This window comes from Notamacropus eugenii, chromosome 5, assembly GCF_028372415.1.
Source record: "Notamacropus eugenii isolate mMacEug1 chromosome 5, mMacEug1.pri_v2, whole genome shotgun sequence".
NCBI lineage: Eukaryota > Metazoa > Chordata > Mammalia > Diprotodontia > Macropodidae > Notamacropus > Notamacropus eugenii.
The window spans coordinates 264132897-264204985 of NC_092876.1; positions in this window are offsets into that span (position 1 = coordinate 264132897).

A 72089-nucleotide genomic window follows, 5' to 3' on the forward strand; every position below is an offset into this window, starting at 1 on the left:
TTATTATTGTAATATTGATATTACTGTGTACAATATTGTCCCTAGTTCTGCTCACTTTATTTTGCATCACTTCATATAAGTTTTGTCTAAGATTTCCTGAAAACATCTACTTTGTCATTTCTTACAATATAATGGTAGTCTATAATGTTCATACTTCACAATTTCTTCATTCATTCCCCAGTTGATAGGCATCTCCACAAATTCAAATTCTTTGCCACCACAAAAATAATTGCTATAGATATCTATGTATATATGTTCCCTTATCCTTTTTCTTTGGAATATAGGCCTGGCAGCACTATTGTAAGGTCAAAAACATTCAAAGTTTTATAGCCTTTTGGACATAGTTCCAAATTCCTGTCTAGAATGACTGAATTAGATAACAGCTCCATCAGCCGTGCATTATACATCCTCTCAATTGGGATTTTTCTTTTCAGTTATGTTAACCTATTTGATGAATGTGAGATGTTACCTGAAAGTCATTCTATTTTGATAAAGCACTTTTCATATGACAAATGATAACTTTGATCTCCTATTCTGAAAATTACCTGTTCATCATTAATCATTTATCAATTAAGTATTTACTCTTATTTTTACAAATTTGGCAGACTTCTCTGTACTTTTGAAAAATGAGATTCAGAGAAGAAATGTGTTGTAACATCTCTCCTCACTTATCTGCTTTCCTATTGATTTTAGCTACATTTTTTTGTTTGAGCATTTTTTTTAAAATTCATATGATCAAATTAATCTTCTTTACCTTTGTTATCCTTTCTGTCTTACATTTGATAATGAGCTCTTCACTCTATAGCTGTAACACATGAATCTTGAATACTACCCAAATTTCTATGTGATATAACCATTTATGTTTAAACCATGTACCCATTTGCAACTTATCTTGTTTTGTAGGTGCGATGTTGGTATATCCCTAGCTTCTGCTAGATTGCTTTACATGTTTTTTTCCTAGCAATCTTTGGTGAATATTGAGTTCTTAACTTGAAAATATGAATCAAACATTAAATAATGATGATTTGCTTTTGTGTATTATATATTATATGTATTCAGGTTATCAACCTTTATTTTTTATCCCATATCAGGATGTTTTCAATATTACTGCTTCATAGTAAATTTTAAGCCCTGTTACCACGGGTAAAACATCCCCTTCCACAAGATTTTGAGCTCCAAATTTCCTTTCTATCTCTCCTCTCCTCCCAACCCAAGACAGCATACATTCTGATTAGCCCTTCCCCCAATCTGCTCTTTCTTCCATCACAAACCCCCTTCTCTTATCCCATTCCCATTTATTTTCTTTTAGGGCATGATAGATTTCTGCACCCCATTACCCTTATGTCTTATTTCCTAGTTTCATGTAAAAACAATTTTTAACAATCATTTTTAAAACTTTGGGTTTCACACTCTCTCCTTTCTTCCTTCTCCACCAATCCCCATTGAGAAGGCAAGAAATTCTATACAGATTATCCATATGCAGTCATGCAAAACATGTCCATAAAAATGATGTTGTGAAAGACAAACTACGTTTGCTTCCATCCTATTCTGCCCCCCATATATTCTATTTTCTTTTTTAACCGTCTGTCCTCAAAAGCATTTGCTTCTGATTATTTTCTCCACCCAATTGCCCTCCCTTTTATCAAGCCCCTGTCCCTCTTACCCCCTTTGCCTCTGCTTCTTGTAGGGTAAGATAGAGTTCCATATTCAATTGAGTGTGTATTTTATTCCTTCCTTAAGCCAAATCAAATCAGAATAAAGTTCATTCATTCCTTATCATTTCCACCCTCGCCTCCATGATAAAAACTTTGCCTTACCTCTTTTTTTGTGAGACAATTTACCCCATTCTACCTCTCTCTTTCTTCTCCCAATATATTCTTCTCTCATCTCTTAATTTTATTTTTTATATATCATTCCTTCCTATCTCTTCATATTCAACTCAGCCTGTGCCTAGTGTGTATGTATATGTATATGTATGCATTCAAATACGAGTATGTATATGTGTATACATGTATGCATGCACACACATTTATGTGTATATGCATTGGCATATGTGTATGCATATGTGTGCGCATACATGTCCATATATACATACATGCAATGTGAGTGTTCATGTATGTGCTGCATGTGTATGTATGCACACATATGCACATAGACATGCGTATAGGTGTGTGTGTATGTATTTCCTCCAACTACCCTAATAGTGAGAAAGGTCTCATGTGTTACCAATATCATCTTTCCATGTAGGAATGTAAACAGTTGTAATGTACTCATGAATATGCTGGCAGAATTTTGAATCACAAGATGCAACAGATTCTGCACATGAAAGAACCAAAACATTTATTCTGATACCAGAAAGCCAAATCCATCATAATAACAAAGAAATTCATCGTAGTAGCCTAGAAAGCTCTACACATTATGAGGCCTTCCCACACACATCCACAAGCTTGGCTGTCTGCCTTTCTCTCTCCCTCAGTTCTGAATACTCTGACTATTTTCCTCTCAGCTCCTACCTCTTCCTTCTCCACCCTTCCTGCTCAACCCTTTCAGTAAGCTCCTACCACCACATGTGACTTAGGCTTACATGTGATTTAAGCAGGTCACATGGGTCTATTAATGGATGTGAAATATCTTCAAATTTAAATACCATTTCAACGACTCAACTTTAATAACTTACTTATGATTTCTCTTTCCTGTTTTCCTTTTACTGCTTCTCTTGATTCTTATATTTTGAAGTCAAATTTTTTATTCAGCTCTCATCTTTTCATCAAGAATGCTTGAAAGTCCTCTGTTTAATTGAATATCCATTTTCCCCCAAATGATTATACTCAATTTTGCTGATTAGGTGGTTCTTCATTTTTAATGCTATCTACTTTGACCTCCAGAATATCATACTCCAAGCCCTCAGTTCCCTTAATGTAGAAGTTGCTAAATCCTGTGTTATCCTGATTGTATTTCTACAGTACCAGAATTGTTTCTTTTGGGCTGCTTGCAATATTTTCTCCTTGGCATGGGAACTCTGGAATTTGGCTATAATATTCCTAGGAGTTTTCCTGTTTGGATCTCTTTCAAGAAGAGATCATTTCTTGAAAGATGATGTCTCTTTGTTTGATGATGGCTTGCAGGTAGTCTAATAATTTTTAAATTATTTCTCCTGGACATATTTTCCATGTCAGTTATTTTTCCAATGAGATATCTTACATTGTCTTCAATTTTTTCATTCTTTTGATTCTGTTTTATAATTTCTTGATTTCTTATAAAGTGATTACCTTCCATTTACTCGATTCTAATTTTGAAGAAATTGTTTTCTTCAGTGAACTTTTGAACCTCCTATTCCATTTAACCAATTCTGTTTTGTTTTGTTTTTTTTGTCATTCTTCTCCTTGATTTTTTGTATCTTTTTTGTCGTTTGGTTTACCCTATTTTTAAGGTGTTATTTTTCAGTAATTTTGGGAGATTTTCTTTAGCAAGTTGACCCTAGAATTTTTTTTTATACGGTTTGCAATGAGGTACTATCTGGTAGATATGATAAGACACAGTGTCTGTCCTCAAATAGTTTAGAATATAACCTAATTTCTTTTTACTCCAACATGGAATTTCCACTCTTATGTGATGTGACTTCACCAAATCCCATGCCTATACATACCTTTCAGCTTATACTGATATAGTCTTTCTTTCTCCTTTCTGTCATTCTAAATTCTTGACTTCCTTCTAAGCCCAGTTCAAGATGCATCAATTTTATTAAATCTTTGAATTATTTAATTACATCTAATTTGTATAGGTATTTACTTATCTACATATATAATACACATAACTTTATTGATAACTCTTTTACATCGTTAAGTAGAGAGTAATATTTTTTTCTAAAACCATATTTATTTATTTGACTTTAAATCCTTGGTTTATTTACGTACACATATCTGCTCTCTCACATTAGACTATAATCTCTTTGAGGGAAAGAGAATGTATTTTGTTTAGCTTTATCTTCTGCAGTACCAGACTCAGTGACTTATATGAAGTAGGTATACCAATGTTTATTAAATGAATTGAATGTATTCATAATTCATAATCATATTTATCAATATGATCCAAATGTTGCGATTTGTCTTTTCCCAACTTTCCACTGCCATCATCTTCCAACAACCCCCTTCAATTTTCCTCTTAATATTTTAACATATTTCCATTAAAAGAATGGATTATAGACCATTTTTTAAAGGTATTTGTTCCTTTCCAGTAACTCCATTTTACCTATATTACAGTGTTCTAGCTATTCAGAATAGGTCTCATCTTCATGTTAGTGTTAGGTACTTGTTTGTAAAATGAAATGGTTATTGAGCAAACCAGCAATATAATTTCTAAAAATAGTATTCTAAGTGTATCAATCTTATTGTACAGGAAGAATATAAGGAATGAAGAATTGGAAGTAGGTGAAAAACCATTCTGAAATGAAAATTATAAGTATTTGGATTAAAATGCAAAGAATATGTTATAGTCAGGAAGTTAAATTTTATAATTAATTCTGCATGAACTTAAGCTTACTTTGACGTGCATAAACTTGTCAAGTTGTTACAAATATATATGTTTTTTAACCTGTCTCAGATACTTAGTACCTATATGACTATGTGCAAGTCACTTTACCTTTTTCATTCTCAGTTGCTCATGAATAAAAATGCAGCTTTCCAATGTTCTTTCCAGTTCAAAACTTTGTAACTATGAATATCCAGGGTCTTTGGTAAGAGGATGGCAACAACTTACTGCATTCAATCACACAAATACCATTAGCTATTGATTTATATGTGAGGGGGAAAAAGCTACATCTACTCATATATAAATATAAGCCTTAAAAATGGGGTGGCATAGGAGCGTCTGTTTTCCTGATCTTGATTTTTTTGTAACAGAACTTAGAAGGCAAGAGCATAAAAATATTCCACATTCACATTTCTAGTTTAAGAAATTAATTAGCACATAAACAATACATAAAATTACATTCCTGGGGATGTGTGAGAACAGAATAGGAAATCCCAAAGTTCTATACTTTGTTCAAATTAAAAAATGAAACTAAATTTCAAAAGTGATTGAATACAGTATTTAATAATAATAAAGTGGAAGTACCTATCAAATATTAAGACTGTAATTTAGGCTTCAATCTTATCAAGCAACCACTGTACAACAACTGTTGAATTGCAGTATTTTGGAGTCTGAGGGAAAAAATAAACCAAGAATCTTTAATGGTTTAATTCACTTCAATTGTGTTTTTCATACATTTGCAATCCAACTGTGGAGAAAACTACTGTTTATTCAAAATCTGTTACGTTCAAATTAAGTTTTACATTTTTCAAAAGGAGCTTGGATTCTTTAAAGAGAAGGTATCAGAGAGAGACAAAAGCTGTGGTAAACCATGAACGAATTTTTTCTTTGAAGCTATAATGCCCAGTTCATCCTTTTAAGTATTTATTATTGGAAATATTAATTATACCTATAATTCTCAATTCATGCAATATCACATTTTGAAAGTCAATTCATGAAATAATTCCCTCCTCTAAAAAAATGAAACCCTTCAACGTTAGCTTTAATGGTTCTGACAAGTCTCTTTCATGTTGGATTTAAGTTTCTCTCTCTTCATTCCTGTAGTACTGCCAATAATACCTTGCAATATGGTCCTCTGGCAAGTCTCTTTCAATCAATCAGCGCCACTCTGCCTCAAATAGGCCACTCTTTGTTGTGTCTTAGGATCAAGGTGATAGGAAAGCATTTTGTTGTTGTTGCTTGTTTGTTTTTACTTTTTTTTAATTTTTAAAATTTGCTTTTTAATTGTTTAAATTTTTTAAATTGTTTCTGAATTTGATGTTTCTAAGTTGGTTTTTTAACACCACATAATTAATTGGTAGTATTTTTTAAATAAAGTAGTGCTAAAAGTGTTACCTTTTTATTGATGATTTTCATATCACATAATTCACATGTGTCCATCATTTATGTAGTAAAGCACACATATTTTTAATAATTATATCATATGACAGCTTATTTTTAATGGTATAGAAAAATAGCGCTCAAAATAGTTTGATCAAATAAATGGTTAAAGCAAAATGGAATTTCTAATGCTAAGTGGACAAATTTATTCCTACTCTCTTATTAAGGAACTAAAAGCTATTCTCATTACAGTTATAGAGAATATAAAGAGAGAAGCTTGGTGGGAATACAAGTCAAGATAACAGAAAGGAAAAGTAAGAAGATATCTACATTTGTTAAGGCCCCATCCAAAAACCTGACTCCTAAAAGAAATAGTTTAGAAAGCTACACTTCTTGTTAGGTTCAAAATTCATATTACATGAACCACTAATAGTGATTCAGAAGCCTCCATAGGGGCTCTGGATACCTTGACCCAATCTCCATATTACTCCTGTAATATGTTTGCATCTATTCATTACCTTATGACTCTAAGAATACAATTCTAAAGTTCTATAATCTTATGGTTTTCCTCACAGCTCAGGAAACAGTCACTGTGGACCAAATTTGTTGGCAAAAGGTGACACTGGTCCTTTCAAAGGCAACAGCATCTGCAATATACTTCTGTTACCTGCCTTGGAATCTTCTGTTTTTCAGTTTAATTCTGCTCTAACTTTGCTGCCTTGCAAGTCATTGCAAATACTAATGCTATTCTACTTGTTTTTATCAACGAGTCTTGTATTCCAGTGCAGTTTTAATGTAAGTTACTTCTTCGAATTATGAAGTTTCCAGCCAAGAGCTTGCTTTACCTGCTTGATGTAATGTTAAAAGAATAGAAAGATCTTCCGTGGCCATGAATAGGCCTAACACATGGAACCTGTGATCACATGGAGCCTGAATCACGTGGAACTCAGAGTGGAAGGAGCTTGACCAAGGAGGAGAGAAACAGAGAGAGAGAGAGAGAGAGAGAGAGAGAGAGCACAACCTGAGGAAGACAGAAAGGTCAAGGCTCCTAAATACAAAGCCTCTAAGGAAAAAATATGAAAGAGTCTCAAGCCATGGAAGAGTTCAAAAAGGATTGTGAGAATCAAGTAAGAGAAGTAGAGGAAAAATTGGGAAGAGAAATGAGTTATGGAAGAAAATAATGAAAAACAAGTCAACAGCTTGCTAAATGAGATCCCAAAAATGGTGAAGGAAATAACACCTTTAAAAACAGATGAACTCAAATGGCAAAAGAGGTCCCAAAAATCAATAACGAGAAGAATGTCTTAAAAGTAGAGTAAGCCCAAAGGAAAAGGAGGTCCCAAAGCTCACTGAAGAAAATAATTCCTTAAAAATTAGGCTGGAATAAATGAAAGCTAATGACTTCATGAGAAATCAAGAAAATATAAAACAAAACCAAAAGAACAAAAAACTAAGTGATAATGTGAACTATTTCATATGAAAAACAACTGACCTGGAAAATAGAACCAGGAGAGATAATTTAAAAATTACGATTCTACCTGAAAACCATTATCAGAAAAAGATCCTAGATATCATCTTAAAAGAAATTTTCAAGGATAACTGTCCTGATAGTCTAGAACCACAGGGTAAAATATAAATGGAAAGAGTCTGCGAATCACCTCCTGAAAGAGATCCCAAAAGGAAAACTCCTAGGTATATTGTAGCCAAATTCTAGAGTTGTCAGGTCAAGGAGAAAATATTGCAAGAAGCCACAAAGAAATAATCCAAGTATTGTGGAAACATAATCAGGATAACACAGTATTTAGCAGCTTCTACCCTAAGGGATCAGAGGGCCTGGAACATGATATCCCACAGGTCAAAGGAGCTAGGTTTAAAACCAAGAATCACCTACCAAGCAAAACTGAGTGTAATATTTGGGAGGGGGAATGGAATTTCAATAAAATACAGGATTTCCAAGAATTCTTGTTGAAAAGTTCAGAGCTGAATAGAAATTTTGACTTTCAATAAAAGAATTAAGAGAAACATGAAAAGGTAAATGGAAAAAAAGGCCATAAGGGACTCATTAAAATTGAAATGTTTGCATTCCTACATGGAAAAATGATATTTGTAACTCACAGCCTTTCTCAGGATAAAGGTAAGTAGAGGAAACACACACACACATACATGTGTGTGTATTTTTATATACACACATATATGCATATGTGTATTTGTACACGTATACATACACACATGTATATATACACACAAATATACATGCATCCACATGTATATATTTTTGTATGCGTGTATATATGCATGTGTTTATGTATGTGCATATTCATGTATGTGTACACATGCATATGTTTGTGTGTATTAATATGTGTGTATACCTGTATATGTGTGTATATCATATAAGTGTATATATGTGTGTATTTGTGTGTATATACACATATATCTGTACACATATGTATGTGTGTATATATGCATATTATATATATTTTTTATATGTATGGACAGAGATTCATTGACTATACTAAATTCATTGGCTATGTGAACCACAACAAAATTATGTGGCAAATCCTTAAAGAAATAGGAATACCAAATCATCTTATTCATCTTCTAAGGAACCTGTCTGCTGTGATCCAAGAAACAAGAGTTAGAATCTAATATGGAACAACTGAGTCATTTAAGATTAGAAAAGGAGTATGACAAGGCAGCATATTCTCCCTTTGTTTATTTAACATGTATGCACAGTATATCATGTGAAATACCAGGCTGGATGACTTCAGGTTGTTTGGAGAAATATCAACAATCTCAGATATACAGGTGACATAACCCTGATGTCAGAAAGTGGAAAGGAATTAAGAACCATTTTAATAAGGATGAAAGCTGGCTTAAAGTTAACTCATCCCATCATTTCCTGGAAAATAGAGAAGAAATGGAAGCAGTATTCAGTTGCATGTTCTTGGGCTCAAAGATCACTGCAGATGGCAAATAGGGCCATGAAAAGAAGAGATTCATGCTCCCTGGGAGGAAAGCTATGGCAAATCTGAACAGCTTACTGGAGCACCATTGTGATATTCACAGTGCCTACAGTAACCATGAATACCCCAGGGCAATTCTGAATTGTGAAATACCACAGACTCTCCACATGGAAGGCAGATCCAAAATCTTTATTTAGATACCAGGAAGCTAAATTCATCACAGCAAAAAAAAAAAAAAAATCTATGCACAATAAAAATGCAGAGAACAACACCAACCCCAAACCTTTCCCCTGCTAAGTTTCCCACAAGCCAGTTCCTCCATTATACAAATCACAAGCAGTGCCTTGTAAACAAAATCACAAACAAGCTTTCACTCACTTTAGCCAGCAGCCTGCATTGTTCCTAGCTTGTACTGCTCTCAAGATAAACTTCCATTCAGCTCTGCCTCTTCTTACTCCACCCCTCCTCTTCCACCCATTCATCAAACTCCTCCCACCACAGGCTCCATGTGATTCAGACTCATGTAACCCAGACAGATCAGATGAAGCTATTAATGAATGAGAAAATTCTCCCCATTTTAAATTACCATTACATGGGGCCCCAAAATCTTTCTTATTCATCAGAGGTCAGGTTTGGTGAGGCAATTGGTAAAAACAAAACAAAAAAAAACAAACTATAACAGGGATAATGGAAAATCCACATATTAAACAATATCTAGGTGGGATTTTAGCACAAGTACTCCATCATTCCCCCCTTGAATCTTGGGGTAAGGGCCAAAGGTGTTTTTTCCATAGCTACTTGCTACTGAAATTGGACATAGAACTGTCTCTGACCCAAGAGGTCCTATTCGAGGGGTCATTTCTTTAGCTAGCATCTGCAGTTGATCAAAGCCAGGTGCAGGAGTGACACAGCACATCAGACAGGGGTGACATCTGGCTTAAGCAAACAGGCATCTACAGGAGGAGGGTAGTAGGCTTGCAGAAAACCAATTTGACAAACAAGGGGAATAGACATAAAAACAAAAATGAAACAGAGACAATATAACCTTGGAGTCCATTAACCCATTATCATAGCCTGATTCACTGTTGTTTAATGTTTTCCAATTTGCAGTCTGGGGATCATGATTCTAGCCAGAGGTACACCCTCCTTAATATAAGCTGGGGCCTGGCCAACCCCACAATCTCCCTGCAGGTGTGATCTAGCTAGATACAATGTTTCAGAATGATCTGCAGAGGCAGCTCCTACCTCCCTGTTCAGTCTAAAATCAAGCTTCTTTCCTCAACTCATTTACACATTTCATTAGTTGGAATGCAATCTATTTTTCCAAAATCTGCCTCTGTTCTTAATAGAGCAGTAAACAATTCTTTTCTTGTCAATCTGTTCCAACTTTCAATCCACTGGGTATTTACTCTTCCGTCTTGAGGAAATTTACCTTTTTCACTGATTCTACCATCCTTTGGGTGAACCAACTCAAAATATCTGTGACCTCCTGCTGAGCAAAATCCTCAATTACTTTTCCAAAGATAAAAAGCTTCTCCTGAAAACCAGCTAACTCCCTTTTCATCTGAGCCTTCTCCTCCAGCAGCTTGTCTCTGCTTTTACACATAATTCAATAGCTTGCTAGCAAGGTCCAGCCTCTCCTACACACCCCTCCCGTTTATTTCCCTAGTTCTATTGTTATTCCCTGCAAAGCATTTTTCTAAGTCTCTGGGTTCTCCCTTCTGAGCCTCAGTTCCCAACTTTCACAAAGCCAAATATTGATGTTAAAGTTGAAGCTTTGAAACTGAATACTCTGGCCACATAATAAGAAGAATGCCGTCATTGGAAAGATTGATGGCAAAAGACAAAAGGAGAAGAAGACAATGAAATGGATAAACAGTGTAATGGAAGCAACAAACATGAATTTGGCCAGTTTTCAAGAGATAATGGAGGATAGAAGGGCCTCACTTGCTATGGTCCATGTGGCCACAGAGTTAGAGACACCTGAATGACTGAACAACAAATAATGTTTGGTTACCTTCCTGAATTCAGGTTGCTGAAATATCACCTTTTTAGGGCTTCTCTTCCTGCTTTTTTAAGTTTATTGTCATATCAAGGCACCAAATAGTTGGAGTAGGGCTGGTCCCCTAATTAAAACTTGAGCTGGTTTTACAAGCAGGAGCAAAATAATTTACCTATAAGGGTAAGACAGTCCTGATTGGCAGAAATATCAAAGAGGAGGTGAGATTAATGTCACTTCAGCTTTTCTTCCTTGTAACATCATCAAAGGATGAGATCAGTTCTCTAGTGATGGGATCAGTCAGTTGGAAATAGGGTTAGTCTGCAAAATAATGGGTTTTTCATAAGAGAACCTGATCTTTTTTTAGGGTGTCTAAGCACAGTAAACACACATGGAACAAGGATAAGGATTGCTCAAAATGACTCTCTCAATGGCTGACTGAACAATCAGTTGCTAGCCATACTCATGGTACAGCACCACAACAAGATCTATGTCATTAATCTCTGCTCAACTGTATCACCCTAATCTCTGCTGCTTGAGCCAAATAAATTTGAATAACCATTAGAGATTATAAACTAGGGGACTTAAATTTACAACATGAAGCAAGTTTAATGTGACCATGGGTTTTACAAGAATCATAACCTCATTTTTCTTTCAATGTCATAAATGTTGAACAAATTTAGTTCAGCTGAATCAAAATCTCATATGTCCCTGAAGGAGACAAACTTTTTAAAATAGTCTATAGGTAAACTAAATTACATTATAAGTTAAAGCATTCAAGAAGGTTCAGCACGTATTAATTTGTGAGGTAAGATTTACACATCACCAATATCACTAAGAAAACTCAGTAAACATGAACACCACGAAACAAAACAAGAAAATAAAAACCCAAAGTAATGCAATAATGATTATCAATATTAAACAACATCATCTCCTGGTGGCCTTGCAACAAGTTCCCAATGTTCATTTAATCAACACTTTTTTTCCCAGATGTCCTATATAATCATCTAGTCCCTGGAACATCTTTCCCTTGGGCATTCTGGAATAAATCTTTGTCCTCAGGGTATCTGTAAAAGGAGCTTCTTCTAGAAGATCTGATTCTCTGGTTTCAAGTCAGTTGCAGAGATTCCTAGGTAAGTGTGCTAAAATTTACGACTATTAAAATTAATTACAATTTAGTTACAAAACCTTGCAAATTTGATTTCCTGTTAACTAGAAAATGTGGTGAGAACTAACTTAAGCCTTATGAATTTAACCCTTTTAATAAGCAGAAATTAAGAATAACAAATCAGAAACCAATAATTCACCTGAGAGTTCAGGGACTTTCAGTTTACTAGTTGATTTTTCTGTCTTTACACAAACTCTGTATCTAATATAGACAATATCATCCAGAGGTTAAAGGAAGAGAGTCTGATTTTGAAAATGAGCCCTCCTGTACTTTAACATTATTACACAAGAACTTCAAAACAGGAAAATAGGACATGGAAAAATTATGTATTTGAAATTAATGCACTCTAATGTATACAATATTTACTCCAAGTTAGAGAATTTATTACTAAAACATATTCACAGACTGTATATCCCATTTGAAATATTTGAAAGTCAATCTAATATATCTATATCTCCGTGTGTATATGTATGTGTATGCATGCATGTATATATGTATATGCCAACACACATATATGTAGGTGTTCATGTATGTATGTTCATGTTTGTACATATATTTTAGTTTTTAGATTTTTATTGCTATAAATACAGCTTTATTTTTTCCCATAATTGTAAATCAAAAATATTTTAGCATTTATTTTAACAAACTTTTCAGTTCCAAATTTTTCTCTCTCCTTTTCTACCCTACTCTCTTCTGAAAATGGTAGGCAGTTTGATAGTTTATACATGTGTTATCATGTAAAACATATTTCCATATTCATTTCAGTTGTGTAATAAAAAGATCAAAAGGAAAAGGAAAAACAAAACACTAAAAACAAAAAAGCTTTTCAAAAAAAGCTTCAGTCTATATTCAGAGTTTATCAGTTCTTTATCTGAATATGTATAGCAATTTCCTTCGTGACATTTTTGTACTTGTCCTGGATCATTGTGTTGCTGAGAAATCCTGAAACATTCATAATTGATCATCAAAAGATGTTGTTTATATGAAGTACAGTGTTTTCTATGTCTTCATTTCACTTTGTATCAGTTTGTACAAGTTTTGCCAGTTTTTTCTGTAATGTGCCCACTCAGCATTTCCTATTGCACAATAGTATTCCATTATATTAATATACCACAACTTGTTCAGCCATTCCCCAACTGATGAATATCTCCTCCAATATTCCTGCCAATATTTTGCCACAACGAATTGGGCTACTGTAAGAAATTTTTTATCTGTAGGTCCTCTCCTCTCCTGTATGATCCCTTTGTGATGCTGATCTAATAGTGGTATTTTTGAATGAAATGGTATGCAGTTTGGCTGCCTTTTGGACATAGTTCCAAATTACTTTGCAGGATGATTGGATCAGTTCTCACCTCAAGCAACAGCATATTAGTGTGCCAATTTCCCCACATCCTCCCCAACATTTATCATTTTCCATTTTTCTCATATTAGTCAATCTGACTGGTGTGAGGTGGTATTTCAGTTATTTATTTTCCATTTCTCTAATTAAAAGTGATTTAGAACACTTGCAAGCCTATAGATAACATGGATTTCTTCCTCTGAAAATTGTCTGTTCATATCCTTTGACCCTTTCTCAATTGAAGAATAACTTTTATTCTCAAAAATTTGAATCAGTTCTCTATGTATTTGAGAAAGAGGCCTTTATCAGAGACACTTGCTATAAAGATTGTTTCCCAGCTTTCTGCTTTCCTTCTAATCTTGGTTACATTGGTTTCGTTTGTACAAAAAGCTTTTCAATTTAATATGATCAGAATTACTTATTCTACATTTCATAATGCTCATTATTTCATTTGATCCTAAATTTCTCCACTACGCATAGATCTGAAAGGTAGATCACTTTTTCTTTTCTAATTTCATTGCATCAAGGTCTATAATACTTTTTTAGTAAGATGTTTTCTTCCTTATCTCTCTTAACTAAGCTATTTTTGCTTTTTCCTTAAGATGTGGATTGCTACTTCTTTTTAAAATTTCAGTTGACTCACATTAGATTCTGTTCTATCCCATTACATTTACTCCGTGTCACTGTACTTTGAGTGTGTTTCTTGTAAGCAACATATTATACAGTTACATTTTCTGATCCACTCTGCTATCTGATTACATCTGATGGGAGAGTTCATCTCATTCACCTTCACATTCACAATTATGATTACTACTTGCATATTTCCCTCCATCCTTTTCTTCCTCTTGTTTGTCCTCTCAGTTTCATCCTTTCCTACTTCATGAGTGTCTTTCTTCTGTATACCTACCCTGATCTTCCCTCCTTTCTCTCAGTCCCTACACCCACTTTACTTAATCTCCTTCCCCCAGCTTCCCTATATTCAACTGATATATAAATAGATCCATATAGCAATCTATCTATCTATCTATCTGTCTATCTATCTATCTATCTATCTATCTATCTATCTATCTATCTATCTATCTATACACACATATATACACACATATCATTCCCTCTTTGAGACAATGGTGATGAGACTAAGGTTCAAGCAATTCCCATTGACTCCCCTCTCATATTCACCTTCACTGTAAAAGGTCTTTCTCACCTCTTCATGTGAGATAATCTACCCCATTCTACCTCTTCCTTCCTTTTTCACCCTCTGTATTCCTTACTTATCCCTTAATTTTTTGTTATTTTCTCAAATTCATATTATACACATACCCTCAGTCTATGTTTGTTCCTTCTGTCTGTACTGTTAGTGATACAATTTTTGAGTTACAAGTGTCATCATTTGTGTAGGGATATAAACAGTTTAGCTCTGTTGCATCCCTTGCATTTTCTTTTTCCAGTTAACCTGGTTAGGTTCCACTTGGGTCTTGATATTGAAGGTCAAATTTGGTTAAGTTCTGGTCTTCTCCCTTTGTACGTTTGAAATCCTTCTATGTTGTTGAATGACTAGTTTTTCCCTTGATGCACTATGCTTAATTTTGCCAGGTAAGTGATTCTTGGTTGTGGTCGTAGCTGCTTTACCCTTTGGAATATCATGTTCTATGACTTTCAGTCCTTTAATGTTGCGACTTCCAAGTCCTGTGTGATCATGATTGTGACTCTCCAATACTTAAATTGTTTCTTTCTTGCTACTTGTACCATTTTTTCTTCATCTGATAATTCTGAAGCACAGTCATAATGTTCTTTGGGGTTTTTATTTTGGGATCTTTGTCTTGAAGTGATAGATGAACTCTTTCACTGCCGATATTTCTTTCTGGTTCTAGCACATTAAAGCAATTTCCCTTGATACTTTCTTGAAGGATGCTTTCCAGGTCTTCCTTTTGATTATGTGTTTCAGGTAGTCTAATGATTCAGATATTTTTTTTCCATAAGTATTTTACATTTTCTTCCATTTTTCCATTCCTTTGAATTTGATTTATTCATCATGTCTCATAGTCATTAGCTTGCACTTCCTCAATTCTAATTTTAGCATATTTTTCCCCCTTTATAAGCTTTTGTACATTCTTTTCCATTTGGTCAATTGTACTATTTAATGAATCAGTTTTTCAGTGAATTTTTGAATCTCTCTTTCCTTTTGGTCAATTCTACTTCTGAAGCAGTTTTCCAAGCTGTTGAGTCTATTTTTTATAAATCTCTTGCATCACTTTCTTTTCCCAAGTTTTCTTCTACATCTAATTTGATTTTTAAGCTGCTTTTTGGGCACTTCCATGAGTTCTTTCTGTGCTTGACACCACTTCACATTTTTCATTGGGGTTTTGCTAATAGGTGTTTTGACATTATTAATCTCTGAGTTTCTGTCTTTATCTTCCTTGTCAACATAATACCTTGCTATGGTCAAATTATTTTTGTTGATTTTTGCTGACTTTTTTCATTTTCTTTTTTTTTAAAGTTTTTAAAAATAATTTTATTTGTTTTCAACTTTGTACAATCACTTCCATATACTGAATATTTTCCCCCTCCCTTCTCTCCTTCTCCCCTCCCTTTCCAATCCATCCCCAAGAAGGCACAAAATCTTATATAGGTTCTACACATACATTCCTACTAAAAACATTTTCATCTTTGTCATGTTGAATAGAAGAATTAAAATGAATGGGAGAAACCATAAAACAAAACAAAACATAACATAAAAGAAAATGGTCTGCTTCATTTCACAATCCAAATCCATACTGGTTTCTCTGTATGTGGAAGGCATTTTGCCTCAATAGACCACCACTTCCCTCAGTCTTCCCTTCCTTCCTTCAACCTCCCCTCTCTTTTACTCCTCCTTTCTCTTACTTCTTCCCTCCCTTTTAACCTCCCTTCCCTTTTCTTTCCCCTTTGCCCTTCTACTACCTATAGAGCTAGTTAGATTCCTATACTTAACTGAGTTTATTGTTCCCTCCATGAACCAAATCAGATAAGAATAAATCTCATACAATGCTTATCTCCCTCCCTTTTTCTGTCTACTGTATATAGTTTTGTGCCTCTTTCTGTGATGTAATTTTTCGTTTTCTGACTCCTCCTTTTCACGTCTCCCAATATAATCTCTTTATACCCTTAAATCACATTTTTATGATCACATCATTTACTTTATATGTACTCCTTCTATCTATGTATATCCCTTTTATGTAACATAATAAATATACAATCCTCAAGATTAACAAGCATCCTTTCCCCTTATAGGGATGTAAACAGTTTGCCCATATTGAATAACAAGTTCTTTTCCCTTCTGTTTTCCTTTTAATGCCTCTCTTGAGACTTGTGTTTGACAATTGAATTTTTTATTGAGCTCTGGACTTTTCATCAGGAAGGTCTGGGAATCCCCTATTTCACTGAATGTCCATATCCTTGCCTGAAATATTGTGCTCACTTTTGCTGGGTAATTGATACTTGCTTGTAATCCGTGCTCCTTTGCCTTATGGAATATCATATTTCAAACCCTCCAGTCTTTTAATGTAGAAGTTACAAGATTCTGTGTGATTCTAACTATAGCTCCTAGATATTTGAATGGTTTCTTTCTGGCTACTTGCAGTATTTTCTCCTTCACTTGATAATTCTGGCATTTAGCAATGATATTCTTTGGTGTCTTTTGTTTGGAATCCCTTTCAGGAGGTGAACAGTGGATTCTTTGGATGATTATTTTGCCCTCTGGATGTAGGATTTCTGGGCAGTTTTCCTTGATGATTTCTTGGAAGATATTGCCCAGGCTCTTTTTTTCATCATGTATTTCTGGTATACCAATAATTCTTAGATTTTCTCTCCTGAATCTGTTTTCCAGGTCAGTTGTTTTTCCAATTAGATATGTTACATTTTCTTCTATGTTTTCATTCTTTAGATTCTGTTTGACTGATTCCTGATGTATCATAGAGTCATTAGCTTCTACTTGCATAATTCTAATTTTTATCAAATTGTTTTCTTCAACCAACTTTCATATCTCCTTTTCTTTCTGTCTAGTTGCTCCTTTTAAGGAGTTATTTTCTCCATTTTGTTTTTGTTCTTCCTTTTTCCTTAGTCAAATTTTCCTTTTAAATTCTTCCATGATTTCTTTTTTTCATATTTTTAAAATCATTGGCCAGTTTTTCTTCTACTGCCCTAATTTGGCTTTTAAAATCCTCCTTGAGCTCTTCCAAGAATGTCCTTTGGCTTGAGATAGGTTCATATTCCATTCTGAAATTTCAGATGGTAGCACAGTCTCAGTGCTGCCCTCTTTGCTATTCATGTTTTGGTCCTTGTCCCCGTAGAAAGATTCAATGGTCTTATCTTTTCTTGTTTGCTTCTTGCTCATGATGTTCACCCTTTTCCTGGCTTTTAAAGTGTATATCTACTTCTGGGACACAGTGGGCTCTGTCTCCCCATTTTTATGCTTAGAACGTGAGAGTTTGTGTATTTTAGCCTCTGGTTCTTTCAGCTAGAAGCTAGAATGTTGTGGCTTGTCTGATGTTGAGCTGGGTGATGTGCCAAAGCAGAGGCCAGGTGAAGTCTTTCTGAGTTTCTCCAGTTACCTTGGAAGTAGCTGCTTTAAGTGTGGGGGAGGGGTGGTCATACCACAGGTGGTCTCCTCTCCTGAGCACAGGCAGGCTCAGTGGTTGGTCAACCCCATTTGCACTAGTGTCTTCCCTATCCCCCTTGATGTTCTGAGGCATGGGTGTGGTCCTGGGGTTGACACTTGAGACCCCTCCCCCCGGCCCAGGACTTAGAATCTCCTGCTGGGTGATTGTGATGGGCCAGCTGTGGCCCTGCATTGGTCCCCTTCAGTCAGTGCAAGAGAGACTCCCCCTGTGAGATTTTCCTAGTCTCATGGGCTAAGAGGTTGTTTACCCCTTCAACTTATCCCACTGTTCCAGGATTTTTTATAGGGAAATATTCTATGGGTTTTCCAAGGTCAACAAGGGGAGGGGTACAGCATTCACTGTCACTCAACCATCTTATGTCCTAGAAGTTCAAGTAGGTGACTTACAGACATTTATTCTGTGGGCTGCCTGTGGAGAAGCTGCTGCAGTTACCTGAGGTCCTGCAGTTCCCTCTTGCTCAGTTCCACTGAACTCCTGTCCTGGTCTGATGTGTTTGAGATTCCACTGTGGGGCTGCTGCTTCAGACCACCCGGGCCTTCCTACTTGGCTTTACTATGGTGGGGTCCATGCTGGTACAGTCTGTGTGCTGTGAGTTCCTCCATTCCTCTGCAACAGATCATACCCATCAACCTTCTAGTCTGTCCTAGGTTGGAAATCTGCCACAGTCTGTCTCCTATTTCATTCTACCACTCTACAATTTGATCAGATTCTTTTTTTAGAGGTATTTAAAGGAGTTTGTCTTAGAGCTTAGGTGAGTAGTTGCTCTCATTTTGCCATCTTGGCTCTGCCCCAGCTACCTTTTCTTTGAAATTTTTTCACTGCTCCCAGGTTGAAAGAGGTTCAGGCTCAGACTTGTTGTGCCAGTGACTGCAGTATTAATCTCATAATTAATGGATTAATATTGCAGCAACAAACTTCCACTGTTCATTTTCCCTGATTATAGAAATTTGTAATGAAAGAAAAAATGAGGGACATGGTTATGACAATATCAAGATTGAAATCAAGGACATAGACTGACTTGGCATAAGCTAGAACAGTGGAAAAATACTCTCTAATCTCTATTTAATTCAGGCAAGAGTCACTTTAACAAGCAATCATGTCGCAAAGTTGCACATTATTCGCAGGATATCGTAGCCATGCACAGAATTAACCAGGTGAGACAATTTCCTTTATCTCAAAAATAGCACAATGATAAACTGAGTTATACCACGCAGAAGTATTCACCTGTAGCAGTCCTTAGACCACTTTCCCTTTGGGGAGTAAATGGCATTCCCCCTGATTAGTGGACTATTTATTGGCTTCTTGAAAATGTATAGTCATATCAGAAATAAAAGCTTAGAATGCTGTCAAATCACAGTCCCACTAAATTTTATCTCATATAGGCAAATTTCACTAATCACAGTATATGACTAATCATTTTTATAGTTATTATATTGTTGTTTTTTCTCATGTTGAAATAGCAATTAGCAATAAACACATCTTTATTTTTCATTCCTAAATTAAGAATGACCTACTTTCTGGAGTTTCACACATGCAGCAAATACATAATAGTTGACTCAAATCCTCAGAAAATCATGACTTGAGTAAATCTCAATTCTGTACAGCCTATAATCTTCTATGGCAAAATATGAAATCATTGAATCCAAGGTCAATTCCTATTAAGTTACTTTGATGATATAAATTCACTATGTACTATTTATTAACACATGCACTTTCAAAAATTTAGTAAGTGATAGACAAATAATCTCATATGAAATTCCCACTCCTATAAACAAAGTTTTCATTCTCCTCATTGTGGCTAAGTTTCTCTAACTTCATTACCTTACAGTTTCACAAAATGTGATCAGCAGGATTTATAAATTTTATGACTTTGCCAAGTAGAAAGTTTCAATAAATTTGCAGATAAGAATACACTAAAAGGTCTGGGCTATTTTCTGCTCCTAGTAAGTTATGATTACTATCAATTTTAAAGCAAATAAATATTAAATATTTAACAGTTTTCAAACACTTTACTACATTTTTAACAGCTCAATTCATATCCTTACACATTCTAGATTAAGTATTTTCACAGCATTACTAATACAATGGTTTCCCAAATTTCATAATATAGGAAAAAAATTAGAAACACTATACTTTCTATTTATGTATTAAAACCATGAAACAACAATTATTAGCCATCAGATGGTGTCAACTAAGTTGAATGCATTTCCAAATTATCCTACCTAGAAAATAAGTCATTTATATCTTTTGGCATTGTATACTGATTTCATTCAAAATTGTTGTCAAGTATTTAAGTTAACTAACACTTAGCTAATGCTTATCATGTCCCAGAACCTACTTATTATATTATTTGAACTTCACAAAAGGCTGGGAAGTGAGGGCTATTGTTATCCTTTTTAAAATAGGAAACTGCAGTAAAAAGAGCTGAAGTAATTTGCTCAAGATCATATAACTAATAAATTTCTGACACTAGATTTGAACTCAGATTTTCCTGATGAATGCATTTTTCAGCGCATCCCCTAAATGCCAAATAGCAATGTATTTTGCATTAAATTCATATTTACCATAATTATCTTAAAGGAAAACACCTCTCACCAAAAACTTGATCACGTTATGTTTTAGTTTCAGGACAAATTTTAACCATATTAAATATAAATTTACAATCACAGATGGTAATATACAAAATCTCAATTTCTCCAACATCCATTAGCTAGCAGTCTGATGATTTCAGCTAGTTTGCTTTCAAAGATTTGTGGTAGCTCTATCACCTCACCATAGCACTTTTTGGTTCTTTTAAATTGACCCAATGAGCTAAATAAGACCTTTTTGTTCTAGTTACCCCTCTCAGTTACTTGAAGATGTTGGATAAAATGTATGCCTCACCTTTATCCAGGACTTCTGTTATTCTTTGAGGTATACCTCAAAGCGTTTATTGAGGGTAAATGTGGAGAATATGTTCCATGTGACAGTCAGGCATTCCCATCCTGCAGCTACCAGTCCCTAGAGAGACCTTTATTCATGAAATTTGTGTTGTCCAAAACCAGCATGGCTTTTAAGTAGCCAGCACTGTGTTCCAAATCTTTTACACCTCAGCAATTCAATGATTTCTGAGAGATATAGCCCATAGACTGCCCTCCTTTCAGTCATAACAAACACCACTGATAAAATGTTAAAGAGTAATTAATTTATCTTGAAGAGAACATACAATTTTGGGTTGCTTGGTTGGCAATGAGTATGAAAGCTGGGGGGACAGAGAAGAGTGAATGGAAGTATAAACTCAGCTACTAAAGTTTTATCTATAATCAGCTGAGAATTTATTTACTTCCAGTCAACAGCCAATACTCTCTAGGTTTTTTTTTTTTTTCCTTTCTTCAAATCTATTTTTGCTTTTTTTTAAAATTATCATATTATCCACAGGCATATCTTGGAAAGATTAAGTGATATGTGTAACTATATCCTCAATTTAGCAAGAGCATCTATAAACTTAAGTGAACTGTATTGTAGAGAAAATTTTGAAACCTAATTTTGAGAAAAGTTTCCCACCTTCATATCAGTACTGTGGTTGGAAATAGAAAAATTGAAATATCAATAAGAATGCTTAACACTTATAAAAGACTTGAAAGTTTACATTGTACTTTCTTCCCTTATAAACAAATCTCAGAGCTCAGACATGTAATAGTTATGTGACCTTGCATGTTATCTAACCTGTTTACTCAGTTATCTCAGTTGTAAAATGTAATAACAACACCTAGTTCACAGAGCTGTTGTGAGGATCAAATGAGGTAATTTTTTTTAATTAAATTTATTTATTTAACTTTTAACATTCATTTTCACAAAATTTTGGTTTACAAATTTTCTCCCCTTTTATCCCCTCCCCCCTCAAACACCAAGCATTCTAATTGCCCCTATGACCAATCTGCTCTCTCTTCTGTCATCCCTCTCTGCCCTTGTCTCCGTCTTCTCTTTTGTCCTGTAGGGCCAGATAGCTTTCTATACCCCTTTACCTGTATTTCTTATTTCCTAGTGGCAAGAACATTACTCGACAGTTGATCCTAAAACTTTGAGTTCGAACTTCTTTACCTCCCTCCCTCTCCACCCCTTCCCTTTGGAAGGCAAGCAATTCAATATAGGCCAAATCTGTGTAGTTTTGCAAATGACTACCATAATAGTTGTGTTGTATAGGACTAACTATATTTCCCTCCATCCTATCCTGTCCCCCATTACTTCTATTCTCTTTTGATCCTATCCCTCCCCATGAGTGTCGACCTTGAATTGCACTCTCCTCCCCATGCCCTCCCTTCTATCATCCCCCCCACCCTACTTGTCCCCTTATGCCCCACTTTCCTGTATTGTGAGATAGGTTTTCCTACCAAAATGAGTGTACATTTTATTCTTTCCTTTAGTGGAATGTGATGAGAGTAGACTTCATGTTTTTCTCTCACCTCCCCTCATTATCCCTCCACTAATGAGTCTTTTGCTTGCCTCTTTTATGAGAGATAATTTGCCCCGTTCAATTTCTCCTTTTCTCCTCCCAATATATTTCTCTCTTACTGCTTGATTTCATTTTTTTTAAGATATGATCCCATCCTCTTCAATTCACTCTGTGCACTCTGTCTCCATGTATGTGTGCATGTGTGCATGTGTGTGTGTGTACTCCCACCCAGTACCCAGATGCTGAAATGTTTCAAGAGTACAAATATTGTCTTTCCATGTAGGAATGTAAACAGTTCAACTTTAGTAAGTCCCTTATGACTTCTCTTTGCTGTTCACCTTTTCATGGTTCTCTTCATTCTTGTGTTTGAAAGTCAAATTTTCTTTTCAGCTCTGGTTTTTTCATCAAGAATACTTGAAAATCCTCTATTTCATTGAAAGACAAATTTTTCCCCTGAAGTATTATACTCAGTTTTGCTGGGTAGGTGATTCTTGGTTTTAGTTCTAGTTCCTTTGACTTCTGGAATATCCTATTCCATGCCCTTCAATCCCTTAATGTAGAGGCTGCTAGATCTTGTGTTATCCTGATTGTATTTCCACAATACTTGAATTGTTTCTTTCTAGCTGCTTGCAATATTTTCTCCTTGACCTGGGAACTCTGGAATTTGGCCACAATGTTCTTAGGAGTTTTTCTTTTTGGATCTCTTTCAGGTGGTGTTCTGTGGATTCCTTGAATATTTATTTTGCCCTCTGGTTCTAGAATCTCAGGGAAGTTTTCCTTGATAATTTCATGAAAGATGATGTCTAGGCTCTTCTTTTGATCATGGCTTTCAGGTAGTCCCAAAATTTTTAAATTGTCTCTCCTGGATCTATTTTCCAGGTCTGTTGTTTTTCCAATGAGATATTTCACATTATCTTCCATTTTTCCATTCTTCTGTCTTTGTTCTGTGATTTCTTGGTTTTGAAAAAAGTCATTAGCCTCCATCTGTGCCATTCTAATTTTGAAAGAACTATTTTCTTCAGTGAGCTTTTGAATCTCCTTTTCCATTTGGCTAATTCTGCTTTTGAAAGCATTCTTCTCCTCATTGGCTTTTTGAACCTCTTTTGCCAATTGAGTTAGGCTAGTTTTCAAGGTGTTAATTTTTTCAACATTTTTTTGGTTCTCCTTTAGCAGGGAGCTGATCTGCTTTTCATGCTTCTCTTTCATCCCTCTCATTTCTCTTCCCAGTTTTTCCTCCACCTCTCTAACTTGATTTTCAAAATTCTTTTTGAGCTCTTCCATGGCCTGAGCCCATTGGGTGGGCTGGGACACAGAAGCCTTGATTTCTGTGTCTTTGCCTGATGGTAAGCATTGTTCTTCCTCATCAGAAAGGAAGGGAAGAAATGCCTGTTCTCCAAGAAAGTAGCCTTCTATAGTCTTATTTCTTTTCCCTTTTCTGGGCATTTTCCCAGCCAGTGACGACCTCTGAATATTCTCCTCACACCCACCTCACCTCCTGATCTTCCCAGCCAGTGTTTGGGGTCTGAGATTCAAATGCTGCTTTCCGCCTTAGGGCTTTTGGCGGGGGCAGGGCTGCTATACAGTGTGAGATTAAGTTTAGGTGGTCAGGGCAGGGCAGGGCTGCCTTTCAGGCTCAGTTCCCTCAGGGGGTTTATGCACAGACCTTCCACAATGGATCCAGGCTCCCACCCGCTAGGGGAGCCCCAGTCTGCAGCTGCCTCTCAGCTTCTACCTCCTGGGGGGGCCTGAATTATGGAGGCACCTCACTCCCCTCTCGACCTGCCAAAGAGACTCTCTCACCGACCCCCATCACCTGTGGGTGGAGGGACTTGTGCGGCCACTGGAGATCCCATCCCTGAAGCCCACTTGGATCTTTTCCTCTTGGTGCTGCGGCTGCGGCCCGGCTGCACTCAGCTCCCAGTCCCGGCGCCCAGTCTGCAGCGCGAAGGACACCCCGCGAGAGGTTTGCAGGTCTCTCTGGAACAGAAATCTCCCTCGCTCCAATGTTCCGTGGCCTCTGGGTGCAGAATTCACCATGAATTACTTCCCTGTAGCCATTCTATGGGTTGTGGGTTCAGAGCTATGTGTATGTGCATCTTTCTACTCCGCCATCTTGGCTCCGCCCCCAAATGAGGTAATTTTTGAAATGAAATTAACACTTTGTCAAGCACATAGTAGGTTCTATATTTAATCTCTTCTCCCTCATTCTCAAAATGTCATTTCCCCATTTTAGAAATAGGATAGAGTTTAGTAGAAAGAGTGCTAGATTTTAAGACATAGGAATATAGAATTGTGGATCTAGAGGTGGGAGAAACTTTAAGACTTTAGTCCAAATTCTTTACAAATGAAAAAAACTGAAGCCTAGTGAGGTTAATTACCTTCCTCAGTGTCATACAACTTATAAGTAGCAAAAGTAGAATTTAAACTCAAGTATTCTCTTTTCAAATCCAACTCACTTTCCATTTTGCCTCTCAGGACCTGGGTTGGACTCATATTTTTCCCCCTTAATGTTAATATAAGCATCTCACTCATTCAAAATTCCTGGACCTCATTTCCCTAATTTATAAAATGAAAAGTTTGAACAAAATTATTTTTTCACTTCCTGACCAAATGAGAAAATATTTGAAAAGAGCTTAACACTTTACAATTTAGCAATATGCCAGGCACATAATAAGTACTTGAATGTTTTGTTCCTTTCTTTTTGCCTTGTTTCTTCTTCTTTCCTTTCTTCTCCTTTGAATTTTTATAATTCTACCCATAAGGCTCAGATAATTATTTGGTTGTCCATGTTTACAAAACGTGCTAGTCTGTACAAAAATGTATAGTTTTGTCCTGAGACAATGGCATATTTCTTTGCAAAACCAATGGCATATTTATTTCCATACTGCTACCTTTTCAATTACTTTAATGAAAGTTTTTTTTTAAAGAATTCACATAGATAAATGAACTTCAGAAGGACAGTCAAGCAATATGTACATATTAAATGTCTTTTGAAGAAAAAAAATAAATCAAGGCTTTACATTATCTAAGGGGGAAATAAAACCTCATTTCTCTAAGTAATATGAGTAAAAACATTGACAAGTCATCAGTGAGTTGTTTTTTCTTTTTCTTTTTTTTTTTTCTTTCAGGTCTGAAAATTAAAAAAAAAAACACCTGATCGGATGCTTGATCATTTAAGGAAACCCTTAGCATCTCTCATGAAAAGAATTTTCCATAGAGTCTTTAGGTTCAGACACGCTTGCCATACAGATATTCCTAGGTTTAGGATTCTCAATTTGTTTTCCATTAAATCATGTGTCATATAAGAAATTGCCTATATGACCTTCAAAAAGATGCACCCACTTGACCTTGCTAGTTCATCCCATCTACAGTGGAATTGCATTTCTAGTTCGTCTCTAAGGTCAGATATTGCATTTATCCTGTTAAATCTAGCTTTTAACTGGAAACTTACAGGGAGCACCCCAACTTTACTAGAACTTCAGAAAGTTTCATTAGGAAATTGGCATATGACTTGACTTGGCAATATTATTCTTGCCTTTTAAACTTCTTGTTATTAAGGGTGACTGATTTGGGGCAAATTATGACAAAAATATAGTGAATAAGGGAAATAAAAATTGGAGAGAGGGGATTACATTAGTGTCAACTCACAGAGTGAAAGACATCTCTTGTGTAGCTCTGATGTTGGGCAAACAATAGTCTTGCTATCTGTAAAAGAAAGATTAAAGATACTTTCACTACCCACTTCACATTGCTTTTTGAAGAATACTTTGAAAACTTTAAGGCACCACTTTAAGGCAAGTTATTAATAGCCATGTAAATAAAGCTCTGCAAATGGATAATACAGGTTAAATACTAGCTTCTCCAAACAACTAATCATTTTATATAATATGCATACATAATATACCTAAGGACTTTATTAGCAAGCTAAATCTCTCTACCCATCTATTCTATTTCTGTTGCATTAATTATCAAATTTAATGGAAATTTTATATCAAAATCTTAACACATTTCTGTTATTGTATTGTCTCAAAGAAACTTGACAATCTGTTATGCCCATCTTGTGTACTATTTATTCTTAACTGTATGATTGCATTCTTTTCTTAAGTATTTACTGTAGAATGTCATTCAGTCGATAGTACTTTGTTTCTCGAGGGATTTTCCTGAAGGATACAAATTTCTAATATCTCAATTCTGATTTCTAATTTAAAGCTTGTGGAAAACCTGAAATTTGAAGCATACATTATTTTGTAGTTGCCCAACATAATGGGTTATGCATTATATGTCAACTTTATTTTCTTAATTACAATATTTTTTATTATTTATCCATTTTTCCTTATTCTGACAAATCAGTTTGAGAGAGAAACCTAATAACTTGAATTATTTTGTGATTCTTGCAGAAGGCCACCAAAAATTCCATGGCTCTTCAACTATCAAAGAAAGATCAGGAGTAGAGTTTTTTAGGAAAAAAGGAGAAGAGATGGTAATCATGATCTCAGACAAAGTTAAGGTTAAAGACAGATTTAATCAAAAGATAAAAATAAGGAAATTAAACTATATGTCAGACATATTTATCAACATTGTTTGAATTTAAAAAAAAAGGTTAGAATACTGCTGTAGTATAGGAAATGATGAGTAGGTATACTTGGAAAAATATGGAAAGACTTGGATTCATTAAGGAAGAGGTTATCCACCCTCAGAGAAATAGAATAAATAAGTATAGTACAGTCTTATATAGACTCGGGGTGTAGGGTGTGTTCAGGGAGGACCAGTACTTTTAGTGTGATGACTGACGAACCCTTTGTAGAGCTCTTTCCACCTTTGGTGTCCACCTGTTCTGCCTAACTCTCACCTGTGGCTCCAAGAAGCTGCAGTGTGAGCGTGGGTCACACCTCTGTAAACTGGTTCAGCAGACAGGCCAAACCAGGTTGAGGGTAACCAAGGATCCTCAAACCCATGGTGAGTTAGGGGGAGTGTCTACTCCCAGCATGTGAAGACTTCATCTGGTGGAATGGGTGGATGAGAACAATTTGATCCAATGGCCACGAAGGTAGAAAAAGCAGGCAATGTGGAGCACTTAGAGCTTGGTTAGACACCAAAGACGCCAAGGTTATCCACTGCATTCTGAGCCATCACCAGCCCTCTGTCCTGCCACTGGACTATGATGACTCAGGAGGAGAGAGTGAGGCTGATAACTTCATGCAACTTTGCCTCACATAGATCCAGTTTACACACAAATCAAAAGACATAACCCATACCATTTCTCTATTATGCCTGAAAGTCCTGTGGTGATAGACAAGTGATGAAGCAGCACGTATCGATGCATTGTGAGCTGTAGTCATGACCCTGCACACAGATGGTCCAGGCCATAGGGTTGTTTCTCACTGGAAGCAGCCGTGGGACTCAGTAACCCTCTGAGAGTCTGAGAAGCCTTTTAAGGATCACACTGCTCACCTCCTGGTGTGAGGAAGGGGGCTAGAAAAGGTGCCCTAAACATTGCTTACTTATCCAACCCTGACCTGATTATTGTGGTGGATGGGGAATCCCACTATGCAGTTGAAACACACACACACACACACACACACACACACACACACACACAATGTACGAAAACATCTGCAAAGATAATTTCATTCACCATTGGCACATGGAACGTGGACACAGTAATAGACAACAGAAAATTCAGTAGATCTAAAAGAAGAATTGCTCTTATTGCAAGAGAACTCAAGAGGTATCATATCCAAATAGCAGCCCTGAGTGAAACAAGGTTGGAAAATAAAGACCAGCATACTGACACTGCATCTGGATTCACCTTTTTCTGCAGTGGGTGCAGTGAAGGGGAGCGTTGTGATACTGGCATGCGTTTTGCAAACAAAACTAATCTAATCAGGAAGCTGGTATGCCTGCCAAAAAGAATAAATGACAGGCTCATGACAATGCCATTGCCACTCACAGGAAAACGCCATGCCACCATCATCAGTGCCTATGCTCCCACCATGACAAACCCTGAAGAAGTCAAAGACAAATTTTATGAAGACCTAGAGATCCTTATCATCAATGTGCCAAAAGAGGACAAGCTTATAATACTGGGTGACTTTAATGCTAGAGTAGGCTCAGACTATCATATTTGGCAGGGAGTCCTAGGATGAAATGGAGTTGGAAACAGCAACAGCAATGGTCATTTACTGCTGAAGACTTGTGCATTGCATGACCTCCTCATCACCAGCAAGAGCTGAACTGCCAAGTATTCACACTATGCTTCAGAGAGTGCAAGTCTAATGGGCTGGCCACATTGTTTGAATGTAAAATGTGCACTTGCCAAAAAGACTATTTTATGGAGAACTTGCGTGGTGCAGACGATCACATGGTGACCAAAAGAAATGATACAAGAACACTCTCAAGGTCTCTCACAAGAACTTTAGATTTGACTGGGCAACATGGGAGACAATGGCACAGGACAGCTCGGCATGGTGTGCTCACATAAGAAAAGGTGCTATGCTTTTTGAGCAAAGCAGAATTGAGATAGCATAAAGTAAATGCAAGATGCGCAAATTTCAGCTTTGCTAGGAAAGATAGCTGTTTAAAGGGTCAACAATCTTTCTTTAAAAATTATATCCACTAGTTCAGGGAAAGATTAACACCCTGAATGTGGAGAAAATATAGAGAAAATATCATAAAGACCAACAGATAGAGCTCTGACTGCCTCAATCAAAAAAAATATTACTATACCCTTTACATACATCCCTGGATGAAGAGAGTCTTTACATCTGAGTCAGGAGGTCTGAACATACAGTCACTCAGAGTCTCATCCAAGGAATCACAAGATCTTTCTTATAAGAGACCCCACAAAGCAAAATAGCAACTCAGAGTTTATATACACTTCTCAGAGACAGAAGGCACCACAACCCTCTTTACTCAGTGCCTAATCAACTTAGTATCAAAAGGTGTATAAGCCTTCCTACAAGCAAGCTTTGCCTAAGCAAGCTTCCCTTAATAGTCTCCAAGTAAGGTCTATTAATGGGACCGGAAGATCTTACATCCCATTAACATTACAGAAGGCAGCGTGGATATTATATCACTCCCCATGCTGGGGTTTTTATCACTGTAGATATTCCATCTTTAGATATATACTTTTTGCTAATTAAATAGTTTTGATATTCACTATCAATTTTAATAACTTATTAATTTATCGATAATATTATAAATTGACTTAATCAAAATGTATCTGACTTTTGACAGATCCAATATTCTCAGTAGCACTTTTTAGAATATTTTATTTTTGCTTACTTGGATCTTCAAATCATTGTTTTCAAATATCATAATAATAGGAACAATTTTTGTGTTTGTTTTTAATCTTAATGTTTGGTTAGGAGAGTATGGGAAAAAAGACATTTTTAAATGTGGACATTTTTAAAGTTGCTCTAAAAACTTTTCTCATGAATATATGGAACTATAGACAATCCATTATATCCTATGAGAAAAAGATGAACCTGAGTATATTTTTTTTCAATATTTTCTTTACAATTGAATCCCTTGATGGAATTCCTTATAAAGCTGATGTTGGGGGAAAAAAAGCATAGCCCTTCTATGTAACTGCAGAACCTAGGGATGTAAGGGGCCTTAGAACTCTCCTAGTGTGCTTTACAAATTTGCAAATGGAATTCCACAGTGGTGATACGATTTGCTCAAGGTTATGCATATTCTAAGGAGTAAAGTCAGGAGCTGAATTATTTCCAGTTTATGGCAACCTAGGACCAGAGAGTAAGTCTGAAAACTGGCAAGAACAATGAATCATAATGGCTATAAGTCCTTAATCACTCACTCATTCAATCAATCAATATGGGGTATATGTTAAGTACTTACTGAAGTATTGAAGGAGTAGATGAGATCAAGAAATTAAGAGATGTATAAATAAAATGAAGAAATCGAAAAATTTCTTTCCTCCATTGTAGATTTTTTAGGCCTAAATGCCTAAAGCTTGGTAGCTATTTTATCCCAAACAGAAAGAAGCGAATTTAATTTGTATTATGAGATGAACTAGCCACTAACTCGGTAATACCAACTAGCTCTGGCATGCAGAGGAAGTTTAATCTTCTCCCTTGTGTTTGTGCTGACACCTTCCCCACTTACTCATACACCTGGCACATTATAATCTTGTCAATGTAGAATTACACACATTTCCCATTTTATCTCTCTTTTTGTACTCTCCTCCAAACAGAGCAAATACAATAGAAATGAAGTTACCATCTCCTGGGGTGGTCTCCTTCCCACAGGTTTATCAATTCACTGAAGAATCAAGCCACCAAGCAATTTCAATGTAAAGAAAGCATTTTTTACAAATGAATTCTGAAGATTGTTTTCACAGCAAAAATCATTAGCAAGGATAATTAACTAAGACTATAGTAATGAATAGCACTACAATACAGAACAGCGTATTAAAGAACAGAAGCCACTAATTATAGAAAGAGACCCTAGATGCCACTGAAAAAAATTTAACTTTACTGCATAGACTCTACACAGCCAAATATGTTTGCTATCAAAACAATAAGGCCTTGTCATAAACAATGTTTTAGGAGTTATTACAGGTACAAGGAAATATGTCTATGTGAACAAAGCGATATGTGATCTATTGATAGCAGTGTCTAGAGAAAATTGTTTTAAAATTAAGCCTACCTAAACTTTTCAAATAGTAATTCCCATGACAATACAGACCTTTCTTCTTTTTCCTAATTATCTTTATGGATATTACAGTGGGGATTCCTTTCATGCATGGAATAAAACAGGTGACTTCTACGGTCAGTTCTAACTCAAATCCTTTGATTTTCTGAATACATACATAATGCAAAGAACTTGAGGAGAAACTCAGATGATTTGATTATAAATATGGGAAAGTTACTCATCCATAAATGTTCACTGTATAGTAATAAAAATATTTTCATTTGCGTTTGTTACAATGTATACTTATTGGACTTGTAAGACTGGTTTTCTCCCTGGCAATGAGAATGGCCAGAAGAATGAAGATGAATCTTTATCTCTCACTTACTTTCATCAAATCATGTGAACAACCTAAGTGTATTAGTAAAAACAAACAAGCAAAGCCATAGGATTATAGTTCTAGAGATGAGAGTACTGGTATGTAGATAAATGTATGACATCACAGAAACATCTGAATATATTTTTAAGTTTAATCTCCATAATCATTTTTATCCACCACATTATTAAGTCTAGACAACCAACAAAACAACAAATCAGACACTGAAGAAGACATAACAATTTATAATTTGTAAGATGTAAATTCTAACACTCAAAATTTGACAATGATTCCCAGGAATTGCTACAGACTATCTGTAGTTTTTTCCTAGGATTAGAAGCTGTTTATTCAGACTCATACATTTAACAGATGAACAAACTGAACTTGAGGTATGAATATGACTTGATTGAAGTCAAATAGATACATGAGAATAAAGATCTGAAAGTAGGTTCTGGTACAATCAAGCCACTGTTTTGTTGTTTTTTTTTTTTTTCATCTGTAGCATGCCATTTCTCATTGGCAAATATTTCTTAGAAAGAAGAAAGTAAAAGGTTTTTATATAGAAGATAACTATAAAGAAGTTCACTAGAAGCTAGTTCTGAGAATTCTTCCTTCTTGACTTTTGAAATGAAAAGTTAATGTACACATAACTGGCTCAATTCAAAGATTCAGCTTGAGGATAAAGTTGATACAATTCCCTAGCAACATCATAATCACTACTGTCAATTTACCTGGCACTTAAAGAACTCCCCACCAAAATATGACTGAGACTCCTAAAAAAAAATAACAAACAAAAAAACAAAAAATCTATCCCTGTTAGCACATTCTACTAGATATTATCTTTCCTTTGAAAAAAATGATATAAATGAGAAAACAAAATTCAGGTACTTAAATATGATGCCTAGTATATAGTTACTTAGAAATAACTTCTCAGCATCATTATTACATATATATATATATACCCTGTAAAACAAAAGTCACACACATAAGACATACCTATTGATAGTATGCTTCAGATTTGCTGGTAACAGAATTCACAGAGACAAATCCAACTGAATAGTGGTTTCAGGATACAAAAAGATATGAATAAGCTTGAACATTGGGCTGAATATAGTGAGATGAATTTAAAAGATAAATTTAATGGATAAATGTAAAGACATATTAGGACTCAAAAATTAAATTCACAAAAACAATGTAATGAAGCTTAATAAGAGGTAATTTGTCTGGAAAAACAAGTCTAGGGTTAATGACTTATAAGATCATTATAAGTTACTAGTATGATGTGCCAGTCCAAAAAGTAATCTGGGCTACATTAAGTAAAATGTAGTTTCCAGAAATAAAGAAATAAATGTCTTACTCTACTGTGCCCTAGTCATACTTTATGAAGAACATTGTGCTTAGTTCTAGGATTCACAGTTTACGAAGGATGTTAAGGTATAGAACATTTAGAGGAAAGTAAATAATCAACCATTAAACACTCATTACATGCTTATTATGTGTCTGGCAAACAGGAAGATGAAGGTCCTTAAAAAGATGTTATATGAGGATAGTTGAAGGAAATAGTTATATTTAGCCAAAGGATGAAATCACATACTATCTCTAAGTATCTGTACATATGTAGAAGACTACAATTTCTTCTGTTTGTCATAATGAGGTAAATCCTTTGGAAAAATAGGCACAAACTAAAAAGGGGAAAATTTAGTCTTAATATGATGAAAATCTTCCAAACAATTAGAACTATTCAAAAGTGAATTGCACTGTTTGGGAAATTGATGAATCTTCTTCATTGTCAGTGTTTAAATGGTGATTTGATACTCACTTGGCAGGCTTCTTTTAGCAAGAATTCCTTTTAGTGATATAGTTTCAAATATGAGTATGTCTCTACACCTGAGATTCTTGCTATTTCTAAAATTCCATGATTTTGTCTATGGGGATTCAATATCAAGGAATCAATCTTTATTACATAGTGACGCAAATAGCATGCCAAACAGAATAAATTCTATATGTATTGAATGTATCCAATACCACTATTAGCACAATAACTATCCGGAAGACCTTCTTTCTCATGAGGGACAAAGAAATCTAGCAAAAGTAGCCATAGTATCCACCTGGTATTAGTAAGTAGTTGGAAGCCATGCAATTAGCACCCTTTAATTCTGATCATAACTCAAATATGCTTCTTTTGTAGAATGGTAACCTTCCACCCTTAGTTCCATTTTCTCCTTTAGATGATTATGGAAGCAGGGAACTTTTGGAAATTCTGGTTGTAAGTGACAAACTAAGTCAATTCTCCATGTTTTCTCACAAATCTATCTGATAGAAAGGTCTCCTGCCTATAAATAAACAGGCCACTTCAAATTCTATGTTTCATCAGTGTTTGTAAAAGTAATCCTCTTTCCCTCTTAGTAAAAAGCTGATAATCCCCATAGTCATCTCTCTATATTTTCTACAACCAGAGTTTTGCCTTCTTAGGAACATTACTGATTACCATATCAAAACAGCCTCATTTCTTAATTAAATCCTTTGGTATTCTGATGTTTGAAGCATACTGAGATAAAAATACAGAAGGAAGTGAAAGGACAGGCACTTCATTATACCATCCATACCACGATAAGAATTATTTTATTTTACAAACTTCTTAAATGATAAACTAAAAAAGTAATTCCACAAATACACCTTCCATATTAGAAATTACATCCTTCTACAAGTATTTGAACAGTATGAGATTATTGAAAATAACCGCAGAAAATTAATATTTTGATTTATTTTCTTCTAAAACCAGAACAGTCACAAAATTTTTCCAGTCTTCATAGCCATAATGTTTTTCTTTTATTTGAAAATTAAACTGGAAAACTAAATAGAACTTCACTTTTATACTTTACAAGTTCAATGAACCCTGGAAAATTGTGATCATTTTTGTAATGGGGGAGGGTGGAGAAGTTCATACACACATATACATGTATATACATACCTATATGTGTATATATAGACTTACATACATACACACATATAAATATATGTGTATCTATTATCCATCCATCCATCTATCTATCTATCTATCTATCTATCTATCTATCTATCTATCTATCTATCTATCTATCTATCTATCTGTCTGTCTGTCTGTCTGTCTGTCTGTCTGTCTGTCTGTCTGTCTGTCTGTCTATCTATCTATCTATCTATCTATCTATCTATCTATCTATCTATCTATCTATCTATCTATCTATCTACTTACCTATGCTTTTAGATAGGAGAAAGAGAGGTGTTTCTTTTTTGCTAGAATAAAATAAAAGCAATATGTAAGAGTGCTTAGGAATATTTCTACCCTAAAGTTGGTTACTGAAAACAGAGGGATTTGAATCACAATTGTTACAGATGGATGCATACCATATCTATTATATAATAGTCTTAGATAAAAGGGAAGCTTGGGGCACAAAGGGAGAAAATGATGAAATCAAACGTAATTAATCATTCTTTGAAGAACTCTCTAATAATAGCAATTGATTAAAATAGCAAAAATTAATTTGGGAGTGTGCTTGTGGCATACCACTTCTTATTTCTTATTTGTGCGTGTATTTTTGTCACATCCACCTATTTTCCCCTTAAACTAGAAATCTGCTTGCTTGAGAACAAAAAGCAAACTCTATAGCAAACATATGACTCTCCAGAAGTGGTTTCCCCAGCAACAACAGCCCGTAAAACATCTTAAAATTTCTCCTCTAATCATGTAGCATTTTTGTGGTTTCATTCAGTATTCTATTCCCTCATCCCAAATCACTTCTATAGAGAGAAGCAAACTGTAGTACTGTCCTTGAGTAACTGAATTTAAGGAGTAGTATAATTAATTTGTGATTAAGTATTTTCTTTAATTCCTCTGGAGACCTCCTGCTTAGAATTGTAGTGGCAAAAGGTTTTTATGATTTAAGGGAGGGGGATAAGCTTCTTCAGAAAATATATTTAACAATATATAATTTTTAATATATTTGACAACTATTTTTCAGTCATTTCAGTTGTGTCCAATTCTTCTTGATCCTATTTGGGGTTTTATTGGCCGAGATACTAAAGGGGTTTTGCTCTTTCCTTCTCCAACTCATTTTACAGATGAAGAAACTGGGACTAACAGGGTTGAGTGACTTGCCCAGAGTCACACATCTGGTAAGTATCTGAGGTCATCTTTGAACTCATGTCTTCTTGACTCTAGGGCCAGCTCTCTATTCATTACAATAACTAGCTGCCTTTTTTTTTTTTTTGCCTATACCAATAATAATAAAGGTCAAGTACTTAATCATAAGGAAACTTCCTAATGATGTAATAATGGAGACCATTTTCATAAAGGATTTATATTGACCAGGGCCACTTTCTTATATGGTAAGAGGAGTCTATAATGTGGAAATACCACTTTATACCATTATATACCACATAAGTATACAAAAATCAAAATGTTAAGCAAAATGATTAAAAAATGCTCCCCCTTAATTGACAAGGCACTGAAGATAACAAATTAATACCAAAGGTTCTTTTGCCAAGTTATTCACTTTTTTAAAATATTTAAATCTCTTGCATAACACATTTCTTTTCCCAACTTTTCTTCTACTTCTCTTATTTAATTAAAAAAATTCTTTTTCAGCTCTTGAAAGAAAATTTTTTTGAAATAGAGACTAATTCATATTTCCCTTTCAGACTTCACGTGTAGACATGTTGATATTGCTTTCCTGTTCTGAGTTTGTGTGTTGATCTTTTCTGTCACCATAATGAATTTCTATGGTGAAGGTTCTTTTTTTGTTGTTCATTTTTTTTTAAAGTTGAGTTTGATTCCTGGGTTAAAGCAGACGCTGCCTGAAGCTTCTTACTTGCAGGGCTGTGGTCATTAGTTTTCTAAACCAGGACTTCTGGGACTGGTGGCTTGCCTACTGGAGTATGGTGGCCTAGGCAAGTAATGCCTGCTGTGCCCTGGGTGCTGGGGCTGGCAGTTTGATTTTATGGAGTTGGAGGCCACTGGTAGCCTGAGCCAGGATCTCCTGGCTTTGGTTGCTGATTTGTGCTTTGCCTAAGAGCCTCCTGCTGGCTTACCCAGACACCATTTGCACTATACTCCACTGCTCCTTTACTCAAGTGAAACAGACCTTTTCTGAAGTCCTTCTAAGTTATCTTTGGCTAGAAAATTGTCTCACTCTTCCACTCCAGAAATTTTTAGAGGGTTGAATTCTAAGGAAAAATGATGAGGGCTCAGGCAACCTCATGGCTTCACATGAAATCTTGGCTTTAACCTCAACAGATTTTTAAAACATGAATATTAAAAAGTGGGTTGCTTGAGAATATTTTTTTTAACTATTTTATTTATTTATTTAATGTTCTACAATCACTACCATAAAACTTAGATTTTTACCCCCCTAGACCTACCCTCCACCAGCACCCTCCCTCCCCAAGATGGCATGCAATTCTATATAGGATCTACATATACTTTCCTATTGAATACGTTTTCACTATAGTCATGTTATATAGATGAACTAAAATAAATGAAAGAAATCATATAACAAATCTAAACATAATACACACACACACACATACACACACACACACAAACATGATCTGCTACATTCTATGAATGAATTCCGTAGTTCCTTCTCTGAGTGTGGAAGGCATTTTGCCTTAGAAAACCACGGGAAATTTTTTTTTTAAGTTCTTGCGTTATTACAAAGTTCCAAGTCTACCAGAAAAAAACATCTCACACACTGTGATCATTACTGTGCACAAAGTTCTCCTGATTCTGCTCCTTTCGCTCAGCATCAAATCATATAAGTCCTTCCAGGCCTCCCTGTAGTCTTCTTGTTCAACATTTCTTATGGCTCAATAGTACTCCATTATATTCATATGCCATAATTTATTCAATCATTGCCCAATTGATGCATATCCCTTTGATTTCCAGGTTTTGGCATCTACAAAGAGTGCTGCTATAAATATTTTTGTACTTGTGGGACCCTTTCCCATTTTTATGATCTCTTGGAGATACAGTCCTAGTAGACATAGAGTATGCACACATTTGTAGCCTTTTGGGCATAGTTCCAAACCACTCTCCAGAACAGTCGGATGAGCTCACAGTTCCACCAGCAACGAATTAGTTTTCGAACTCTCCCACATTCTCTCTAACATTTGTCATTTTCCTGTTCTGTCACGGTTGCAAATTTTATAGGTGTGATGTGGTACCGCAGAGTTGTTTTAATTTGCATCTCTCTAATCAAAAGTGATTCAGAGCACTTTTTCATATGATTATAGATATCTTCAGTTTCTTCCTCTGAAAACTGCCTGTTCATATCCTTTGATCATTTATCAATTGGAGAATGACTTGGATAGTTGTACATTTGAGTCAGTTCTCTATATATTCCAGAAATGAGGCCTTTGTCCCAGAGATTAGCTGTAAAAATTCTTTCCCAATTTACTACATCCCCCTTAATTTTGGTTGCATTGGGTTTGGTTGTGGAAAAATTTTTCAGTTTAATGTAATCAAAATTATCCATCTTGCATTTCATAATGCTTTGTCTCTACTTTAGTAAAAAATTCTTCCCTTCTCCATAAATCTGATAAATACACTGTTCTTTGCTCCTCCAGTTTGTCCATGATATCAATCTTTATACCTAAATCATGTACCCATTTGGACTTTATCTTTGTGTACGGTGTCAGGCATGGGTCTATGCCTAGTTTCCACCACACTGTTATCCAGTTTTCCCAGCAATTTTGGTAGAACAGTGAGTTCTTATCCCAGAAGCTGGGGTCCTTGAGTTGCTATATTCCTTGCCTACTGTGTCTTGAGTGCCAAGTCTATTCCACTTGTCTACCCTTCTGCCCTTAGCCAATACCAAGTGGTTTTGATAATTGCTGCTTTATAGTACAATTTGAGATCTGTTAGCGCTAGGCCAGCTTCCCTAGCATTTCTTTTCATTAGTCCCTTTGATATTCTGGACCTTTTGTTCTTTCAGATGAATTTTGATATTATTTTATCCAGCTTTAGAAAATAATTATCTGATAGTTCAATTGGTATGGAAGTAAATAAGTAAATTAATTTAGGTAGAATTGTAGTTTTTATTATATTAGCTCGGCCTGCCCATGAGCAACTGATGTTTTGCCACTTACTTAAATCTGATTTTATTTGTGCAAAAAGTGTCTTGTAATTGTGTTCATATAGTCCTTGGGTTTGTTTTGGCAGGTAATCTCACAAGTATTTTATAGTGTCTACCTTAGCTTTAAATGGGATTTCTCTTTCTATCTCTTGCTGTTGGACTTCGTTGCTAATATATAGGAATGCAGAAGATTTGTGCAGGTCTATTTTGTAACCTGCAACTTTGCCAAAATTGTTTATTATTTCAAGTAGTTTTTTACTTGAGTCTCTGGCATTCTCTAAGTATATCATCATATCATCAGCAAAGAATGATAGTTTCTCCTTTGCTTATTCTTATTCCTTCAATTTTTTTATCTTGCCTAATTGCTACAGCTAATATTTCTAGTACCATATTGAATAATAGTGGTGATAATGGACTTCTTTGTGTCACCCCTGATCTTACTGGAAATGCATCTAGCTTATCTGCTTTGCATGTAATGCTTGCTGAGGGTTTTAGATAGTTACTGCTTATTATTTTACGGAAAGTTCCCTTTATTCCTATATTCTTTAGTGTTTTTAATAGGAATGGGTGTTATATTTTGTTGACAGCTTTTTCTGCATCTATTGAGATAATCATGTGGTTTTTGTTAATTTTGTTGTTCATATGATCAATAATCCTAATAGTTTTCCTAATATTGGACCAGCCCTGCCTTCCTGGTATGAATCCTACCTGAACATAATGTATTATTCTAGTGATAAAATGCTGTAATATTTTTGCAAAAATCTTATTTAAAATTTTTGCATCTATATTCCTTAGAGAAATTAGTCTATAATATTCTTTCTCTGTTTTGTCTCTTCCTGGTTTAGTTATCAAAATCATATTTGTGTCATAGAAAGAATTTTGGAGGACTCCTTCTTCCCCAATTTTCAAAAATAGTCTATGTACTATGGGAATTAACTGTTCTTTAGATGTTTGACAGATTTCACTTGTAAATCCATCTGGCCCTGGAGATTTTTTTCCTAGGGAGTTCATTGATGGCTTATTTAGTTTCTTTTTCTGAGATGGGGTTGTTTAAGTATTCAGCTTCCTCTTCTGTTAATCTGGGCAATTTGTATTTTTTAAAATACTCATCCATCTCGATTAGATTATAGAAATTGTGAGCATAATGTTGGGCATAGTAATTTCTAATTATTGTTTAATTTCCTCCTCATTGGAGGTGAGTTCACCCCTTTCATTTTTGATATTAGTATTTTGATTTTCTTCTTTCTTTTTTTTAATCAAATTGACCAAAGGTTTATCAATTTTATTATTTTTTTCATAAAACCAACTATTGGTTTTATTTATTAATTCAATATTTTTCTTAATGTCAATTTTGTTAATCTTTCCTTTGGTTTTCAGTATTTCTAATTTGGTATTTACTTGGGGATTTTCAATTTGTTCTTTTTCTAGCTTTTTCAGCTACATGCCCAAGTCACTGATCTCCTCTTTATCTTTTTTTCTTTATGTAGGCATGCAAAGATATAAAACTTCCCTTAAGAACTGCTTTTGCAGTATGCCATAAGATTTGGTATGTTGTCTCATTATTGTCATTCTCTTGAATGAAGTTATTGATTGTTTCTAGGATTTCTTCTTTAACCCACTCCTTCTTTAGCATTAGATTATTGAGTTTCCAATTGATTTTTGGTTTATTTTTCCACAGCCTTTTATTACACGTAATTTTTATTGCATTATGATCTGAGAAGGATGCATTGACTGTCTCTGCCTTTCTGCACTGGATTGTGAGGTTTTTGTGTCTTAGTACATGGTCAATTTTTGTAAATGTGCTATGTACCACTGGGAAAAAGGTATATTCCTTTGTATGCCCATTCGGTTTTCTCCAGACATCTATCATATCTGCCTTATTCAGAGTTTTATTTACCTCCTTAACCTCTTTCTTGTTTATTTTGAGGTTAGATTTATCAAGTTCAGAGAGGGGGACGTTGAGGCCCCCCACTAGTATAGTTTTGCTGTCAGTTTCTTCCTTCAACTCCTCCAACTCCTCCTCTAAGAATTTGGATGCTGTATGACTTGGAGCATACATGTTTAGTAATGATATTGCTTCATTGTCTGTGGTGCCTTTTAGCAGGGCATAGTTTCCATCCTTATCTCTTTTGATTAGATCTATTTCTGCTTTTGTTTTTTCTGAGATTAGCATTGCTACTCCTACTTTTCTTACATCATCTGAAGCACAATACACTCTACTCCAACCTTTGATCTTTAACCTGTGTGTATCCCAGAGTTTCAAATGCGTTTCTTGTAAACAACATATTGTTGGATTATGGCTTTTAATCCATTCTACTACCCATCTCCATTTAATGGGAGAGTTCATTCCATTCACATTCACAGTTATGATTATAATCTGTGTCTTTCCCTCCATCCTCTTTCCCACCATTTGTGCTTTTGGCTCTCCCGTCTGTCTTCCCCTCCTCAATAGTATTCACTTTTCACCACCTCCTCCTGCAGCTTTCCCTTCCTTCTTTTAGCCCCCCTCCCTTTTACTCCCCTTTACCTTTATTGTTACTTCCCTCCCTTCTAGCTTCCCTCCACTTTCTTCTTTCTTCCCCTCTTACTGCCTATAGAGCTAGTTAGGATTATCTACTTAAGTTTATTATTCCCTCCTTGAACCATATCTGATGAGAGTACCTCTCAAACACCGCTCACCTCCCTCCCCTCATTCTCTCTACTATAATTTTGTTCTTCTTTCTGTGATGTAAGTTACCATTTTTTGCTTCTTCCTTTTCACACCTCCTGTTACAATCCCTTCACATACTTAAATCTTATTTTTAACATGATATCATTTACTTTATACCCATTTTCTCTCTGTATATCCCTTTTATATTTCATAATAGATGCACAATTCTCAAGATTACCAGGTATCATCTTTCCTTATAGGGAGGTAAACAGTTTGCCAAATTGCGTAACAAGTTTGCTTGTTTTTTTCTCCTCCCACCCTGTTTATCTTTTTATGATTCTCTTGAGACTGCACTTGAAGATCGAATTGTCTATTAAGTTCTGGTGTTTTTGTCAGGAAGGTCTGGAGAGCCCTTACTTTGTTGAATGACCTTCTCCTTACCTGAAATGTTATGCTGAACTCTGCTAGGCAGTTGATCCTTGGTTGTAGTCCCAACTCCTTTACCTTATGGAATATTGGATTCCAATTCCTTCAGTTTTTTAATGTAGAAGCTGCAAGGTCCTGTGTGACCATGACTGTATTTACTCCTTCAATTGATGGTTCTGGAATTTGGCAATGATATTTCTTGGGGTTTTCAATTTGGGATCCCTTTCAGGAGGTGAATGGTGGATTCTTTCGATGACTATTTTGCCCTCTGAATCTAGCACTTCTGGGCACTTTTCCTTGATGATTTCCTGGAAGATATTGTCCAGACTCTTTTGTTCATCATGGCTTTCTGGCAGGCCAATAATTCTTAAATTTTCTCTTCTGGATCTATTTTCCAGATCAGTTGTTTTTCCAATTAGATATTTTATATTTTCTTCTATCTTTTCATTCTTTAAATTGTGTTTGACTTATTCTTGCCGTCTCCTGAAGTCATTAGTTTCTACTTGCCGAAGTCTAATCTTTATCAAATTGTTTTCTTCAGTTATTTTTTGCATCTCCTTTTCCATCTGCCTAATTTTTCCTTTTAAGGAGTGATTTTCTCCAGCTAATTTTTGTACTTCCTTTTCCATTTCTCCAATTTTTCCAGTTAGGTTTTGTGTTTCCTTTTCCATTTGTTCAATTTACCTTTTCAAAGAAATGCTCTCACCAGGGAATTCTTTTTTTTTTTTTAATTTAAAATCATTGGCCAGTTTTTCTTCTATTTTCTTCTTCAGCTGTTCCAGGAGAGCTGTTTGTGCATGTGAGAAGTTCATAGTCCCTTCTGAAGTTTCAGATGGAAGTACAGTCTCAGTACTGATGTCTTTGGTATTTGTGTTTTGGTCCTTATCCCCATAGAAAGATTCTATGGTTTTTTTGCCCCTCTTATGGTGATTGTGTGTTGTGACTTCTGGTTCTTTCAGGTAGAAGCTGCAGAACTTGATGTTGCGGTGACTTGTGTGAAAAAGCTAAGAGCAGGTTTTTGTTTTGTGTTTCCCCTATCAGCCCTGCTGTTAGCTTGTTAAGTTTGGGGGAGGAGTGGTCTGGTGACAGAAGATCTCCTCACCTGAACTGAGGCAAAGACAAGCTCAGGGGATGTTGATCCCAGCTGCCCTATTGTCTTCCTTTTTCCCCTGGAGTGCTGAGGCTCGCTTAGATGCTAGTGTGAATTCTCACCTCTCCTGGGACTCCTCTCATGGCATTGAGGCATGCCTGGATCTTAGTGCAAGTTTTCTCCACCCTCAGTCTTCTCTCCTTCTGGTTTGCCTCTGTCACAGTAGGAGGAATCCCCCTTAGCTATTTTCCTAGCCTCAGGTGTTATGACACTATTTGCCCCCTCTGCTGTTTCCGCTGATCCAGAACTTTTCTGGGGAAATATTTTATGGTTCTTTCACAGTCATCAAGGGGGGAGAAAAGAGCATTCACTGATCACTCTGCCATGCTGGCTCCTGGAAGTTCAAGTACGTGAATTATCGATGTTTAATCTGGGGACTGAAAGTCTCAGGAGCTCCTGTGCTGATGTCTGGCTCTCAGCGGCCACCAGTCCTTCAGCTCTGCTGGTCTTCCACCCTTGGGTGCTGCTCCACCTGCTACTCTCAGGTTTGCTACTCTCAGGTTTCCCGGGGCCCTTCTGCTCTGCTGAGCTGGCTGTGCTGTGCTGTGCAGTGGGGGTTCTCCCATCGTGGAACAGATCCTTCCCATGGACCTTCCAGTCTCTCTCGGGCTCCGAATCCACCACAGTCTGTCTCCCAGTGGATTCCGCACCTCCAAAATTTGGTCAGATTCTCCTTTCAGAGGTATCTGAAGGAGTTTGTCCAAGAGCTTAGGTGAGTCCTGCTCTCACTCAACCACCTTCTTCTTGAGAATAACTTTACTAAGAAGTCAACTGGATCATTTTAACTATTAAGTCAGAGCAGCAGGTTAAATATACTGTTCTAAAAGTTATCAAATAAATCTATACATAGGTCAAAATATGCTTAATAAATGCAGTTTGATTGACAGATTGATAGGAAAACACCTTTGTCTATTCTGTAGTTCCATGGGAAAGGTTAATATTATGTGGACTTTGAGATTCTTAACTATTTGGAATGAGATTTGTGGAGTGAAAGAATGGGAGTAGGGAAATACTCACATTAAAGAAATCGCAAATCCAGTGAGCACATATTTCTTTTTTTTGTGCTGTTTTTTTTTCCAATTTCTTTGTCTATTTTTGGTTTTCAACATTCATTTCAAAAGATGAGTTTCAATTTTCTTCCCAATTCTTCACTCCCACCACCCCAAAACACCGTACATTCTGATTGCCCATTCCTCCAATCTACCCTCCCTTCTATCATACCCATCCCTTCCCATGTCCCCATCTTCTCTCTTTTCTTGTAGGACAAGATAAATTTCTGTATCTCTTTACCTGTATTTCTTATTTCCCCAGTTACATGCCAAAACAATTCTCAACATTTGTTCCTATAACTTTGAGTTCTAACTTCTCTCCTTTCTTCCCTCCTCATCCATTCTGACTGAGAAGGCAATCAATTCAATATGAGCTATATATGCGTAGTTTTGCTAAAGACTTCCATAATAGCGAGGTTGCATAAGCCTACCTATATTTCCCTTCATCCTATCCTGCCCCCCATTTATTCTACTTCTCCTCCCAATACATTACTCTCTCACCCCTTAATTTTATTTATTTAGATATCATCCCTTCCTTTTCAACTCACCCTGTGCCCTCTGTGTGTGTGTGTGTGTGTGTGTAATCCCTCCAACTATCTAAATACTGAGCAAAGTTTCAAGAGTTACACAGATAATCTTTCCTTGTAGAAATGTAAACAGTTTCAGTCTTATTTAGCCTCTAATGATTTTTCTTTCCTGTTTATCTTTTCATGCTTCTCTTGATTCTTGTGTTTGAAAGTCAGATTTTTTATTGAGTTCTACTCTTTTCATCAAAAATGCTTGAAAGTTCTCTATTTCATTGAATGAGCATTTTTCCTTGAAGTATTATACACAATTTTGATGGGTAGGTGATTCTTGATTTTAGTCCTAGTTCCTTTGACTTCTGGATTATCCTATTCCAACCCCTGTGATCCCTTAATATAGCAGCTGTCAGATCTTTTGTTAACCTGATTGAATTTTCACAGTACTCAAATTGTTTCTTTCTGGTTGCTTGGAATATTTTGTCAATGACCTGAGAATTCTGGAATTTGGCTACAATATTCCTAGGAGTTTTTCTTTTGCAATCTCTTTTAGGAGGCAATCAGTGAAATCTTTCAGCATTTATTTTGACAGCTTGTCCCAGAATATCAGGGCAGTTTTCCTTGATAATTTCATGAAAGATGATATCTAGGCTCTTTTTTTTTACCACGGCTTTCAAGTAGTTCCACAATTTTCAAATTGTCTCTCCTGGATCTATTTTCCAGATCAGTTGCTTTTCCAAAGAGATATTTCACATTGTCTTCTACGTGTTCATTTCTTAGGTTTTGTTTTGTAATTTCTTGGTTTCCCGTAAAATCATTACCTTCCTTCTGTTCCTTTCTAAATTTTAAAGAAGTATTTTCTTCAGTGAACTTTTGAACTTTCTTTTTCACTTGGCTACTTCTGCTACATTCTTTTCTTCATTGGCTTTTTGGGCCTCTTTTGCCATCTAATAAATATACCATTCTTTGCTCCACTAATTTGTTTATAGTATCAATCTTTATACCTAGATCCTGCACCCATTTGGATTTTATTCTTGTGTATGCTGCCAGGCATTGTTCTATGCCAGTTTCTGCCACACTATTATTCAGTTTTCCCAGCAATTTTTGTTGAACAGTGAGTTCTTATCCGAGAAGCTGGGATCCTTGGATTTATCAAACAGTAGATTGCTATATTTGCTGATTCATTGACTACTGTGTCTTGAATAGCTAACATATTCAAGTTGTCTACCCTTCTGTTTCCTAGCCAGTACTAAGTGGTTTTGGCTGCTTTATAATACAATTTGAGATCTGCTGGAGTGAGGCCATCTTCCCTAGCATTTCTTTTCATTATTCCCCTTGATATTCTGCACATTTTGTTCTTCCAGATGAGACTGATGCTAGTTTTTCAAGCCCTAGAAAATAATTTTCTGATAGTTTGATTGGTATGGCACCAATAAATAAATTAATTTATCCAGAATTGTCATTTTTATTATATTGACCGAACTTACCAACTAGGAACTGATATTTTCCCATTTACTTAGATCTACCTTTATTTGTGCAAAAATTGTTTTGTAATGGTGTTCATATAGTCCTTGGGTTTGGTTTGGCAGATAAACTCCCAAATATTTTATAGTGTCTACTTTAGCTTTAAATGTGATTTCTCTTTCTAACTCTTGCTATTGGGCTTTGTTAGTGATTTATAGAAATGCAGAAGATTTGTTTGGGTTTATTTTGTAACCTGCAAGTTGGCCCAAGTTGTTCATTAGTTCAAGTAGTTTTTTTACTTGATTCTCTAGTATTCTCTAAGTACAATATCATGCTATCTGCAAAGAGTGATAACTTATTTTTTCTTTGCCTATTCTAATTCCTCCAATTTATTTTTCTTCTCTTATTGCTACAGCTAACATTTCTAGTATCATATTGAATAAAAGTTGTGATAGTGGACATCCTTGTTTCACTCTGGATTTTATTAGAAATGCATCTGACTTATCACCATTGCATTGCTGAAGATTTTAAATAGATGTTGCTTGTTATGTTATAGAAATTTCCATTTATTCCTATACTTTCCAGGGTTTTTAATAGGAATGGGTATTGTGTTTTGTCATGTTATGGTGATGCAAAGAATTTTCAACTAAACAAGAGATTGAAAACATTATGAAACACAAAATGGATAATTTTGATTACATTAAATTGAAAAGTTTTTGCAAAAACAAACACAATGCAACCAAGATTAGAAGGAAAGCAAAAACTGGGAAAGAATTTTTGCAACTAGTGTCTGTGATAGAGACCTCATTTCCAGAATGTGTATATCTATATCTATCTATCTATCTATCTATCTATCTATCTATCTATCTATCTATCTATCTATCCATATATATATATATATATATATATATATATATATAGAGAGAGAGAGAGAGAGAGAGAGAGAGAGAGAGAGAGAGAGAGAGAGAGAGAGAGAGAGAGAGAGAATTCAGTCAAATGTAAAAGAATACAAATCATTCCCCAATTGATAAATGGTCAAAGACTATGAACAGGCAATTTTCAGAGAAAGAAATCAAACCTATCTATAGTCATACGAAAAAATGCTCTAAATCACTATTGATTACAGAGATGCAAATCAAAATAGCTCTGAGATACCACATCTTACCCATCATATTGGCTAACATGGCAAAACAGGAAAAAGATAAATGTTGGAGAAGATGTGGGAGAGTTGAAACACTAATAATACTAAATAGAATACTATGCACCTTTTCAGGGTTTGATGAAACCATCACTATGTTATCTGCTGGGACGATATCTTGAAGGATCATATTATCTAAAGAGAATTCCTGTTCATCCTGGACTCTACTCTGAATCTCTTTCAACAACATCATGACAAATATTTTATTATACCATGATGCTTCACTTAATATGAAAAGATTGCTATTAAAAGTTATTTTTATTATGTATTTAAAGAAGATTTAATGATTTTTATTTATGTAAGCTAGACACCTGATTGGAAGAGACCCTTTAATGAAGTATGTTGTTCTTACAAAGCAAAGGTATTCTTTTCTTTTTATTTTATTTTTTTTAAGGAATTGAGAATATACACATACACACATGTATGTACATATTTAGGAAATTGTGAATTGACAAAATGATGCCTGTTTCCCCTCTCTTAGTCTACCTCTAAGAAAAATAATAAAGTCAATGTTATCACTCTTACTGTGAAATAATCATGAAAATTCCCTCCCCTGTGACCATGGTAACAATTAATGTTATACCCCACAACTGAACTCTCTTCCCTAACATCCACTCCCTATTAGAATATAAGACAAGGGAATCCTAAATTTCTATTTCTAATATTGATTTAACACATAATGATGTGCTTTATAAATATATATATATATATATATATATATTCATTGGTTTGATGATCACTTAAAATAATAATAAAAAGTAAAAATAAAAATGGCCTTAGAAAATAGGGATGTATGAATGTAAACAATGTTTATTCTTTTATCTGATTTTAGTAAGTTTGAACTGATGAAAAATAAAATGAACTCTGTGAACACTATATTTGTCTCTCTAAGTATAATCCATGTGCCATCTTTACATACTCTTGCAACTTTCTGTTGTTTACTATTTTCATTGATGGAATGTTTGCATGTATACATATATGCATACATATACATCAATATAATACACATGTATGCACATATGTGTATATGTATACATAGGTAAACATATACATGCAGACAAAGAAATATTCACATACACACCTATATGTATACATATGTATATATATATATGTGTATGAATAGACAGACAGAATAGATAGATAGATAGATAGATAGATAGATAGATAGATAGATAGATAGATGGATGGATGGATGGATGTTAGATACAGTTATAAATTCAATTCCCCCATTTCACAGATTCGTGGATAAGGAACATACATTTTGAGTATCAAACATTAAGTCCATCTTTATACACAGTAGGATTCTTACCACCCACTGATCCTTTATCTGACATTTTGTTATAGTCACCACGAAAGTAGAAAAAATTTTCATGCCACAGTGGGACATTTTTAATTTCTTTTTTATTGTATTTTGTATCATGATATGTTTGGTATACTAGTAATAGTATATTTATATTTAACTAAGTAAGTACTCAAAAGCACAACAGACCAGTTACTGGAATTGTACTTGAAAATCTCAAGAATTGTAGAATCTGTCATCAGTTGAGTCCCATTGCCATAGACATTGAAATCTAAAGACATCGCAGATGAGTATCATAAATACATCCCACCTATCATCTCAGAAACCATGGCATGCATGTATGAAAAGGGCCTTACTTATGATACAGGCAAAGAATACACTCTTCAATATCTGGCCTCTCTGGGTAGTTCCATCATGTGAGAGGAAGAAAAAGGTAATATTCTAATAGGGAGTGAATGTTAGGGAAGAAAGTTGAGTTGTGGGGTATAACATTGCTAGCATGGTCACAGGGGAGGGGATTTTCATGAATTTTTACAGTAAGTGTGATAATACTGACTTTATTATTTTTCTTACAAGTCTCTCACTTTTCAGGTGACAAAATCTTCCCTGGAGAGCTGACAATCAGCTAATCCCTTAATTCTCACTTGCTGCATTACTAAAGATAGTTTGACAGAATATTTGTAAAATTCTGGGAAAAGATGTAGGGTGGTGATGTCAGTTCTGAGGAAAGGCACTGATAGCATAGGTGGGAAAGAATCAAAGCCAAGTTCAACTCATTCACAATTTTGCCTAGAGATGTGCCAATCAAAATTATCTTCTGCCCACCTTAGCACACAGCCATATCTTGTCTTGTTGTACTCATGGAATTGCAGTAACATTTAGATATAATAATTAGCAGGTTGAGTTCTTCATAGGTAGAGGTACTGTACCAAAGAATCATAAAACCACAGAATTACAGAGCTGCACAGGATTTCAGAAGTGAAATACTCCACAATATTGTTACATATATAATGAAACCAACACCCAGAGGTCTGAAACAGTTTGTTCACCTAACATAGCCAATTAAGATATGATCATTAAAATTTGCCAATCAAGGAGCTCTAATGTTTTTTTTTTAATTCTCAGAACAAAACCAACCATTCATTAATACATTTATTTGAAATATATTAATCACGGGGGGCGGAGCCAAGATGGTGGAGTAGAAACACACACATACGCTACCTCCAGACCCACAGCCCATAAAATATCTGTAAAAAAGAACTGCCAATAAATTCTGGAGCAGCAGAAGCCACAGAACAGCGGAGCAGACAAGATTTCTGTTCCAGAGAGCCTGAAAACCTCTTGCAAAAGGTTGTTCATGCTGCGGATACGGAGCAGAGCCCAGCCCTGCTTTGGCTGCCCAGCAGAGAGGAGCAGATCCGAGCAGGCTTCAGGGACAGAAGCCCCAGCAGCCTCACGGGTCCCTCCACCCACAGGTGACAAGGGTCAGTGAGAGGGTCTCTTTGGTGAGTCGAGAGGGGAGTGGGGTGCCCCCATAACTCAAGCCCCCTCGGGAGGCAGAAGCAGAGGTGGGAGCAGACCAGGGCTCCCCAAGCAGGCAGGAGCCAGGATCCATTGTTGAAGGTTTCTGCATAAACCCCCTGAGGGAACTGAGCCAGTGAGGTGGCCCTGCCCCCACCTGAGCACCTGAACTTGATCTCACACTGAATAGTAGCCCCACCCCCGTGGAAGCCCTGAGGCTGGGGAACAGCATTTGAATCTCAGACCCCAAGCACTGGCTGGGAGGATCTGGAGGCCAAGTGGGTGTGAAGAGGATATTCAGAAGTCAAGTCACTGGCTGGGAAAATGCCCAGAAAAGGTAAAAAAAACCAAGACTACAGAAGGTTACTTTCTTGGTGAACAGGTATCTCCTCCCTCCCTTTCTGATGAGGAAGAACAATCCTCACCATCAGGGAAAGACACAGAAGTCAAGGCTTCTGTATCCCAGCCCACTCAATGGGCTCAGACCATGGAAGAGCTCAAAAAGAGCTCAAAATTTTTGAAAACCGAGTTAGAGAGATGGAGGAAAAACTGGGAAGAGCAATGAGAGACATGCAAGCAAAGCATGAACAGCCGGTCAGCACCCTGCTAAAGGAGACCCAAAAAAATGCTGAAGAAAATAACACCCTGAAAAATAGGCTAACTCAATTGGCAAAAGAGGTTCAAAAAGCCAATGAAGAGAAGAATGCCTTCAAAAGCAGAATTAGCCAAATGGAAAAAGAGGTTTAAAAGCTCACTGAAGAAAATAGTTCTTTTAAAATTAGAATGGAACAGATGGAGGCTAATGACTTTATGTGAAACCAAGAAATCACAAAACAAAACCAAAAGAATGAAAAAATGGAAGAGAATGTGAAATATCTCATTGGAAAAACAGCTGACCTGGAAAATAGATCCAGGAGAGACAATTTAAAAATTATGGGACTACCTGAAAGCCTTGATCAAAAGAAGAGCCTAGACATCATCTTTCATGAAATTATCAAGGAAAACTGCCCTAATATTCTAGAACCAGAGGGCAAAATAAATATTGAAAGAATCCACCGATCACCACCTGAAAATGATCCAAAAAGAGAAACTCCTAGGAATACTGTGGCCAAATTACAGAGTTCCCAGGTCAAGGAGAAAATATTGCAAGCAGCTAGAAAGAAACAATTCAAGTATTGTGGAAATACAATCAGGATAACAGAAGATCTAGCAGCTTCTACATTAAGGGATCGAAGGGCATGGAACAGGATATTGCAGAAGTCAAAGGAACTAGGACTAAAACCAAGAATCACCTACCCAGCAAAACTGAGTATAATACTTCAGGGAAAAAATTGGTCTTTCAATGAAATAGAGGATTTTCAAGCATTCTTGATGAAAAGACCAGAGCTGAAAAGAAAATTTGACTTTCAAACACAAGAATGAAGAGAATCATGAAAAGGTAAACAGCAAAGAGAAGTCATAAGGGACTTATAAAAGTTGAACTATTTACATTCCTACATGGAAAGACAATATTTGTAACTCCTGAAACTATTCAGTATCTGGGTACTGGGTGGGATTACGCACACACACATGCACACGCACACACACATCGAGACAGAGTGTGCAGAGTGAATTGAAGAGGATGGGATCATATCTTAAAAAAAAATGGAATCAAGCAGTGAGAGAGAAATATATTGGGAGGAGAAAGGGAGAAATTGAATGGGGCAAATTATCTCTCATAAAAGAGGCAAGCAAAAGACTTTTTTAGTTTAGGGAAAAAGAGGGGAGGTGAGAGAAAAACATGAAGTTTACTCTCATCACATTCCACTAAAGGAAGGAATAAAATGCACACTTATTCTGATATGAAAACCTATCTTACAATACAGGAAAGTGGGGGAGAAAGGGATAAGCAGGTTGCGGGGGATGACGGAAGGGGGGGCATGGGGAGGAGGGAGCAATTTGAGTCAACACTCATGGGGAGAGAGAGGATCAAAAGAGAGAATAGAAGTAATTGCGGGCAGGATAGGATGGAGAGAAATATAGTTAATCTTATACAACACTACTGTTATCGAAGTCATTTGCAAAACTACACAGATTTGGCCTATATTGAATTGCTTGCCTTCCAAAGGGAGGGGGTGAGGAAGGAGGGAGGAAAAGAAGTTGGAACTCAAAGTTTTAGGAACAGCTGTCAAGTACTGTTCTTGCCGCTAGGAAATAAGAAATACAGGTAAAGCGGTATAGAAAGTTATTTGGCCCTACAGGACAGAGGAGAGGATGGAGACAAGGCCAGAGAGGGATGATAGAGGAGAGAGCAATTGGTAATGGGGGCAATTGGATGCTTGGTGTTTTGGGGTGGGGGAGGGGACAAGGGGGGAGAGAATTTGGAACCCAAAATTCTGTGAAAATGAATGTTAAAAGTTAAATAAATTAAAAAAAATAAAATATATTAATCACTTACTATTATCAAGAACTATGCACTTAAAGAGAAGCTATAAAATCACAGTTTTAGAAATGATTTTACCAGTCACACAATCCAACCTTTGCATTAACTTAAATCCCCTGTATAAAATCAATTAGAAGTGAATATGCTCTCTGCTTGAAGATACCCAGGGATTAGGTGTCCATTACCTTTCATAAAAGTGGATCCAAATTTTAGTTATCTCAAAACACTTGGAAACTTTTCCTTCCATTTAGCCTAAATCAGCTTTTCTATAAGTTCATGTATTGCTTGTCTGGGGCCAAAGAGAGAAGCAGCCCTTTGGCTCCAAAAACAGAAAGTACAGATATTTTTCCATATGGCAGTCTTTTAAGTAGTGTAAAGCTGATACTTTACTTTTTCCCCTATTATCCTAATTTTTTCAATGGGATGAAGAGATAAATTCTTTTCCATTCTCATATGACACGGCTTTAAGTCACCTCACCACACTGCTTTCATTCTAGACACTGTTCAACTTCTGAATTTCCTTCTTAATGTGATATCCAAAAGTGAAAATTATGTTACAAATATGGTCCTCAGAGGGTAGAATACAGAGGGAATTATACATTTATCATTCTAAACAATATGTATCTTTTAGTATAGACTCAGGTCATGTGAAAAAATGGTAGCTACTTTATTACAACATGAAGTTTTATTCGTCCTGCAATCCACTAAAATCCTCAAAACGTTTTCCACACAAGTTTTCTATCCAAGCCTTTTTAGCCAGGTTCTTGTAAGCTGTTGTTGCTTAAACTTAATAGAGAATATTATACTTTTTTTTTAAATTTTACCTCATTAGACTTATATTGTGGTTTTACATATAGAAATCTTTTTGGGTCCTGTCATTCAGTGTTTTGAATATGCCTTCCAGTTTTTAGATATCTGCAAATTTTATAATCATGCTATCTCTAACTTCACTTAAGTTTTTATTAAAAATCTCAAATAACAGAAGGCTATAGAAGAAAACATTGTCCTAAAGATTTCTGTACACTTGACTTTCAAATCACTAATAGCTCTCCTTTGGATCTATATATCTAACCAGTTCCAAATCCACCTAATAATATTATCATTTGATCCACATCTCCGTATTCTTTCTATAGGCATAATACAATATACCACTTCAAATGCTTTCCTGAAAAAACATAATTTTGTCAGTATAGTACCCTTGTAAATAAAAAAAGAAAGGACAACGGAAGGAAAAAAGAAAGGAAGGGAGGGAAGAATGAAGGAAGAAAGGAAGAAAGGAAGCTTTTCCTTGATATGACTTGTTTTCTATAATGTCATACTGTATTTTTCTATCATCGCTTCCTTTTTCCAAGTGTTCACTAATAATATCCTTAATCATACATTTTAACAATTTTTTCTTGTACATTAGATGCTTATTTATTTAATTTTATTTTCCAACATTAATTTCCACAAAATTTTGAGTTCCAAATTTCCTCCCCATCCCTACCCCCCCACCCTATAATGCCTTGCATTCTGATTACCCCTTCCCTCAATATGTCTTCCCTTCTGTCTCACCTCATCCTTCCCTTATCCTCATCTTCTCTCTTTCCTTCTAGGGCAAGATACATTACTATAATCCATTACCTGTATTTCTTATTTCCCAGTTGTATACAAAAACAATTCTCAACATTTGTTTCTAGTACTCTGAATTCCAACTTCTCTCCCTTTTTTACTCCCCATCCATCAACACTGAGAAGGCAAGCAATTCCATATAGGCTACATATGTGTAGTTTTGCAAAAGACTTTCATAATAGCCATGTTGTGTAAAACTAACTGTATTTCCCTTCATCCTATTCTGCCCTCCATTTATTCAATTCTCTCATTTGATCTTGTCCCACCCCAAAAGTGTTTACTTCTAATTACTCTCTTCTACCATTTGCCCCCCTTTCTATCATTACCATCACTGCACTTGTCTCCTTCTCCCCTGCTTTCCTATAGTGTAAGATAGATTTTCATACCAAATAGAGTAAGCATATTATTCCCTCCTTAAGCCAAATGTGAATGGTGTAAGCTTCACTTTTTCCCTCTCACCTCCTCCCTTTTCTCCTCCTTTGAAAAAGCTTTTTCTGGCCTCTTTTATGAGTGATAATTTGACTCATTCCATTTCTCCCTTTCTGCTCCCAACATATTCCTCTCTCACCCCTTAATTTTATTTTTTTAGATATCATCCATTCTTATTCAACTTAACCTGTGCTTTCTTCCTATATATGTGTGTACGTGCATGTGTGTGTACGTGCGTGTGTGTGTGTGTGTGTGATCCCTTCAACTACCCACATACTGAGACAAGCTTCAAGAGTTACAAATATTATCTTTCCATGAAGGAATGTAAACAGTTCAACTTTAGAAAATCCTTCATGATTTCTCTTTCCTGTTTACTTTTTCATGTCCCTCTTGATTCTTGAGTTTGAAAGTCAAATTTTCTATTCAGTTCTGGCCTTTTCATCAAGAATACCTGAAAGTCCTTTATATCATTGAATGATCATTTTTTTTCCCTGGAAGTATAATGCTCAGCTTTGCTGGGTAGGTGATTTGCTTTTAATCCCAGTTCCTTTGACTTCTGGAATATCATAGTCCAGGCCCATTGATCCCTTAATGTAGAAGCTGTCAGATCCTGTATTATCCTGACTATATTTCCATAATACTCGAATTGTTTCTTTCTAGCTGCTTGCAATATTTTCTCCTTGACTTGGGAACTCTGAAATTTGGCTACAATATTACTATGAGTTTCTCCTTTTGGTTCTCTTTCAGGAGGTGACTGGTGGATTCTTCCAATATTTCCTTTACCCTCTGGTTCTCAAATACCAAGGCAGTTTTCCTTGATAATTTCATGAAAGATGTTATCAAGGCTCTTTTTTTGATCATGGCTTTCAGGAAGTCTCATAATTTTTAAATTGTCTCCCCTGGATATATTTTTTCCAGGTCAGTTGTTTTTCCAATTAGGTATTTCACATTATCTTCCATTTTTTCATTCTTTTGATTTTTTTTTGTAATTTCTTGGTTTCTCAGAAAGTCATTAATTTCCATCTGCTCCATTCTCATTTTAAAGAACTATTTTCTTCAATGAACTTTTGAACCTCCTTTTTCATTTGGCTAATTCTGCTTTTTAAAGAATTCTTCTCCTCATTGTTTTTTTGGACCTCTTTTGCCAATTGAGTTAGTCTATTTTTAAAAGAATTATTTTCTTTAATATTTTTTGGGTCTCCTTGAGCAAGCTATTGACTGGCTTTTCATGATATTCTTTAATTGCTCTCATTTCTCTTCCCAATTTTTCCTCCACCTCTCTTACTTGATTTTCAACATCCTTTTTGAGGTCTTCTATGGCCTGAGACCATTGTGTATTTAGTTTGGAGGTTTTGGAAGCCTTGATTTCCTTTGACGGTGTGGGCATGCATTGCTCTTCTTCTTCTGAAAGGATGGGGGAAAATACCTGTTCACCAAGAAAGTATCCTTCTCCAGTCTTATTTTTTTCAAGTTTTGGGGAATTTTTCCAGTCGGTTGCTTGAATTTTGAGTCCTTTGTCAAGAGTAGGGTACATCCTGGGGACCTGTAAGTTCTCAGTTCCTCCAAGGTGGCATAACCAAGGGAGAGGAGGCTACTTCTCTCCTGGTTTGTACACTAGTCTGGGAGTAATCAAAAACTTTTCTGCCCAGAATCTGAGAATAGAAGAATTCCCTCTCCACTCCACGTCCAGCTTTTCCAGGCCAGTGCTCCTCCTCACTCCTGGGCCAGCTGGTGGCTGAGATTTGTATCAGCTGCTCAATTCCCCCAGGGGCTTTAAGTGGAGGGAATGGTCGCCTCTCAGGGCTCAGATTCAGATCAGCTTTTCAGTTCCCCCAGGGGTGTTGGGCTGAGTGCTCCACAAATTAACACTGCTGCTACTGCCATGGCTACAGCCTGGGGCCAGGGCTAGGGGATGACCCTGCTCCCTTGTCACCCATGTGAAAAAGCTTTCTCACTGACCTTTGAAGCTTTCTTTGGCGTTTGTGGGTTGAGGAAACTGAGAATCTCCACTGATGCTGGGGATTCTGCCCTGGAAACCTGTTCTGGTCTTGCTCCTCCTGGTGCCATGTGGCCAAGGCTGGACTGTGCTCTGCTCAGCGCTCTGTGTGAGAGAACTTTCCTGTTGGTCTTCCAGGTTACCTTGGTCTGGGAATCTCTTTCACTATGTTGTTCTGTCGCTTCTGCTGCTCTGGAATTTGTTAAGAGTCATTTTTACAGGTATTTTATGGGCTGTGGGGGAAGAGCTAGTGCATGTGCATCTTTCTACTCTGCCATCTTGGCTCTGCCCCCTATTTTAACAATTTTTTAGGATTTGAAATTAAATTTTATATTAAAATAGATTTCAACGCACCCTTTTTAAAATAGGTGTAACATTTGTCCACCTCCATTATTGTGGCAAATTTTCCAATATTCTTATCTTCCAAAAGACATTCAAAAATTTAATTATCTCTGTATTCTGGATGTAATATATTTCAGTCTTGCGATGTGAAATCATTTAAGATAGCTAACTTATGACTTCACTAATCTTTGCTATCAATTCCTTGTTAACAATATTTGTCATGTGCTTTGTCATCTGAAAATCTCAGTCCGTCCTCAAATATTGTGCTGGACATTCTTTGCATGTCAACATTATTTGGATACTAATTCAGCATTCAGGCCCTGTTGTTGTTCAATTGTTCAATTTTGCCCAACTCTCTGTGACCCCATTTTAAGGTTTTTTTGGTGTGGTTTGCCATTTTCTTCTCTATCTTATATCACAGACGAGAAAAGTGAGACAAACACAGTGCAAACACATTTGCCCAGAGTCACAGACCTAGTAAGTGTCTGAGGCCAAATTTGAACTCATGAAGATGAGTCTTTCTTACTCCAGACCTATCACTTTATCTGCTATACCACTTAGCTGACCAAACCATACAGGCTATTTTTCTTTTAATCTTCATTTTCAGTATATTTGTGACAGATCAACTTTTCTTTCTGGGCATGCATTCCTTTGTTGACTTTATTTTTACCTATTGTCTAAAGTTCTTACTGATAATACAATGTAGCAAATTAATGCTCAGCACTTCTCAGTTGTCCTTTGTCTTATCAGCAGATTTTGTTCTTCAGAGATTGTGGTATTCCATGATTCCAGAGAGAATCTCTGGGAAACTATTGGTTGTGAAAAGTTGGGATTTTGTTTCAGAGAGAAGCTTGGAATTATTCAAGGCACTCTCCAATTTACCAAATATAATCTATCCTGCTTTATTTCCCCTTATTCTGATCTCAGCCTACTGTCTGCCTATAAGTCTAGCCCAAGTTATAAGAAGTAATGGACCACATTAATAGAATGCGAATTAGACTACATATCATAACCTAAGCAATAGATATTGATGATTTGATAAATCTGCTCCATAGACAATGCTGGAAATAATTGATAATAAACAAATAAAGAACCAAAGCAAATAACAAGATGTTATAACAAAGAAAATTATGTTCTTTTTTATATTTATAGATACAATGTTATATAATGATAATCCATGCAGGATGAAATATTTCCCTTTAATGTGTTACCAGGAGAAAGGTTCAGAACACAAAATGTGAACTGCTGATGGAAAGTTATATCAATGATCGTAGTTTTTAACACAAAGTGCCTTATATTACAAAAAAAAAAAGAAAGAAACATTTGATGTTCCTCATGGACAGGGCCTAAAATGATAAGTAAGATGAATCTCAATAAAAAAAAATACTTCAAAGAGAAGATCCACTTACCATGCATCATAAAAATCTAATAAATACATTTAAAATCTACAGAATGATTGCTAAAAACTGAACCCTTTTTTACCACACAGAACTCCTACAAGCAATAGTATTCAAAGTACTTGAAAATAAGAATAATATAATTCAAAATATGATCAGCCACCCTATTAGATTTACTTGAATTTTGCTATATTTTTGAAAAGAAATCCATCACGCATTATAGTGGACCCTACTATTCTGAATTGGGTCATCAAATTTAGTTCAAAATATTATATAGGTCTTCGTATTTCTGCATTTCAGTTTATAATCAAAAGTACCAGCATTCCCAGAGTCTCATCCTATGAAGAAAGCTGAGCTACCTAATGTGATAGAGCTTATTATCTAAAGGGGTTCATGATGAGTACATCATTGTAGCAACAGGAACACCATTTGTCTATTTACTGAGGCTTTTTCTTAAACCTACTGCCAATCCTTTTACCTTGTTGTTAGCTCTCTTCCCTGGCAGAAGTTTTGCACCTCGGGATGTTTATTCTGACTAATTTAGCAACTGATCTTCTAATGCCTAGTGTTTTGCAATAAAGTCCCAGTTGGAGCTTCCAACCAAGAGCAGTTTAAATTACATTTCTGAATCTCTATTTTGCAATCTTAGTATCTTCCTGTTTGTTAGCATGAAGGAGATCCCTCCTAGGGATACCTGAACCTGAAGTGAACTGAAAATATATTACAACATTTCAACTTTCTAGGCAATAGATAGAAAAATCAAACCAATCCCAGCTCTCACAACAGCTGTTGCTACAAAGTGATTTTACTAAGGAATCCTGAAATAGAATGAAGCAAATACCATCTCTGTAACAGTTGTACTATATTTTGCAGATCTCCAGCTGGAAATTTAATTGTTATTTAAGCAGAGAACACAGAAAAAGCTCTCTTTTTCTTCTAGCTTCCATACTTTTATTGTACTGGAGTATTTAAATAATAAATCATAGAACACAATTTCTTTGAACCTAATTCATTACTAGGAACAACTCCATCAGAAATTGTGAAGGGGACATTTGAATAGGTGTGTTCAGATTAAGAATTGGAAAAAAACCTTCACAATCTTCCAAACCCACAATTTTACAGATGAGGAAAAAGATTCAGAGAGAAAGCAAAATTATAGATAGGGTGACACAGGCAGTAGGTGGCAGAGCTAAAATTTAAACCCAGTCATCTGATCCTGGGTCTAGTGCTCTTTCCACTACATTGGCTGCCCCTTTATCTTCAGTATAGCTTTCCAAACTGTCACATTCTGAATGCAAATTTAGCTTCAGACACCTAATACTTGTGTGACCTTGCAAAGTCATGACATATGTTTGTCTCAGATTCCTTATCTCAAAATCAATGAAATAATGGATTTTTAAAAATTATTCATTTAACATATGCCATGCACTGATGCACTGTGATAATCACAAGGGATATAATAATCAAGAAGAAAGTCCCTGATCTCATGCAATGTGATCAATTACTTTGAGCATCCATAATGTCATTGGTATGAATGCTCCCTCTATCTAAACAAGATAAAGAGTTTGTAATTAAAGAAAAGAACTATCTGATACTAGATTTTCATCTAATTCACTGTCCAACAAAGAGATCTGCACATAAAGGAGTTTAACAAATGCTTCCTAAATTTTATAGTTAAGCCCAGCTATACCTTAAGCAGGTAGGATTCATTACCTATTTTAGTGGAAAAAAGTCCATTACTTAGGGGCTCATTTTTTAATGATAATCTTGCCGTAGACTGTTCAACATCAGCATCATAAAATTCCAGTATCAGAAGGGGTCTCAAAGGCCATCTGTTCCAAACCATATCCAAAGAAGAATCCTCTCTATGTTATACATCACTATATAAGCATTAAGGTTTTACATGAATATACCTAGTGAGGAAGAAACAGCTGCCTCTGAGTCAACTGATTCCATTTTGGGGTGACTCTGATTATTAGGAAGATTTTCCTTAGATGAAATTAAAATCTGTATCACTTCAACTTCTGCTCATTTCATCTCATCTATCTACTAATTTTGGGCCGAGTAGACTGTGTTTAATCTCATTTCTACTGGACCACCTATTAAATATTTAAGGTCAGCTATCATTCCCTCTTCCCTAGACCTTTTTTTCTTCAATTGAAACATATCAAGTTCCATCAAATATAATTTATTTCATATGATATCAATATATTCTTTCATTCCAATCATCCTAATCTATGTCATCTTTAATTTCCCTTTCTAAAATATGACACCAACAATTGAGTACAAAAGCTTTGATCAGGGAACATACCTATCAACTCTTTAGGTATGGACTATTTCTCAATTCAGGTGAACTTTCCATTAGGTTTTTTTTCTTTATTCTTCTTTATGCTGAGGACTGCTAGTCAGCTCATATTGCATTAAAACTTACAAATCTTATTCCAAAGAACTTCTACCTAGCCATACTTCACTGATTCTATACTTTTGCAGGATATTTTTTTAATACTTAGTCCTATTATATTGCATCCTATTCATTTTGGCTCAACACTCCAGTCTGTATCCCAATTCTGTTATTCAACCTGACATTTTCCCATTCAACAACTTTCCTACCATTGTATTTTTTTAAAAGTTAAATATTTCAATAGTTGAAATTATCATTTTCAATCTCAAGTATGGAGGATGGCCTGAATAAATTGATAAAGGTGATAAAGAGTAAGTGAAGAGTTTGAAATAATAGTATAGAACCATAACATAATAATCATGTAGTGCAGTTGTATGAAACATAACTAAGAAAATTATTGGAGAGAAAATAAGTCCCAGATTAAACTGTATGTTTTAATATATATTCAAGGAAGACTCACTAGTAGTTTCTAAACATGGAAAAGACTTGGTTAAGATGCCACAAGGAAATGGGATTAGAATTGATCAACTTGCTTCTGTGTGGCAGAATTGATGGTTATAGGTATAAATTGTAAAGAAGTAAATATTAGCTTAGTATAAAGAAAAATTGATCTAAGTTATGTGGGATGAATTGCTTTAGTGCAGCAATGATTTTTTTTCTTACTTCTGATCTTCAAGAAAAGGTCTTATGGCAACTTGTTAGATATGTCTATAGAACAGATCTTAATCAAGTATAATTTTAACTAGGCAGACACTAAGGTCACTTCTAACTCTGATGTTCTGTTATTTTAGGTCCCAGTTTTAACAATATGTACTTTAATATGTGAATAAAGATGTTTAAAATTATTTCTTCCCCACTATCATCTGCTTCACTAAAGAGAGTTTGTAGTGTTCCTGGGCCTCAGTGTAATCTGAAATGAGAATCTGGAGATCCTTGACACTAAGAAAATATCTTTTCATTCTGTATGTGAGTACACACACACACACATGTGTATATATATAAAATACATATATGCTAACCATTCCATTATTTATTAAATACATAAATATATGGGTATGCATGTACATGTGTATACACATATCTGTGTGTCTGTGTGTCTGTGTGTGTGAGAACATTCCATTATTTATTAAATATCTCCAGTGTATGAAATATAATACCAGGTACTAGGGATACAATGAAAGAATATAAAGGAAAGCAGAACAAGAAAGCAAAAGAAACAACCCAAGCATCAGTCCTGCTGTTGTTATTGTTTGTAAAAATTACCAATTGTTGTGTTCAAAGTTAGAAGATCCAGATTTAAATTTATTTGACTTCAAGCAATAATTTTCCATCTCTGTGTCTCCGTTTCCTCATCAAAGGAGGTTAAGAGATGACATCAAAGACTCTCTTCCAACTCCACGTGTACATTCCTATGATCCTTTGGTTTATACACTGGAATAATGCATTAAAAGCAGTGTGAAAGATGAATGAACAGAAATATTATTTATGATGCCATTATTATAGAGCACATAAAGGGAAATCTTAAAATCTGGACCAACCAGAAAAGAGTAGTAGTAGTGAAAAGTTATTGCAGAGATGATCAATTAGTTATGACAATTAGTCTTATGTAAGGTTTGAGAGAGAGAGAGAGAGAGAGAGAGAGAGAGAGAGAGAGAGAGAGAGAGAGAGAGAGAGGTAATACCTCCCAAAATTCTACCCTGATTGGTTTGGATATTGGCGATATCTTGAAAAGAAACATAAGGAGTGCACTGTCTGGGGAACAATAGCATGAGTTCAGTTTTGCAGTGTAATAGGCTTAAGTTACACACAAAACATCCAATCAGAAGATTCTAGGTAGTATATGGAAGTGTAGCATTCAGCCTCTGGGAGGTCCAGTTGGATACGGACAGTTTTGAGTCCTTATAGAGGTGATAATTGAGGTCGTTCTTTTGAATGAAATTACCAAGGAAGAAGATATAGGGAAAGAAAAGAACATGAAAGGCTAAGCCTTAGGAAATTCACTTAGGGAAGAGGAGGAATTAATGATTAGAAGGGTAAAAAGGAACTCAAGTATTAAAGATCCACTGAAAAAGACGGGGATCCTTTAACTACTGGAGACAACTGAACTGGAATGAAGATGGGAATGAGTAATGGCATGGATTTGAGGGGATTTCAAGGAATTGCTGTTGTTCTACTTCTCTGAAGTAAGCAGACCCAAGTCTATTGGATTAAAGTTGTAAAGAAGTATACTTAGTCTTGAAGTACTAAAAACTGCCTGACAGCTAGCATGATCACAAAGAGAAATGGGCTGCCTTGGGAAGTAGGAACTTCTTTCCAACTAAACATCTCCAGACAAATGGTGCATGATCAATTGTAAAAGATGCAGTGAATTTGTTTGTTTAGCTACAATTGGAACCAAATGATCTTTAAGGCTACTTAAAACACAGACATTATGATGCTGTGAACTAGTGAAAGAGATGAAGAAGAAATAAAATACCATTACAAAGCAGTTTCCTGGAAATCTAGGAAGGTAAGAGTTATCAAGGGAAAAAATGAGATTACTGCTCTCAAATATTTCATAAGGGTCAGGGTGAATTTGGAATTTTTGAAGTTTTTTGGGGGGGTTCTTTTGCACAGTTGGTTTTAAAAATGAAGTCAGTAGTGACTTGGGGTTAAGACATTTCTGTTTCCTCTTCTTCTTCTTTTTTTTTTTTTTTTTTAAGAATGTATCTCCTTGATTCAACCAGGTTAGGAATGTAGGGGCCACTCGTGGTTCACAGGCTGAGATTACACATAAGTTTTGCTCATTTCCATTTTCATCCTGGACTGTTTTGCCTCTTCATAGGCATCCTGGTATGCTGTGCATCCCCCATCCTTACCACTACCCCCCTATCCCCAATAGCTCCACTGAATTTACAACAGATACTTGATCATATTTAGTTCTATTGAAGCTTAGAGACTCCTAAACTCAAGCTATCCACCTGCCACAGGTTCCTTCTGTAGTAGAAATTAGAGAATGAGTTGTCATCACTGACAAAATGGAATTGTGGGGACAGATGCCAGATTGCAGAGTTGAGGAGTGAATAAAGTAAAAATGAAGAAGAATTGATGTCACTGTATGAGTGTACAGTCTTCTGTGTTCTGAATTTGGACTTTATATTTTAGCAGGATAAATGCTGTGAGTCAATGCAAAGAATCAGTAAACTGCTAAGAGAGATTTATTTAGGGAGGTGGAGGTATTTTGTCACCCCTGCAATAATACCACTTAAAAAGCTATCCCTGCCTAGTCCTCTGTTACATTATACCTAATAAATAGTTACATAGGCAACATAACTATAAAACTGAAGCAGTTACTCTAAATGACCCGAACTGAAAACACTGCATTTCTTTCCATTCAAGCAAATATCCAAATTATTTAGATCACGCTTCTGTTGGGTGTGTGTGTGTGTGTATGTATGTGCATATGTGCATGTGTGTATACATGTAATATATGTGTGTATAAGCATATATACAAACACACATACGCATATACATACACATAATATAATACTTACAAATGTGCTCAGCTTATATGTACTAGGTTATCTTAGAATTTATACAACTTTATATATAACACAAAAACCAAATGACTTTAAATAAATATCATTAGTGACTTTTTAATTTTCTAGAGAGAACTAAATAATTTGCTGAGATTATGGATCTCTTATTTCAAGTTTTATATCTTGATCAACTATATGGGAACTAGAAATGGAACTGAAAATTCAACAATAAGTGCTCTACTATACCAGATGATTAGTGGGACAGTATGATGTTATGGGGGTGGGGAGGGGGAGAGACTCTAGATTCTGTGTTCAAATCCCTCTCCTAATGATCAATACTTAGGTAAATTTGTTCAAGTCTCATGTCTACACTGGAACTTAGTTTCCCCATCTGTAAAGAGATTGAACCTGGTGATCTCTAAGATCCCTTTCAGTACATAATCCATGTCTCCATGGACCTCGCTGAAATGGAAATTAATAGACTGATTTAAAAGAATCATTTCCTTAGCTATTCTGAACAAGACAATGATCCAAAACAAATCTGGATGACTCATGATAAAAATGCTATACACTTCCACTGAGAAAGGTCATGGAGTCTGAATGCAAACTGAAGTTTGCTCTTTTTTTTTAAACTAAATGAACCAATCTGATTTATTCAAGTTCCTTTCACAAGCTCCGTAATCAAAAGCTTCATTTCATCTCCCACCTTTCATCTTGTTTTCATTTTTATTTTTTATTTTTAAAAATTTATATATTTATTTTTAGTTTTCACCATTCATTTCCACAATATTTTGAGTTCCAAATTTTCTCTTCATCTCTCCCCTCCCCAACCTAAAACACCATACATTCTGATTACCTCTTCCCCCAATCTGCTCTTCTTTCTATCACACCCCTCCCTTCCCTTATCCCCATCTTCTCTTTTTTCATGGAGGGCAGGATAGATTTCTATACACCATTACCTGTAATTCTTATTTCCCAGCTGCATGCAAAACCAGTTCTCAACATTCGTTTCTAAAACTTTGAATTCCCACTTTGCTCTCTTCCTCCCTCCCCACCCACCCCAACTAAGAAGGCAAGCATTTCAGTATAGGCTATATTTGTGCAGTTTTGTTAAAATACTTCCATAATAGTCATGTTATATAAGATTAATTATATTTCCCTCCATCTTATCCTGCTCCCTATGTATTCTCTTCTCTCTTTAGACCTTGTCCCTCCCCTAAAGTAATTACTTCTAATTACTCCCTCCTCCCCTTTGCCCTCCCTTCTATCATCCTCCCACCCAATGTATCCCCTTTTCGCTACTTTCCTGTAGTGTAAAATACTTTTCATAACAAACTGAGTGTGCATCTTATTCCCTCCTTAAGATCAATGTGATGAGACTGAGCTTCACTTTTTCCCTCTCACCACCCCCCTTTTCCCCTCCATTGAAAAAGCATTTTCTTGCTTCTTTTTTGAAAGATAATTTGCCCCATTGTATTTCTCCCTTTTTTCTCCCAATATATTCCATTTTCTCACCATAATTTTACTTTTTAGATATAATCTCTTCCTATTCTACTGACCTTTTGCCTTCTATATACATATATACCTATATGTATGTATATATACATATATATATATATACGTATATATGTATTCGTGTATATATGTACGAATGATCCCTGCAACTACCCAAATACTAAGAAAAAGTTTCAAGAGTTACAGATATTATCTTTCCATGTAGGAATGTAAACAGTTCAACTTTAGTAAGTCCCATATGATTTCTCTTCACTGTTTACCTTTTCATGCTTTTCTTGCTTCATGTGTTTGTAAGTCAAATTTTCTATTCAGTTCTAGTATTTTCATCAAGAATGCTTGAAAGTCCTCTATTTCATTGAAGACCATTTTTACCACTGAAATATTATACTCAGTTTTGCTGGGTATGTGATTTTTGGTTTAATCCTAGTTCCTTTGACTTCTGGAATATCATATTCCAAGCCCTGGGATCCCTTAATATGGAAGCTGCTAGATTTTATGTTATCCTGATTGTGTTTGCACAATACTTAAATTGCTTCTTTCTAGCTGCTCGCAATATTTTCTCCTTGACCTGGGAACTTTGGAATTTGGCTACAATATTCCTAGGAATTTTTCTTTTTGGATCTCTTTCAGGAGATGATCAGTGGATTCTTTCAACATTTGTTTTACCCTCTGGTTCCAGAGGGTAATTTTCCATGACAATTTCATGAAAGATGATGTCTAGTTTCTTTTTGTGATCATGGTTTTCAGGTAGTCCCATAATTTTTAAATTGTCTCTCCTGGATCTATTTTCCAGGTCAGTTGTATTTCACATTGTCTTCTATTTTTTTTCATTCTTTTCGTTTTGTTTTGTGATTTCTTGGTTTCTCATAAAATCATTAGCTTCCTGCTTCATTCTAAATTTAAAAAAAAAAACAAACTATTTTCTTCAGTGAGCTTTTGAACCTCCTTTTCCATTTGGCTAATTTTGCTTTTTAAAGCATTCTTCTCCTCACTGACTCGTTGAGCCTCTTTTGCCATTTGAGTTAATCTGTTTTGAAAGGTGTTATTTTCTTCAGCATTTTTTGGGGACTCCATTAGCAAGCTGTTGACTTGCTTTTCATGTTATTCTTGCATTGCTCTCATTTCTCTTCCCATTTTTTTCTCCACATTTCTTACTTGATTTTCAAAATTATTTTTGACTTCTTTTATGGCTTGAAATAATTACATATTTATTTTGGAGATTTTGGATGCAGAATCCTTGACATTTTTGTCTTCCTCTGATTGTATGTATTGTTCTTCCTCATCCAAAAAGATGGAGGAAAATACCTGCATACCCAGAAAATAAACTTCTATAGTCTATTTTTTCCCCTTTTTTGGGCATTTTCCCAGTCAGTTACTTGATTTTTGAGTTCTTTGCCAAGAGTAGGGTACATTCTGGGGACCTGTAAGTTCTCAGTTCTTCCAAGATGACATAATCAAAGGAGAGGTGTTTACTCCTCTCTTGGCCTGTGGTCTGTTCTGGTAGCTACCAAAGCTTTTCTGCCCAGGAACTGCAAGTACTATTTCCTTTCCAGATCTTCCAGTATCTCCACCATGCCAACAGTCTTCCTCACCCCAAAACCGCAACTCAGGGCTGAGACCCAGATCAGTGGCTCAATTCCCCCAGGGACTTTAGGTCAAGGGCTCCAAAAATGGAGACTGCCATTGCTGCCACCACCACCTGGAGCCAAGGTTAGGGGAGGATTGTACTCCCTTCTCCTCTAGATGAAAAAGCTTTCTCACTGACATTTGAACCTCTCTTTGATGTTTGTTAGTTGATGATTCTGGGAACTGCAGCTGCTTCTGGGGATTCTGCCCCCGAGGCCTGCTCTTGTCCTTTTCCTGCAGGTTTCACCTGGGGAGGCTAGGCTGCTCTCTGCAAGTTTTGCTCCACTCTTCACCCTGTGCAAGAGACCCTTCTTGGCCTTCCAGGCTGCCTTGGACTGAAAATCTCTTTCATTCTGTCATTTTGTGGCTTCTGCTCTAGAATTTGTTTAGAGTCATTTTTTTTTACAGATATCTTCTGGGCTGTGGGTGAAGAGCCAGAGGAGGAGGGTCTTTCTTCTCTGCCATCTTATCTCCTCCCCAACAGTTTACTCTTTTGTACTTTATTTGTTTTTTTTATCAACATAGCCAATATAGGAGTATCTTTTGCATAATTTCGCATGCATAGTTTATATCACACTTCTTGACTTTTCAACAGGTGGAGAGGACAGGTAGGTGGGAGAGAATTCAAAACTCAAAAAAATTTAAATTTAAATGAATTTTAAAAATAAACAAATTTTAAAAAGTGGTCATTTAGCAGAATATACATATATATATATATATATGCACAAGTTAAAAACAATATAATGAAGAGGGAAACATTCTGGACTCACTATCAGAAGACCTTTGGATTCTGATCTAATTTTTACTAGCTATGAGCCCCTGGACTTTTCTGATTTCAGTAAAGTAGGTGGGATAACAGGACTAGATTTTACCTGCTTGTAGTATTCCGAAGGAAAGAGCCTTGTAAACAACAATGCCTTGTTCAAATGTTAAGTTACACAAAAAAAATTGTAATGTGTAAAATGAACTAATTTATACCTCCCCAAAATAATGAAATACTCATCATTATTCTAAGGGGGAAATAAATTATTTTCATATCCACCCAATCCATGATGAAAGATAATTTTTTTTTTATACCACAACTTTTTAGAGGTGATATGAGAATAGAGAGTAGAAAGTCTCAAATGCCTCCAATATGCAGAGGAATCTGTTGTTTCAAATCAAAGTAGCATTAGCTTGCATGGAGTAATTATTCTCCTAGGTCATAAGAGTGAGTAAAAGTGGAGAATTATCTTCTGAATACTAGAGATAATGGAGGAAGGCATAAAATAAAGATAGAAATTCTTTTCCTATAGCCAATTTTGAAGTCTTGCTTTCAGAGACAGAGAGGAAAGCAAAGGCTGGAAGGAATTGTGATTTCTTTGCTGCTTTTTTTTAGGTAACTCGGGAGGTTTGGATATACCTGTGATTGATCTAGATCATGGGTATATTATGTCCCCTGAGCTTTGACAAAATGTCCAGATGCAGTCAAGGAGCTAGCTGTAGATCATTTTACCGAAATGTTACCCAGTATACCTGTCTTCTTTTTACCTATGGTATTCAGCTATGTGAATCTTGTGGCTTGTGAAACTTGTCTGCTTTAGGAATTTTTGTGAGCTCTGACTCTTGCAAGTTTTGGAGAACACGTTATAGCATTAGATTTAGAGGAAGTGAGACTGCATTTGTTTGTTTCTCCCAGGATTTTAAAGAGGAGAAGGAAAAAACAAATGAATAGCAATAAGAAACTCTCATCCCTGTGTTTTCATAGGTGTAAAATGCTCCTTCTGCCCTGTCCAGCTTTTCCCCTTTTTCTATCTCTTCCAAAGACGTCTGAGATTGAGTGATAGGAAGCATGACTCTTCTATCCTGAGGTCGTCATTCCCAAACAAACTCTCTCTCTCTCTCTCTCTCTCTCTCTCTCTCTCTCTCTCTCTCTCTCTCTCTCTCTCTCTCTCTCTCTTTTCTCTCCCTCCTGTAGCATATCATAGTTCATTGTTTGTCATGATTTAAAAGTATAATGACGGAATGGACAATATGATTTTTAGCTTTTTTTCTAACTCTAAATCTAAGGTCCTATGTAAAAAGATGTTTTTTCAGTTATTATTCCTTCCTTCCTTGTAAACTCTAAATATATAATGATTGACTTATTGATGGATTTGCTCTGAAATACATCAGTACTCAATCTTAAATGTATCTCCTAGGTTTGAAACACTATAACATTTTTTTAAAATAATTCATATGTTCAATCTATTGCATTGAAGTTCTTTCTGGAGCACTACAAACCATAGCAAATGGAACTATGTGTAAGTTCAAGAATACTGTTTTGCTCTCAAGCATATTTTTATGATTTTTAAAAAAATATACTTTACTGATAACCAATTTTGACATATGAATATAATATATTATTTTGCAACATAAAATCAAATCATCTATACTTTTGCTAAGATCATACCACAAGTATGCAAAGAGCTCAAAGACATTTTTATGGGCTAGTTTAGATGTTCAAAAATCCTCTAATGTTAAATATCAAATAAAAGTTAAAAGAAGAGATAATATGTTTGTGATAGTATTCTTCACTATGAAAGAGAAGATCCAAGGCAGAAGATAAGTAAAAGAAAAATTCCCTCTTGTGGTGGATGGTAAGGTGCTTGCGATTTTACTGTTTATAGATCACATTTTGCTTGTTGAGTCACACTCCAAAACATTACAGGATTCCAAGAAACAGATACATAATTATATTATTCAAAGTAATTGGGTCTTTTCAAAGGTGTTTGAGCTATCAAATTACACAAGACAGACCAAGTAGATGAATAATCTTTATTGCCTAGATATCCACACACATTCTTGTGTACACTATTTAGCTATCCGCTAATATGTATATCAGGTGCAGCATAAACAGACAACAAGTTGGACTCAGCATTGAATAAGAAGAAGAAAGGAGGCTATGTATTTATCAAAAAGTTTCTTTATTCATTTATAAAAGGAATACTTTTATTAAAATGTTCCTTTATTCATTGATGTTTTTCTCATGAAGTCAAATGTGCATATGTATATATGTTTATTATATACATATATATGAGTAGTTTTTAATATTGACATTCTACTGCTGTTTCTATGTGGCTACAAGATGTGGAGTACAACTGTCTCAAAAAAGCTAAAAATTAGTATCATACAGGTGACGGTAAATATGCATGGTGGGTATGAGCAATATGCAACATATAATCGAAAAGGAACTCCTAAAAAGAACCATAGTAAAGATGTCTTGAAGGAGTTATAGGACAGAAATAGAAGATATGATGATTATATAATAAAAACAATCAATGAGAGATAGAAAATCAAAATGGTCTAATGGGACCTTCAAATGTCAGAAGAAAACAATAAAAATTCTACATATTTATAAACTTGTGGGAAGACAAGAAAACATGAGCAAGCATAGATAGATTTCAGGCAGAGTTTCCAGAGAAAACTACCAAATCAGTGAGAACATAGATCATTTTGGACATTGAGACCTAAAATGCCTAGCTAGTATGTAAAGTACAGCTTATGAGGTATGAGAAGTGTACTTTGTTGGGTATATAATAAGATACATAGTTCTGTTATAAACATAATGAATTAAAAGCATATTGTTATATATACATATGCATACACATATGTATATATGTGTGTGTAGTCTATATATGTATATGTATATATGTGTGTATAGTGTATATATACACACACACTACACACATACATACACACACACACATATATATATGTATCTGGACATACAGACATACAGACAGACAGACATACAGACAGACAGACATACACACAAATGTTAAAATACAGTTTTGAAAAAAGATTCATCAGAGCATTAAGTAGAAAATTATAATCATTGTAGAAAAACTTACTAAAATCATGATGTTCTAGTTAAGACATTGAAACCCTGATATCTTTTCTACTAAAAAATAGGGTTTTAATTCCATTGAGCTCAAATTCTTTATTTCATTTGTTTTCCCATGTAAATAAGTTTCAAATTTCCTTGATCATATACAATTTGGCACAGAAATGCCATGACATATTGTACTGACAGGATAGATAATGATTTCATCCATGTATTAGTTACAGTGCACCTTACCTGCAGGTTGACATCTGGTATTGTTCTTCACAGTTCTGAAAAAAATTATGACCTCCTTAGTCATGACATTCCAACTCTAAAGCATTGTGCAATCAAAAGATGTACCTGTCATTATGAACTATGAATAAGAACAGAGATCAGCCTCCAGGTACAGCACTCTATTCTCTCTGACATTTAAGACACAGACATATCTTTACATTGATTAACTAAGAGTGACTGTGATGGTAGATGGGATAACTTGAGTGACTGTCAAAGTGAGGATGTATAGCATAGATAAAGTTAAATGATTTCAGGCTCTAGATAAGAGTGGGAAAATCATATCAGTTCATCACATTTGATATAGCCTATAAATCCAATCATTAGAAAAATAAGCATCATTTGAAATATTATTTTAATGTTATAACAATATATTGTTATTTAGAGTGGTTTAAAGTTTACAAAGAACTGTCCTCAGGATAATTCTACCAGTTAGACAAAATGCAGGTATCATTAGCCTTATTTGTCCAGATACAAAACAATTCAAAATAACACACATTTGTCAGTACATGCTACGTGCAAGACATCAAATGGAAAGAGGTGTCAGATTCAAGAACGTTAAATTCAAGACAAAAATGAAAATATCCCTCATACCTAGGAAATAAACTACTGTCTAGAGGAATACAAGGGTATACAATACAAGAATGTATAAAAATATCCACTACTACCAGACAGCATGTAGAGAAAGACAGCCAGAATGGTGGAGGTCCTTGAGTATGATACTTAATCTGGGGAAGAGAAGTTAGTGGTAGCTATTCTCAAATACGTAATGAGTTATTGAGTAGAAGATATGCATGCTACAATAGGTGTTG